At 41.9% G+C, this 71,384-nt stretch overlaps 5 protein-coding genes and 1 long non-coding RNA gene across 6 annotated transcripts; 4 read left to right on the top strand and 2 right to left on the bottom strand.

The window, feature by feature from the left end:
- Positions 1–21,518: 21,518 nt before the first annotated feature.
- Positions 21,519–26,442, bottom strand: LOC143211601 (uncharacterized). The gene is made up of 6 exons (XM_076429425.1): positions 26,254–26,442; positions 24,704–24,933; positions 22,953–24,552; positions 22,424–22,895; positions 21,974–22,195; positions 21,519–21,745 (listed from the first exon to the last, which is right to left on the bottom strand). The coding sequence occupies exons 1-6, from the start codon at positions 26,440–26,442 to the stop codon at positions 21,519–21,521; spliced, it is 2,940 nt and encodes a 979-aa protein (XP_076285540.1).
- Positions 25,401–32,217, top strand: LOC143211218 (uncharacterized). Its single transcript, XM_076428682.1, has 8 exons — positions 25,401–28,318; positions 28,381–28,576; positions 28,696–29,224; positions 29,408–30,798; positions 30,859–31,103; positions 31,223–31,531; positions 31,593–31,858; positions 31,973–32,217. The coding sequence occupies exons 7-8, from the start codon at positions 31,736–31,738 to the stop codon at positions 32,150–32,152; spliced, it is 303 nt and encodes a 100-aa protein (XP_076284797.1). The 5' UTR covers positions 25,401–28,318; positions 28,381–28,576; positions 28,696–29,224; positions 29,408–30,798; positions 30,859–31,103; positions 31,223–31,531; positions 31,593–31,735; the 3' UTR covers positions 32,153–32,217.
- LOC143211600 (uncharacterized) lies at positions 28,681–31,152 on the bottom strand. The gene has a single exon (XM_076429424.1). The coding sequence runs from the start codon at positions 31,150–31,152 to the stop codon at positions 28,681–28,683; it is 2,472 nt and encodes an 823-aa protein (XP_076285539.1).
- Positions 32,218–36,537: 4,320 nt separating the features above from the next.
- LOC143211599 (carbonic anhydrase 2-like) lies at positions 36,538–50,720 on the top strand. Its single transcript, XM_076429423.1, has 4 exons — positions 36,538–36,586; positions 37,872–38,033; positions 44,590–44,745; positions 50,268–50,720. The coding sequence occupies exons 1-4, from the start codon at positions 36,538–36,540 to the stop codon at positions 50,495–50,497; spliced, it is 597 nt and encodes a 198-aa protein (XP_076285538.1). The 3' UTR covers positions 50,498–50,720.
- A 6,101-nt stretch (positions 50,721–56,821) lies between these two features.
- Positions 56,822–58,857, top strand: LOC143211598 (uncharacterized). Its single transcript, XM_076429421.1, has 3 exons — positions 56,822–57,374; positions 58,203–58,399; positions 58,669–58,857. Exons 1-3 carry the CDS (start codon positions 57,353–57,355, stop codon positions 58,855–58,857), a joined length of 408 nt encoding a protein of 135 aa, XP_076285536.1. The 5' UTR covers positions 56,822–57,352.
- Positions 58,858–60,118: 1,261 nt separating this feature from the next.
- LOC143211199 (uncharacterized) lies at positions 60,119–62,755 on the top strand. The gene is made up of 5 exons (XR_013009413.1): positions 60,119–60,892; positions 61,898–61,997; positions 62,126–62,281; positions 62,400–62,507; positions 62,649–62,755. It is a non-coding gene; the product is annotated as an uncharacterized LOC143211199 (long non-coding RNA).
- The last annotated feature ends 8,629 nt before the right edge of the window (positions 62,756–71,384 follow it).

The following is a 71,384-nucleotide window of genomic DNA, read 5'->3' as shown; positions in this document are numbered from 1 at the left end:
AAGTTCGACGGAAATCAAAGTAAAGGAACGAGAACCTGAGGAATCGGACATGGAAAATTTTATTCAACAAATTTTGAAAATTGATTATGTTGAAAACCCGATTTTCGCGAGTCATCAATTAAACGTTGATCCAGAAGTAGGTAGTAGCGTAGAGAAGAAACTCGAAGAAATTTATTTTTGCAAAGATGTTGAGGTTGACGACAACAAACAGCGTCCGAATACTGTTGAAGTAGTTATTTCATTAAAAACCGGGCATCCGGTTTGTTTTCGGCCGCGTCGTTTAGCTTTTGCAGACAAGGAAAACATACGTATAATCCTTGATGATTTATTAAGAGAGGGCACCATTAGGCCCAGTAATTCTCCTTATGCTAGCCCAATTGTTTTGGTCAGGAAAAAGAACGGAGAAATTCGCTTGTGCGTCGATTATCGGGAATTAAACAAACATACAATCAGAGACAACTTTCCGGTACCGTTGATAGATGATTGTTTAGACCAACTTAGAGACAAAAAATATTTTACGAAATTAGATCTTAAAAACGGATTCCACCACATTAAAGTCGCCGAATCCTCAGTAAAATATACATCGTTCATTACACCCTTAGGTCAATACGAGTATCTCAAAATGCCATTTGGACTAACCAATGCACCTCGTATTTTTCAAAGATTTTTAGACGAAATCTTTAGTGATTTACTTAGACAGAATAAATTATTACTTTATTTGAACGATTTTTTGGTGGCCACGGAAACAATTGATGAACATTTGGATATTTTGCGAGAAATATTTCGTTTAGCGAGAAAGTTTAATTTACGATTTAGGCTAGATAAATGTTCATTCTTTTATCGCCAAATAACTTATTTGGGATACTCCATATCCGAAAATGGTATCGCGCCAGCGAAGGAAAACATAGAATCGGTAGTCGATTATCCAGCGCCGAGAAATATCAAAGAAGTGCAGTGTTTTGTAGGCCTAGAAAGTTATTTCCGGCGATTTATAAAAGATTTTTCACTCGTCGCGAGACCCTTCTTTGATTTGCTACGGAAAAATGCAATATTTTGTTTTAGGCCAGAACAAAGCCAAGCGTTTGTGACGTTGAAGCAACGTTTAACAAACGATCCCATTTTGGCAATTTACTTTCCAAAATTAGATACAGAACTCCATTGCGACGCTAATAGCAGTGGATTTGGGGCAATTTTGCTAGAAAAACAAACAAATAAAGTCTTCCGACCAGTTTTTTCTTTTAGTAAAAGAATTAAATTTAAAGGCCCGTGTGAGATTAAGAAGGTATTGGACAAGGATAGATATGTCATTACAGATGTAGAGGGACACCAAGTGTCACGTGCACCATTTACAGGAGTTGTTGGCCCCGATCAAATGAAATTTTGGATTAAGTCGGGAAGCGAAAAGGGGAACGATACCCAGTAAAAAAAAGGGAAATTTTGAATTGTATTATTGTGTTATGTTTGCGTTAGCTAAATTTTGAATTGTATTATTGTGTTATGTTTGCGTTAGCTAAGTTTGAATTGTATTATTGTGTTATATTTCCGTCAGCTATGTATTGAATTAGATTATTGCGTTATATTTGCGTCAGCTTTGTATTGTTTAGTCGTTACAAAGTTATTTTCTTGTTTATGTGTTGCATCCTAACCATCGATGACCGAGGACGGTCATTATGGTCAGGATTGGCCGAACTGTAGGAATGAATTAGATGTTAGATGCGTTAGTGTTGATGCCGATCGATCGTCGGCGACCAGCTGAGTCGATTAGGCGATCGTCTGCTCATCTCGCTGGTCGTCGTTATGGGCAGACAATCGATTTGTAATTAACGACCGACACTCGTTTGAATTTATATTTAGAGTTAGGACCGTTTCACACTTGAGCGGACCGTCCGCGCTCCGCACGCGGACCGCGGACGAGTCGATGCTGTTTTCACAGTCAAACGGAGCGTCCGCAGTCCGCATGCAACTTCAATCGATAGTATATAGCCTGTAGTATTATTCACGTATGACAGAATTACTGCTTAATGTTGTTGCTGTTCATTATATAAATAAAAAAAATAGAAAAAAGAAATTCTAACGAACAGGCGATACTGGGTACATCCGCTTATTGCTAAGCGGAGTTTAAAAGGCGCGTTTGTCTCGTTATACGTAGATTTACGTAACAACGAAGACAAATTTTTAAATTATTTTCGTATGTTTATACGATCATTTGAAGAATTAATTGGAAAAATTGTGGAGAGTTGCAGAAGAGTTGGGCATTAATCGATTAAAATTTTAATCAAGATTGATTGATTAATGTGTACGATTAAAAAAGTACACTGAGAAAAAAAAGTAGTTACTTCAATAACACGCGTGTTATTGTAATTTTTTTACTTCGATGAATATCAATGTATTCTTTCCAATAGTATGAAATTTAGAAGCAAATCGTGATGTATTTGAATTGTCTATCATGAAATGATTGAAAATATTATTTGATTCAATACCGTATATTATTATTCGTAATATTTCTTTGTTTCCTTCAATCAGATATGTTGTTAAAAAATTTGAGAAATGTATTGATTTTTTGTAATTGATAGAAATAATTAAGTTGCTGGGTGAATAACAGGGACGGTTCAAAAGAAGCAGACAATGTTCAATTCTAAATTTTCTTGACTCAATGATACGAAAATTTCAAAATAATTTTAAACAAATATTGAAGCAAGCATTAATGTGTTTCTATTGAAAGTATCTGACGGTATCTTTTCAATAGAATACGTCACTTATCTCAATAATTTTGCTGCATTTAAATCGATCATATATTATTTATAAAATAAGGAAAACTGCATTGGTTTTTTAGTATTGGCAGAAACATTTTCATTGTTAGTCGAAACCCGACTATGTCAAAACAAATTGAGAACGCGAAATGTAACGTGTCTGCACAAAAACAGACGCGGATATCTACAATATAAATATTATGTAGGTAGTTAGATCGTTTCGGCGTGTCAAAGACGCTGTGCCGCGCGCCGTCTCTTTTTGTTGATACCCGCTCTCCTTCTCGGAGAGCAGTTATACACCGTGTATTATGTAGAGGTGTTACGACTAAGCACCTCTGTAAGGTTGAGGTTTTGTGATAGATAGAGGTTAGTTCATCGTTAGATATTTCGTTGTTGTTATATATTTTATAGATACATCAGAAGTGGTCGCCCAAAGTGTCGAGTGGTTGCAAAAAAATAATGAACCGTGGAATCTTGTTAAAACGCATTGGGAAGTTACGAATCGCCTAAGGAAAAAAGAATTCATCGCAGGCACGACTGAAAAATTAACAAACATCTTCAATAAATGGCGTGTACTGCATCACCCAGAAGCTTGGAATTTGATGAAATACGATTTTTTAAATAAATACGATTTTTATTCCATCAGTTGCTTTGTTAATTTATTATGTAGCGGCAACTTCCTACATGCGCCACAAGAGGGACAGTAGTCGAAAGACCTTTCCCGCAAGTACTCGGTTCCTCAATGATTTGTATATATACAGTCCTCAACCGCCTTCCGACATCCCAACCGTCTAAGGCAGGGCCCGCTAGATAGCCTTACTGATGAGTCGAGCGGACGACTACAACCAGGAGCCCAACAACAACATCAAGGAGGATGGAGATTCTACTGCAAACCGGCCGAGATACGTAATCCCTCTCCTAGTGTGGCGATCCGTCGATCTGTCGCAGACGACCGACGTCAGCAGATCACGACGGACTCACGGAGGATCAGCGACCGAATCCACGTCCTCTTCGAGCGGCCATGCTAGGACAGCAGCATCTACGGCTCGATAGGCACGAGCGCGACCACTAGTTCGCCATGATGTGTGTTTACAGTTCGAGCTAAAAACGCGCGCTTCTCAAAAACTCGACACGCATCAATCGAGTGGGCAACGATCTGCAAGCACTCCCATATTTTTTTTTTTTACTGAATAGCTTTTCCGATTTATTCAATAGCATGTTTAGTTCAGACTATAACATAGGTTATTGACTCTTGCTGAATCGATAAAACGTTTACTTGGACCAAATAAATGTATATGTCATTCAAAAATTTCTTTTTATATTTTAATACATACATCGATTTACGTAATCGTTTGAGTATTTGCATAGAACAAACAGCGAAGTTATCTTTATTACAGATTATGTTCATTTAACTTCATAAAATGATGGATTAATAATAGAAAGTTAGAAAGAAATGCAAAATATTATTCACCAGTCAATACTGGAATTGGTTTGAGGCCATATCTTATCTTTTTGAAAACATTGATGGTCAAACTATTGGCTTATATGATTGGCGGAAGTGAGTTTTGCTATTAAATTCAATAGTATTAAATATTAAAATAAGTTCATATGATATTGGCACTATTCAATAGTACATCTTATTGAATCAACATATATTTTTTTTGTTTCGACAGGATATTTTTCTCAGTGTAATCATTGAAAAATCGGAGACCGATTCAATCGATTGATGAAGTTAATCGCCATACGGTCTATCCATAAATTGTAATAAGGTGGGAGATAGAAACGGAGAGCGAAGATGGAAAATTGACAGAAATATATCTCAACAAAAACTAAGTTTAATTTTTTTTCAGTATTCATACAGTATATTCATACAGTATACAGTTATTGTGTTTTATATATGAGAATTCCAAATACCTTCAAACTGGTGGGTTATTTCAACGAAAAAATGATTTCTTAATTTTGTTCACAAAAATAGATTTTTGCAAAATCCTGACTTCGTAGATAAATTTTGAGACCAGATTTGAATTCAACCTGAAAAAATCTACTGAAAATTATGTATAGCATGTCAAAAAAAAAATTTTCCGCGCGTGGTATTGGATAAACCACAATTTTCTTGAAATTGTGCAAGTTTGACGAATTTTTTCGAGGTTAAAAAACGTTCGTACCATAATCTCTCTATTTTTCCCATATTCTGCAATGTTTCAGCTTTAATTGAAAAAAAGTCATCGCTCTATCTCATTTCTATCAAAAGTTTTTTGATTTTGACACAGAATTATCGGTTTGTCCCATTGTGCGGCATAGACCCGCGCCATGGCCGCCACAACAGTACTATATAGATGCTTGCTCCGCGGCGGAGTCCGCTTGGCTGTGAAAGCCTACATTTGATTACATGGAACTCTGTGGCGCGGACGCGGAGGAGCCGTGCGGACGCTCGCTCCGCGCGCGGACCGTCCGCTGTATTGTGAAAGCTCCCATAACATTGCAGGTAACTTGCTCCGCGCGCGGAGCGCGGACGGTCCGCTCAAGTGTGAAACGGGGCTTAGTTTGCAATAAACTACGAAACCATTAAAAGCTCCTATAAATCATATGGATTCAAGAAAATCGTTTATCTCGCTGTTTTCAAAACGGTAGTGAGTGACCTTATTTATCGGAAAGTTAAAAATGTCGCAAACTGAGTTAAGTAAAGTACAACTCGTGTTGTCCGAGAAAGTGCCGACTTCCAGCTCAATAGTAATGATCTGTCATAAACCTCTTCATAGAGAACAGCTCCGGGAACGGCACATAAACAAATCGAGCCTATAATCGGTAGGTCTGCCTATCCCCACCACAGCCGCGCCTGTAGTCCCAATGTTTTGACTTCGACGCTGTGCGCTAGATAGTATGTGTGGCAGCCGTAGCCAATATTTCGACAACAGCCGAAAATGAGTGCGGACTAGTGTGGAGCGAGGCCTGCCTCCTCCACTCTGATCCAATCGGGCGTGCATCGTACCTAGAGACACGTCGCCGTAGTCCTGCCTGTGGGAACCTTCTTCTCACGCTCGCATCAATACAATGTCGCCAATTCGGACGCATACGAGATGGCGCCTTGCCACCCCCTACAATCGCGTAGTAGTGGGCGGTAACGGTTTAATATCTTAACCCACTCAGAGTTGTGCTAATTCAATTATACAATTAAATTACATTGTATTTCAATTATACATATAGTAATTCAACTACGTCATCACTGAATTACATATTACATTAAAATACAGTCCTTCAAATTATAGTCCAGAACTTTGAAGAAGTGCGGATATATTTTTATGTTTTTCTTTCATATGCTTGTTTGCTGTCTATGCGGCGTACTTTCTATTCCTCGTCCTCCTTCATAATACGTACCGCTATTTTATAATTGTACTCCAATTGCAATTACGAATTATATTGTACTTTAATTGAATGAAGATATGAATGATAAATTACAATATGACTGAATTACGATGTAATTCAATTATTTTGTATTAGGGCGGAGAGAAAGTCCTTACGGTTTTTGTTATTTTGATTTTAGTTAAAAACCGCAAGAACTTTCGATCCGGCCTAATAATTTTGATTCCTGGAGTAATTCAATTGTAATTCTGCACAACTCTGAACCCACTGCTGTTCCGCTACCGCTTCGTACGGGGTAGCGTATTGGACTTCTTGTTGGACATAAACAAATTGAAAATGTTTTTTCACTACATGAAAGGTGTCCCATCTCAACTTGGCCACAAGTGTCTTCCAGGTGGAAGACAGATAAAAGAGTCGCTGCACACGGTGTTCGGGTTGACGGGAAACCCCAAAAATGAATAGCTGCAGCTTACAACTGATCGTGGAGGTCAGCAAGGTGTATAACACATAATTGTGCTATTGAGGCATAGGAAGATGTCAGAGTCTTCCTTCGTGGCACCGACAACAAAGTAATAAAGAACTAAATGTATTTATGAGAGCCTTTCTCTAAAAAATAGCAAGGAAGTCACGTCCGTAGAAAAAGGTATATTTGCAATGTATATTCCGGTACGTTGTCGAGCTTTCGATGCCGTGGGTGTGGTCGCGTCGATGAAAACGACCTTGTTATTAGAAAAAAAATCAAATTAAAAGTTAAATTAGAAAAAATTTTTTCTCATTTCTTTATTGCTTTTATGTATATTTATATATGCACTCCATGTGAGTACATTACTTTAAATTATAAAAAATACAAAACTAATTATTAATTTTTTTCGTTTATTATTGAGATCCTTTGAGTACCACCGATTTTTTTTGTTTAGAACTGGACGTTAATATGAACGTTATAATACAAAAAAGTTTGCGACATTTTTAACTTTCCGATAAATAAGAACACTATCGCTTTGAAAACAGCGAGATAAACGATTTTCTTGAATCCATATTTATTAAGCTTAACATTTTTAAAACTAAGAAAATGAAAACACTATCCGGATGTGGCGTGTTTCAGTTTTTTTCAAAAATCAGACGTGTGACGTGGCAGGTTTTGCCGACGTCTATCCGAACCCTTTAACAGAGACCGGGTCATTTTCGAGCCGATGCAGATCGAGGCGGGCGTTGCGATCGATCTCCCTGGAGACACCCGGGTTCCAGCGGCGGAAAATTTATCGCGTTTGAATGTCGCGCCGCTGGGCGCGACACGAAGTTTCAGGGCCTACTCCCTTGCAAAGGGACCCGATACCTATCTTCGACTGCTAATTGGCGAGAATCATCACGAGAAGACGCCCGGCGGGCCTATCGCGAGACGGCGCGGCGCTGACGAAGAAGACAACGGGGATTGGACCGAGCCCGGATCCGTCAACCCGGAGATGCCGACGAGGAATTTACTTCTTAGGGATGACCAACAGCTCAACCTTGCCGACTCTCATCCGGGAATGGCCATGAGAGCTCATCCGGGATGGCTCGGGTCCACCCCCCCCCCCGCCCTCGCAGCGTTATCGGAAGTGGCCCCGAGGAATTAAACAATTATCGGAGGCCTGGGTCCGAATTCACTGAATTCGGCCCGGCTGCGAGGAGCCACGCGATAGGTCCGACCGTCGCGACAGCGAAGATAGATGAGGAAGTGGAGGGGACGCCCCGCTTCCGCGTTCCGAGCCGACACGAAGTAGATTACTAGGACGAAGGACAGCAATCAGTTAGTATCGATTCTAAGATCGCGAGTTCTTAAAGATTACTTTTGCATCGGCCGAGACCGAGGACGTTATCGAGACTCCTCCATTGGTAAGTGCCAGTCACGTTATTATTGTCTTAGATCTGTGAATACTCGTGTTGGCTCGGGGCGTATTTTGACAGGTTTTCTAACCTCGTGTCGCGGGCCAAGTGCTTCGGCTTGTCCGACGACCGGGAAGAGCTCTCCCGAACAGGGCGCCGGGGTAGTAAATCGTAGCGATCCCGATTGTGTTTTGCGGGACGTACGATACTTTCGATTGCGGCATTTTCGTTAACGATCCTCGGAAGTTCCACGGTGGGACGACGCGACGCGCCCGTTTCGATCTCTCCACGTGTTTGCCGTCCTCGCCTAGTCACTAGATCCTAGTGACGCGTATTCTACCGGAGCTCGGCAGAAATCGTGCCTTCTAGGCTTGTATATTTCACGCGAAGTCCTGTGACTGCCGAGCTCGACGCGAAATAGAATAGGTTACGCGCGACCGGCCGACCATCCGCCGAACATTACCGCCGTCGCGCCGGCAACTGTTTTGACTGCCGCCGGTTCCTACCGGTGGCTTGTAATTGACCATCCCGTTCGCAATAAACGGTTGTTGTTTGCCCAATTCATTTCGACTTATTTCGCCTGTGAGAATGCCCTGTCCTTTTCCCCACGTGGAATCCTGGGCCAGTTCAAGGCTATCCATGGTTATCGCGCAATCCTCGTAGTTTCGGAAGAATCGACGCTTCTCGGTGCAAGTTCGAGAGTTTTCGCGTGGCACGGTAACGTGCCTGGCGCCCGGGTTTCGATAATTCGATCTGCTAAGAAGTGTTCAATTCCGAGTCTGCGAGTAATTGTTTGTCCCGGCAGGACCACGTTTCGCGCGACCGAGCGTGGCCCGCCCTCCAAGCCATAATTTCCCGTGTCCGGTTACCGATTCGTTCGCGAAAAGGTAAACGGCGTGACACCATACTTCCGTGAACGTTGATCCACATACAATTAATGCACATGTATCATTCCATGCAAAATAGGACTCCTGTTTCGAATTTTGTTCAAATTTGGATATGGTGCAGTCTTTAGCAAAATATGAACGTATCTCAAAGAGAATTCTTTGAAATCTTGAAAATTGATGGTTCTACGCGGACGTGGAATATGAGGTGTCACAACTTTTTCATTAAATTATAACGGCCAAACTAACAAAACAATGACAATTTTAGTTTTGGGTGCACATAGTGAAACCATAAGAGTATTTAATAAAAATTATTTCAGTTGAAAAAATATTTATTTTGATAGTTTATTTTGCATTTGTTTTTTAAACAGGCGCATTGCTATCATACCGCCAGGAAATTGGAAAAATAAAAATAATGATAATATAGCCCCAAGTTTCCTCTTTGTGGGCCCGTTCTTAAAAATACGGATATTTGAAAATTGGCGACATGAAAATTATTTAAAGTGGACGCTGCACCGTCCGACGTAGGGCGAAAAACGAAATGATGTGATTCTCCTCCGGCGTCGGGACCCCATGGGGTTTGTCCATTGTTAGCCTTCTCGAAGGTTTCGAAAAGGTTCGGCTCCCCGCTGACCTTGACCATTTTGCCCGATGTCGGCTCCACTGTGAGCACCTTTTCCGTCGAAATCGGCCGAAAAGACACCAACACATGCTTCCCGAACGCTCGTCTGTGTGGGCAAAAGTCGGTCGTCGGGCGAAAACGGGTCCACTGTGCGCGTACCCTAAGTCTCCGATACTGTGGTTTCCTCCAAAAACCAATGCAGAAAAATATCGGGAACTATTGGAAGACGTACTGGATGAATATGGCGACAAGATTGGATGACCTAATTTAATACTCCAACACGATAATGCAGCAATACATCGTGCAAAAACAATTAAAAACTACTTTGAGAGGGTAAAAATCGAAGTTTTACCCTGGCCATCAAGGAGTCCGGACTTAAATCCGATTGAAAATCTTTGGGGAATATTAGCTCGAAAGGTATACGACAATGGAAAACAGTATAGCACTGTTTCAGAATTAAAAAATGGGATTAGAGAGGCGTGGTCTGAAATTAAATTAGAAACATTATAAAAATTAATTTAATCAATTCCACGCAGAATATTTGAAGTTATAGGTGTAAAAGACAAAGGTGGTTCAACTTGTAAGTACTGGATTATTTTTATCTTTTCTTTTTTTAAATTTTTTATGTGAAAATACATAATGAATCAAAGTTTATTTCGCAACTAAAATTCAAGTGTTGTAATAGAAAATTTGTAATTGACATTAATTAACATTGTGTTATTCAATTGAGCTGTGTATTTGGTTAATTTTATTAGATTGAATAAATAATACTAAGTAAAATCAAAAATACTGCATTAAACACAGCATTATGTCAACAAATTGAAGTGAACCTATCATTATTTCGGCCACTGTATGTCATAACCAGACTGTGGATTTTATGTATTTTATGCATGGACATAAAAAAAACGTTTAAACAATCCGACAAGATTTTCATACTATCGGAAGGAACATTATTAAATCTCGCAAATAAATTAGCTCGCGAGAACTTATATTTGCATAAAGATGTAGTTATGCCTTTGTACGCTGAATTAGTATTGTGCAAATATTCAAACTCTGTACAACATGTATGCAGCAAACTGTATTCAAAAGATGCGATGAGTTGTTTCGAGCCAATACAAAAATGGTTATTTTTTATACATTTCAAACTTGTTACAACATCTCGAATTCTCTCAAGCTGTTCGATCTTCTACCTTTAAATCATGTGTCACGAAAGTATAATTTTCACGATGTAGTTTAGAGAAACCTACTTGTAACAAAAGCGTTGAACTTAGATTCTGAATCTGTGTGTAATTAGAACTAAGTCCAATGAACGATAAATCTTTAATATTTAAGTAAGATAAAGGTTCTGACGCACGTACACTTTGTTTGATAAAATGTAAGATTCTGATAACGTAGGCTTTTAATATCAGAGATTAGAGATTTTGCTATGCGATGCCACTTCAGCAATCAACTTTTTTCATACCTGAAAAACTGGTGCTGCGATAGTAGTCTGTTCCGGATGAAATGTTCTTCCTTTGGCAGTTTTCATTGTTGTAGTTAATACCCGCGTAATAGCTCGAGATAACTGTGAATATAATAAAACAGAAAAGGGCAACAAATTTTATACCTAAAATTATCCATGTCATGTAAGAAATACATAGTGGGGCAGAAAAATTTGTTACGCACATTTACATCAGAATTATCGGGTAGATTTTCCATGATATAATGTAATAATGCGGAGTACCGTGGATCAGAAACTCCTGTTTCCTTGCAACCGATCAACCTGTCTTTGGTTATTAAAGTCACATAATTTTTGATGTTCTCTTCCTTTGCTTCTCGGCCGAGAAGACCTTGTATTTTTGATTGAAATTCCATATACTGTGTCATTGAAACAAAATTAAATTTTAAGCCTTTATCAAATCTTTATCAATAGATATTGTAAGTCTAATTACGAGCTACATGGATATATCGGTGTGAATCACTACTAATCCAATTACAAAACTAATTTATTGTTCATTATTTTTTTATGGGACTTTCGCCAACTTTTATTTGTAGCATTTTTCTGATTAAAATGACACCAAAAACGATATAATATCAACTGTATTTAGTGGTTTCATTCACGGTATGGAGTAAGTAACTTTAGGACATAGAAGAGAATAGCGAAGTAAAAAAAAGAGAATTTACAAAAATTCAAAACTTATTGTATTGTTTACAATACCAATGCGATGCTAACTTTTTTATTTTCAACTTTTTTCTTATACAACTATAGGGTTAAAGTACGAATGATGTGTGTGTATTATATGTATGTACATGTGTGTATTAACAAATAACCCTATATATAGTTAAATTTATAAAATAGAGAATCGGAACAGAAGAATTCTAAAATTGTAATTGCCAACGAATTGTAAAAAGAAGATCAGATCAAAACGAGCTTTCGCGAGAAACACATATGTCAACGAATGGTTATCCGCGTGTCATATTTTACAAATAAATACGGCTTATTCCTTACACAACTTTTCTCAGGATATGTGTGACATTTTTCTGATTAATATGAGTCCTTTAATGGTCTCCAACGGGCTGTAGTTCCGTCAATTTGCAACATTCTAGTCTAATTCTTTGAGAACATATTTTCGAGATGTTAAGTTGATTATGTAAATATAGCATATGTTAATAATGTATGTGTATAATGTATGTCGTAGATTTAAGCGTGTTTTTAGGATAAGCATGGACTGAGCATTTGCCGTTGTAGGTTGCCGGAGTCGGCTGCTGAGTGCTCGCGCGTGCATTTACATTGTAGCGCGGCCGAGACGTTAGATCGGCCGCAAGAGTCGGGATCGGTTACTCTTACGCGCGGCCGAAACGTTTGAGCGGCTGCGACAAACAAAATCGGCTCCCTTTTAGAATGCGTGCACGTGGACGGAGTGACTCTGCGGAGTGGGGAAAATGCGAGGCAAGGCCCTCGATAGCCCGAGACCGGCCGGCAGATTTTGTTTAGCGTTCGAACGATCGAGAGCGTCTCCGCAGAGTCAAACGGTCAGAACACTCGACAGCCGACACGCGACGATGAAACGTATTAACGCCGGGGCGCATGGGTCGCGGCAAAATATTACTGCTACGACATCAGAAGTGGGATCTGATCAAACCTCACAATTATTAAATCCGGATATTTTGCGGTCACTATTGAAGCTGCAAAACCAGAACATGGTACGATTTATCGAGTCCATCAAACTTCCTTGTGCGCCTGTGGTATCGCTACCACAGTTCAATCCGGAATTACCTGACGCCGATCCACGTGCCTGGTGTTCGACGATTGACGACTGTATGACGGAAAAACCCTTGGATGGAGGAGCACTCGTTATCGCATTGAGCAAGGCGTTGAAGGGATCGGCATCCACGTGGCTGTCGCAGGTGTCATTTGCTGGCATGACATGGGCGCAATTTAAGGAAATCTTTCTCGCCCGCTACGGTTGCATTGAAATATGTGCTGCGACAGTGATCAACCTTTTGAACGGTCGGCCAAAGGACGACGAGTGTCTTGCTGCCTACGCTAGCCGCCTTATGACCACCCTTACGTCAAGATGGTCGTGGAAAACCATTGAGGAGGTCGCCGTATCAGTTGTGCTTGCGCATACCGCACAGTTTAATCGGCGTCTACACCACCTGGCATGTATGAATGACATCACTACCAGAAGCAGACTGCAGCAGGAACTGAAGGAATTTTCCAGCGCTAAACGCAAATACAACTCTACTGAGCCAGAACTGTCTGCAGAGAATAAGCGTTATAAACCAGCGTCTTCAAACCCTGTTCAGTGTCATTCCTGTGGTAACTGGGACACAAAGCCGCCGAATGTTGCAAGAGGATGGCGCGAGGACAAGTGCCTGTTAATACCAGTTCGGGGAGGCCATAATTGAAGAACAGTGTGACTTGTTATCGCTGCGGCGAAAAGGGACACGTCTCGACTCGTTGTACCAGGTCAGGAGCGACCAACAACGGCAGCGGTGTGTCGTCATTCCGGACAACGAGCGGCAGCAGCAATGCCGCGCCGTGCACGTCGAACGTCGAGTCGATGCATGCGAAGTCCGACCTGTGATCGGTCAGCTGACACAATCCGGTGAGTCGTATTCATTTTGCTATGATTCCGGTGCCGAATGCTCACCCATCAACGAAGGAACCGCGAGTAGATTTTCTGTTACGCTCCATAACACAGTAATTTCGATCGTAGGAATAGGTAACTCAAACGTATTTAGTACCTGCCAGATTCAAAGCGAGGCCTCGGTTAACGAATACACTTTTGATGTCCTATTTCATGCAGTAGCTGACTGCTCGAAGTATGACGCCAGGAGCTCGGGCGCGATATTTTAAAACTTCGAGACTTCGAAACTTCGAAGTTTCTGAAATCGAAGCTTTGAAGCTTCGAAATCTTCGACCTTTGAAGGAAAGTTACAGCCCTAGCATATACGTATTGAACTTGTTTGTGATAATCTATTTCGTTCAATTCCATTTCGCTTTTCGCATTGCTTTGTAGTTCTCTCTCTCTCACTCGCTCTTCTTGATCTCCTCGCTCTCTCTCTCTCTCTCTCTCTCTGTCTCTCATATTTTAAAACAGGGGTTTTCAATTACTATGACCGCGAATAGTTTCTCGTTAACGAAAATTAAAGTGTTAGATTGTTGTAAGGTTTCTAAACCCTTTGATCTTGATAAGATTGATACCGACGTACCTCCTGAACACAAGGTCCCATTATCAAATTTGTTAAACGAATTCTCTGAAACTTTTATCGATGGTTTGCCTCGTACACGTGTGACTACCGGTGAGCTTAAAATACGGCTTGTTGATCCTACTAAGACGTTCCAACGTAGACAATCCCGGCTTTCCCTTGACGAGAGACAATTAGTGCGCGATAAAATAAAAGAAATGTTAGAGGCTCGTATCATACGACCCAGCTGTTCCCCTTTTGCAAGTCCCATTCTGCTTGTAAAGAAACGCGATGGATCGGATCGCATGTGCGTCGATTACCCCGAACTAAATCATAACACAGTCCCTGACCGGTTTCCTTTACCCTTGATTCGGGATCAAATCGCTCGCCTAGCTGATACCAATTATTTCACGTGTCTTGATTGTGCGAGTGAATTTAATTTAATTCCCGTACACCCTGATAGTATCGAACTTACTGCTTTTGTGACATCCGATGGTCAGTATGAATACCTGAAAATGCCTTTCGGCTTACGGACCTTAGGCGACCTTGTCTATTCTTACGTTATCGTTTACATGGATGACATTTTAATTCCCTCGCGGGATATAAATGAAGGGCTAGAGTGATTGCGCACTGTATTAGACCTGTATTTGACAAAACCAGATTTGACAGTACAAAGTCCAAATTAGTTAAATTTAAAACAGGAGACTTCATGTTAATTCGAAATGAAGAAAGAAATCAGACCAAGCTTGACACCAAATTTAGAGGCCCATTTAAAATGGGGGTGGCTCTATGGCGCATAAGACGATGGCGCACAACGAGATGGCGCACGCTCAATTGGAGACAGCTCTTTGGCGCACACGGCTGTTTGGCGCACAGCGGGATTGCACACCACAGAATACGAATTGCGCACATGTAGAATTGGACACAAAATGGATTGCGCACAGAACTATAATAGAATTCAGCTGTTGTTCACCATCGTGAGGTGATTAGTTTATGGTTATATTTCCTAGCTATATTTTCTATATATGCATAATATGTCTATATTTAGTATCAGAATTTTTCAGTGATGATAGTTTTACAGGTTATTGTGTAAGATGTTATAAATTATAATATTATAAATTAAAAGAGAGATATATACGGATAACTCCCTAAAAAAAGTATGAGTGAAACAAATATTAAATTTTCAAATTTGCATATATTTTATGTGTTGCAGAAATGATTTTTGACCCTACCTGTCATTATTGAAAAACTTGTAAGTACACAAGTTGTATTATCTAATTTATTTTAGAAATCCTTAAGTGATTTAATGTTATTTACAACATTAAAAGTAAATAATGCTTTCTTGTTTCACGTATTACTTACCATTTTACTAATTTTTGGTTTTGGGAAAAGTCCTGTGTATTTGTATATATAATAATCTTTATTCTCAAATATATGCCTTTCGGCGTTACATTTTTCTCTTCTTCCTACATTTCGACACATTTTTGTACATAATTACATTTTCTTACTTCTAGCTTATCTTAATATTTACACAACAATTTACAGACTATGTATATCTTTGTTCCTCTCTACTTTTTGTCCCTATCTCTCTTTACCCTCTCTTGTCTTGCGCTACTTGTACACTATTTTGTTTCCCACTCCTCTCTCTCTTTCTTCTCTACTTTTTCTCTGTTTTCTCTTAGCTTCCTTCCCCAATTTGCACCTTTCCCACTTTCGTCTAGTATTTCTTCTATTTTTCCCTCTATTTCTTCCATCTCCCTACATCTTCCTATTAGGTGCTCTAACGTCTCCAACTCTCCTCTACACATCCTGCATACTTTCTTCTCTTCTTTTTCCCAGAATTTATTTGCTCTTTCCTCGTTGCCACACCTCAGTCTTGCTATCGTCTTCACCTTATCCCCTTTTCTTCCTCTTTTTCCTATCAGGTATCTCGGTCTCCCCACCGTTCTTATCTCTTTGTACCTGGGCACACTTCTTGATTTCCATTCTTTTTCTATCCTTTCTTGGTCCTGTACCTCCCTGTCTCTGCTTACTACTTTCCCCTCTATTGTTCCTTCCTCTTCTCTTAGTCTTACTACCTCCTTTACCCCCATTCCGCATCGCCATTCTTCTCCCCATCTATCTAGCTTTCCTTCTTCTTCATCCTTCCTTCTTTCTCTCCAACATTCCTTTAATAACTTTCTGTTTCCGTCCTTACTAATTTTCTCCCCATATCTGACCGCTCTCTTGCCTGCTTCTATTCTTATCTTGTCTTTCTTCATTTCGTCCCTTACTATGTAGCCTGGTGTTGTTCTTTCTACACCCAGTATCCATCTAATGTATCTCTCTTGTAGTCTTTCCATCTCCTCTCTTTCTTCCCATCCCCAGATCTCTGCTCCATATAGTAATATTCCCCTCACCACCACGTCAAAAAGCTTCATTCTCCACGTCACGTCTGCCTTGAACTTCCTCTCTCCTATCCCCCATAATCCTCCCATTACTTTCCTAGCCTTTCCTACTCTTTCTTTTATGTGCGCCGTTTCACTATTTGTCCTATTCAGTGTGTAGCCTAAGTATTTAATTTATTTTACTTCTTCCACCTCTTTATCTCCCCACTTCCAGATCTCTCTCTTCCTTTTTCCTTTTCCGTTACTGCATATTAATACCTTTGTCTTTTCGCTATTCACCTCTAGTTTTTTCCTCTCAAAGTATCTGCTTGTCCTCTTTATCATCTCTTTCAGGCCCCTCTCATCTTCCGCCATAAGCACCATGTCATCTGCATATCCTAGAGACCAAATTTTCTCTTTTCCAATTACCACTCCTCCGTCTTGACCCATCCTCAGCGTACCCTCCAGGTCTGCCACATATATATTGAACAATGTCGGGCTCATCGGGCACCCCTGTCTCACTCCCTTCTCCACCCAGAATGGTTCCGACATTTCTACCCCCACCCTCACTCTGCATCTCGTCTCCCTATATATTTCTTTTACTTTGTCTATTAACTTCTCTTCTATTCCCCTGTTTTCCATTGCCTTCCATAGTACACCTCTATCCATTCTATCGAATGCAGCTCTTAGGTCCACAAATGCCATGCATACTTTTCCCTTCTTTTCTTTCAACCTTTTCCCTACCACATATTTAATTATGTACACATTATCCATTCCCCCTCTCTTTTTCCTCAAACCCGATTGTGTCTCGTCCAATCCTTTTTTTTCTTCTAGGCTTTTTATTATCCTATCATTTAGTATCATTGCGTAGATTTTGTACGCTGTCGCCGCGCCGTCAGGGTCACTCCTCTGTAGTTCTCCGCGATGTCTTTATCCCCTTTTTTCTGTATGGGAACTACTACTCCGTCCCTCCATTCGTCTACGTATCCCTCTCCTTTCCATATCTTCCAAATAACTTCTCCTAGTTTTTCTCCTATACTTTTTCCTCCTGCTATCCATGCCTCGTTCTTTATCTGGTCTCTTCCCTCCGCTTTTCCTTTCTTTAATCTCTTTATTTTCTCCATCACTTCCGCTTTTATTTGTGATTCCTCCTCTTCCTCTGTAGCGTTTCCTTTCACCCTTCCGCTTTCTTTCTCCTCTGCCAATACCTTCTTTCTCTCTTCCTCCCCTAATACATTCATGAAGTGTTTCCTCCATTGTACCATATTTATTTTGTCGCTCACCCTCAATTTTTTCTTCCATTCTCTGTTTATGTATTTCCAAGCTTCCCCCTCGTCTCTGATTTATTCTATCCTTTTTTCTTCTTTCTCTCTCCACTCTCTTTTCTTTCTTTCGCATAATTCTTTGTATTGTCTCCTCTCTTCTTTGAATTTTCCCGCTTCCCCGTCCCCTCACCCTTTCCCCTTTCCCATCTCTTTCCATGCCTTCTGCAATTTCTTTTTCCGTTCTCTGCATTCTCTGTCCCACCATTCCGTTTTCCCGGTTATCCATTTCTTTTTCCATTTCTTCTTCTTGGTTTCTTTTTTTATTGTTTCTGCCAGCTCTTTCCATTCCTCTTCAACTCCTTGTTTCTCCCATTTCATCTCTTCTATTTTTCTTTTGAATTCTTCCATTTCTTCCTGTCCCCATACCTGCACTTCTCTCTCCTCTTCTTCCTCTTCTTTTTCCCATTTTGCTCCTTCTCCTCCGATCGTGACTATTATCGGTTGGTGGTCCGACTCTATCCTTCTTTCTATTTTAAATTCTTCTATCTCTTCCCATGACGTTTCATTTACTATTCCATAGTCTATCGTCGTTTCTATCTCGTTCCTGCTGAACGTTGTTTCCCCTTCTTCGTCTCCCTTCGTATTCCCATTCAATATTGTCCACCCCCTTTCCGTTACCATCTTCATTAACTCTAATCCCTCACTGTTCATTGTGCGATCTTTTGTTTTTCTCTTCACCCTCTTGGTTGTTTCCTCTTCTTCTCTATCTCCCTTTTCCTCTATTCTTGCATTAAAATCTCCTATTATTATCATTTTTCCCTCTTCTCCTTCCTGTCCTACCACCTTCTCTAGTTTTCTCAGTTTTTCCGTACTTCCTCCCCTGTTGTATACCGTTATTATCCTCCATGTTGTGTCACCCATCTTCGCTCTTCTCTCTTGTATCCCCTCTTCCTCTGTTTCACTTTCCTTTTCCACCGCTATTTCTTCTCTTACTCCTGTTATGATTCCACCTCTAGCTCTCCCTTTCTTCTCTACACGCTCTGCTCCTTGACATTTCCACTTCCAGCCTTTTGGCATCTTCCTCCTCCACCCTTCCCATTCTCTTTCCTCTATCCACGTCTCCGTCATTCCTATTATCTCGTATCCTCTTATATAATTCCAGAAGTCTTCGTCCTTGTCCCTTATCCCTGCAACATTCCATGATAACACCTTCACTCCTTTCTCGTCTTTTCCTCCCTACCTTCCCCCTCTTTCTCCTCTGCCTCTGCCCCCTCTTCCTCTGCTTCCCTTTTCTCCTCTCTTTGTCTCCTCCTTTTCTATTAGCTGTTCTCTGAGATCGTTCCAAATCCATACTTTTTCTTCTATCCATATCTTCTTGTATCCCACTTTGGTTTTATTTCCATTTTCTCTTTCTTCCCTTGCCCTATCTCTTATCGTTTCCTGTACTTCTCTTTCCTTCCTTGTCAGATCGTCATCTATATATACTTTCCTTCCTCTTAATTTCCTTTTCATATTTATCACTCTTCTTTTTTCATCCCACGATCCCAACTTTACTAGGATCGCTCTCTTCCCTCTTCCAATCTCCGCGACTTCGTTTAACTCCACCCTTTTTTCTGTCATCTCCTCTAATATGCCATCTGTTCGGTCTCTACCTCGTTTTCTATCTCCTCCCCTCTTATAATGACGTTGTTCTTTCTCTCTTGTTTCTCTTTCCTTTCCCACTCTGTCTCTAATTCTTTTAATCTCCTTTCCTGCTCTCTCTCTGTCTTGTTTCTTCTTTCTCTCTGTCTTCTTTCTTTCGCTCTTTCATCCTCTCTTCTATCTCTCTCAGCCAGTTCTCCTTTTTCTCCTCCTCTTTCTTTTCCCATTCCTTTCTCTCTGCTTCCAATCTCTCTATCTTCCCCTCCAGTCTCCTTCTTTCTTCCTTTTCCTTTTTCCTTATTTCTTCTATCTCTTTCCTTGTTTTGCTTGCTTATTCTCTGGCCTCTTTTCTTCCATCTTCTATCTCTCTTCTCATTCTTCTCATTTCCTCCATGAGTCCTCTCATTCCTTCCGACATCTCTGAACACATTTTCATCACCGTTACCATCCCTGCTTGTTCTCCCGTCCCTATCCCGTCCACTTCCTTTTTCCTTTTCATTTGAGGTTTTCCTTTCCTCCGGTGATCTCTGCGTTGCCAAACTCTTTTTAAATGCTCTAACCTCTTCATCTGTCTCTCCTTTACCTCCTTTCTCTTCTTCGTCCCCCTGTCTCTTTCTCTTCCATAACTCGAGCGTTCCATATGAAGCCGATCTCTCTGTACTCCATCCGAGTGCCTTCGGCGGTCTTCCCCTTCTTTTTCCTCCTGGTGAGTTTGCCGGTGTTCCCCACTCTTCTACTGTTCCGGCGTCTTCCTCCTCTATCATCTCTTTCCCCTTCTCGTCGAGTTCTACGAGCCCGTCCATATCCTCCGCTGCTCTCTCTCTCTCTCTCTCTCTGTCCTTTCTCTCACTCTCTCTGCCTCGCGCCTGCGCACTATATCCTGTTCGTCAACTTTGAGGTTATCTTTCCTGACCTGTTTCTCTCTCACTCTAGATTCCCTCAATATATTTTCTTAATATATTCCTATTCTTAGTTCCTCTCCCTTCTCTCCCTTTTTATTAACCTGTTCTAGTATTTTCAGGTCGCAGAAAAGCGCCTCATTTAGGCTATAAGCCGATGAAGGCGGGTTGACAGTGCAACACGCCGCCACGCACGTGTCTGCAGTTTCTGCCGAGATAACTTCCGAAATATCACGATTTCTTGAAATTCCCTTCATCAATTCTTTGCTACACTTGTCCGCGACACACTGAGCAACTTTCACTATCTAGTCAAATGTAATTACCGCCAAATTTCACCAAAATCACAGCGATGATAACACACGTGCTATACAATGCGCCACCTTCCTTTCCTCCTCCTGTGTGTATTTGTAATATATTTTAAAATAATTATATTGTTATATCCAACTATATTTATATACATAATATAATAATTACGTACATTAATTCTTGAAAAATTGTTTTAGGTCATCGTGTCGTCACTAAGATATGCTGCAACTTTTCTTGCCAAAAATGCTGGTCCAGTTTAGTCCAGGACGTATTAGTATATACAGGGTGTCTCAAAATTAGGTCCGGAGCCGAAAATGGGAGGTTCCTGAGGTCATTTCAAGCGACATTTTCCTTTGAAAAAATGTCGTCCGCGGCTTCGTTAACGAGTTATTAACGAAAAACACGGACCAATCAGAGCGCGAGCTAGACGCGTGCAGCCCGGCGCGCCGGCAGCCGAGTGTCGGTGGCACGCCGCGATGTCGCAACGAACAAAAGTTTCTCGATGATGTGAATCCTCGCCAATTTCGATAAGCTTTGGATATGTTGTCAATACCATGATTCTGAACAACATTTCCCTTTACGGTTTTTGTCGGTCGGCTTTAGTTTACGATATTATTGTAAAAATTTGTAATTGTAAATCGATCGATGTACATACTATCTCCTCGCCGATTTCGATGAGCTTTATTTCAAAGGAAAAAGATATTTAAAACATCGAATGTTTGCGCGAAGAATTTGAAACACTCTCGGCTTTTACCAGTTCATTTATTTTAGCGAAGAAGTTGTAAGTTTCTTCACTATTATACTTTGCAAACATCAAGTTTGTACAGACGGTGTATTACACGTGGTGCTCTCTTCGTATTAGACGACACTTGTGCTCTCGTAGTCGCATTAGGCAAGACTGAACGCGTGTGTTTTGTTTGACGCATTAGGCGAAACTTGTATTCTCTTAGACGCATTAGGCGATACTTGTATTCTCTTAGACGCATTAGGCGATACTTGTATTCTCTTAGACGCATTAGGCGATACTTGTATTCTCTTAGACGCATTAGGCGATATTTGTATTCTCTTAGACGCATTAGGCGATACTTGTATTCTCTTAGACGCATTAGGCGATACTGAAATTTTCGGCGTAGTGATCATTTACGAATGATGGAGCGCTATAATCGAGACGGCCGAACTTGTAACAAACATAGGTAATTAGACTTCTCCTAGATGGAGCGTCTAGTACTAATTGACAGTAACCTGAATACGAAACATACCGCCCGCCTCGCGGTATCATGTACCGCGAAGAAAAGAGAGAGGAGTAAAGATTACTTATATATATAATTTAATCGCAATTTTACAATTCAACTGTGTATGAGAAAACGGACGCGAAGGCGTGACTCTAACCTTGGGTAGGTCACCCATCTGTTGTTGTGCAGTGGTAGCACGAGCTCTCACGCACTTAACGCATTTATGAATTAAACGACGTACAATTCGTCGCGAGTTAATGATCCAAAATACTTGACGCACGATGCTCAAGGTCAACTGAGTACCGCCATGTAGTATGTTCTGGTGACAATCGGCTATAGTCAATTCAGATATTCGATGATTCGGTAAAACGATCGGAAAACGTTGAGAATGTGACAGTTCAGAGTGGCGGAGCCGCCCGCCAACGCGAACAATAGCATCTGTGTCTAAAAACGGGTTAAGTCGTAGTAAAGGACTAGATTTAGGCAACGATTTACATTTTGTCAAGACCTTAATTTCCTCCTGGAAGTGAAGGGACTGAACGTACTTAATCCAAAATTTACGGGCTTCGTTAATTTCTTTTGCATTTATGACGTAGTCTAGAAATACCGTATCCTTTGCTTGACATCGCGATACAAAGCGAAATATGTAAGCGGTAACGCGTAACAATTTTAACCAAGAAGAGACTCGTGTAGGCAGATCCCATTCAACGTGAGCTTGAGCATGCAACGCTTTAACTGAGATCTTTATTTCTTCTTTGACCTCATTGGGAGGAGTAGGCATTAAATTCGGCCACTCATTAGGAGGTTTCATTAGCCAAGAAGGACCACACCACCAGAGTTGGTGAGTCGATAATTGAGATACAGTTAGACCACGTGAAGCACAGTCCGCGGGGTTGAATTCTGGAGGTACATGTCGCCAAATAGCATTCGGCACGCGACTTTGTATTTCTGCGACTCTATGCGCGGTAAACGTCTTTAACTGGCTCGGATGCTTGTGAATCCATGCTAATGCCACCGCGGAATCCGTCCAGCACTAAACTGGACAGTTTGTAAATTTTAAAGTTACTTGAACGTATTCAATGAGTCGAACCATTATAACGGCAGCTAACAGCTCCAGTCGTGGGATCGTCAGCGGTTTTAATGGCGCAACTTTAGTCTGTGCGATCAGTAAATGCAGACTTGTTTGATCCGGAATGGTGACTACGCGTAAAAAGATTACTGCTGCATATGCATGCTGAGAAGCATCAGCGAACCCATGAATTTCGTAATTTAATGTCGAAGTTCCTAACCCGATCCATCGCGGGATGGTCATAAGTGGCAATTCTTTTAACTCTGCCGAATAAACATTCCACGGTTGTTGTAAATCGACAGGCAACGGATCGTCCCAATTGAGTTTGGCACTCCATAATTTTTGCATAAAGATCTTAGCAGTGATAACTACAGGAGAAATCCATCCAAGTGGATCGAACATTCGAGCGATAGTCGACAAGACAGTTCGCTTCGTGTCGGTTTGATCAGAGTGAAAGTGAAATTTAAATTTGAACTGAAATTCATCTTTGGAAGGCACCCAGAATAAACCTAGCATTTTCACGCCTTCTATTTCCTGAAAAGGTCGACTAGAAGCTAATTCATGCTCTTGATCAGAAATGTCTGCGAGGAGACGAGGACAATTGCTTGAAAATTTTCTTAAATGAAAACCGCCACGACTAAGAAGTTCGGTCACTTGGTGACGTAATTGTAAAGCTAGCATCCGATCATGGGCGCCAAAGAGCACGTCATCGACGTAGATTTGTTCGTTTAGAATTGGAGTTGCCAGGGGGAAATTCGTTCCTTCGTCTATTGCGAGCTGTTTGATTACTCGATTCGCGAGATACGGAGCAGAAGCGGTTCCATAAGTTACTGTACGTAATGCGTAATTTTTAAGAGAATGATTAGGATCAGAGCGCCACACTATAAGTTGAAAGTGGGTATCACGAGGATCCACCCAAATTTGCCGGAACATTTTAGCTATGTCGGCAGCGAATACAAAACGAGACTTTCTCCACTTTAATATGATCGCGACAATGTCGGCTTGTAATTTTGGACCGACAAAAAGAAAGTCGTTTAATGTAGAACCGTTGGTAGTTCGCATTGAAGCATTGAACACAACGCGCAATCGCGTCCTGTTGCTGTCATGACGAATGACAGGATGATGAGATAAGAAGACATTTTGAGTTGACTGAGAATCAATTGCCGATTCTTCTCTCATGTGATTAAGATCCAAGTATTCTTGCAAGAATCCGTGATAAGAAGAGGCTTGTACAGGATTATTTTTCAGCCGTTTTTCTAAATTGTAAAAGGATTTTACAGCGACGTTACGTGTAAATCCGATGTCGATAGGCGACTCGGTGTTAATAGGTAACCATACGACGTATTTACCATCCGATTCGCGTGAATGGGGTTTTACGAAATGTTCTTCGCATTTTTTATCTTCCTCTGAAAGGAAATTTATTTGTGGAGTAGCTTCCACTTCCCAAAACTTATGCAACATTTCATTAATTTCGTTGTGAACCTCAGCATGCAGAGCGTGCAGATGAGTTACATGTTCATTGCTAGGTTGAATGGGACCAGTCAACACCCATCCAAAAATAGTGTTTTGCGCTATTAGAGCGCCTTGTTCGCCTTTACGAACACCGGTTAATAAGATCGAACTATAATAGTCGGCACCGATAATCAATTCTATCGGGGCATGACGCGAAGGACGGAAACTGAAGCTCTTCTCCCAAACGGAATTCCCACTCTTGTTTTGACTGTTTGTCTAACTTTTTTAGAAAATGGAATACTAGAATATCATCCCAATACTTGACTTTACGACCTAAATTCTTTAACGCAAGGAGCGCAGCATTAGATCTATCACGTAAACTCTTTAAATCAGTTAATACGTTGACTCCGATAGGCGGAGAATCAAATAACATCTTTAAATGAGCCTTTACAAGAGAACGTTCATTAGTATGAAACAGGTGTGTTTCGTCGTCGTTCGGTTTCCTCGCGTCCGTGCTCCTTGGTGCTGAACGGCTCGCCGATCCAGGGTCCTAAACGACGAAAGGAATAAACGGCGCGAGGAACGGAATCGGTACGGGTGAAATAACTTAGGCGAGTCGGTTTGCGGGCAAATAAATTATACTCGCTGCCTTTCGGACGCGTAAGCTACGGTGCCTCAGGATACGGTACCTCAGGATACAGTGCGCGATGGTAATGCTACGGTGCCCGTGAATTTAGAACGTGTGACCGTGAGAGTGCTACCTGAACCTGTAAGTGGCGTAGGACGCAGGCAGGATGGACAGGAGTAGAGTTAGATCACGACTGTCGTCGTGATCTCCCTACCTAGGCCGGGTTGTCGTGGTCCTTCGATGTCCGTGACGCACGGGTCATCGAAGTTCCTCCGGACAGTCGTTCAGGGAGTTCGGTCAAGGTGACGCACCTTGTCTGGCTCGACTGGCCTCGTGGGCGACTCGCCTCACGAGGGTGACTTTCTAGGCGGTTCTTAGGCGACGTCGAGGGGTGACGCACCACTTCTAGTTCGGCCGATTTCGTGGACGACGCGTCTCACGAAATGTACCGGTGACGCACCGGGTATGTTCGAGGTGGAGTACAACTCGCACCAGCGGAGCGACAGGATAACTGGACAGGTGGTTCTCCGACGAAGTCAAAGGGTGACGCACCACTCCATGTTCGTCGGCTCTCGGAGGCGACGCGCCTAGCGAAAGTGACCGGTGACGCACCGGGTGTTCGAGGTGGAGCACGGCTCGCACCAGCGGACGGACAGGACAACAGGGTTTCTTCGGCGAAGCCGAAGGGGTGACACACCACTTCTTGTTCGTCGACTCTCGGCGGCGACGCGCCTAGCGAAAGAGACCGGTGACGCACCGGTTGTTCGAGGTAGAGCACGGCTCGTACCAGCGGAATCAGGATGCCGATAACGGCGGAGACGTGGACAACGGTTACAGGTAGAATACTCAGAGCACTGGAATATCGCACGAGGTGATTCCCGGATGGCTACTGGTAGACTCAGGTGATTCTAGTCTGTTCGCGACGGCTTTTATAGGAATGGTTTGGTGGTAAGGGATGGTGGTGCGGTGCGGTATTTTGATGGTGACGTATACCTTCTTCCGCACAGTATTTTGGCAATTTGATTTGGATTCCCGTTGGAATACGGGCCTGGGTGCGGGGTACGTGCGGTACAGGCGGTGTTGTTGTTGTGACAGGAGGCCGGTGGTACGTTACTAGATTCGCGTCGTTATGTATAACCGGTGGAGGTGTGACAGGGGTTTGCTCGTAACAGGCCTACGTTATGTAGGTCTGTTACAAGTAAAGCGGTTTTTTAATTTTTCCCAAGCGGGTTTATAATTTGCCTTGGACGTGGCAATGTTTTTTAGAACGAACGCAGCTTCGCCCTCCAAACTAGTTTTCAAATAATATAATTTTTGAACGTCGCTTAACGACTTATTTTTCTCGACTAAAGCTATGAATAAATCATGAAAGCCTTCCCACTCGGTATAATCACCAGAGAATTTTGGTAACTCAACTTTTGGTGGCTTCATCGGTGCAGCTTCGTCTTGATCTTTCCCCGACGTTGTATCGTCGCGTCGTCGTCGACCGAGGGCGGCAATTCGGACAGCGTAGCCAAAGCAGATGTCAGAAAGTCCAGTGCCGTGAGGTAGGCAGACTCCGTTTTGCCGTAGACGTCATCTTTGAAATACGGAAGCGTCGTCCTCTCCTGGTCGGTGGCCGTCGTTTCGATTCGAATATTGGTAGCCCCAAATTTCTCCCAATACTCTTTCAGCAGGACAATTCTATTGTTTATTGCCTGGTAGCTTTGGTTCACTTTCCCCATTTTGTGGAAATTGGAGAGAGTGTTATTAATCAAGCGCGAATGCACTTCCGCTTCTTTATGGAGAGAGTTCATGTTGCTTGTAAAGAATTACAAGGTTTGAATAAATTCAACTGTTAATTTTGAAACAGAATAGAACACAGAGAGCACGCGTAAGAGCACACAGCAACAAGCCAGAACGTCCTTGTTTGTTTTGAAGTCCTTGACTTTGAAACTGTCGGTTTCACGTAACGAACTTGCTTATAACATTCGCCACAAAATGTATTCTACAACTTGCTGCGTGTTATAGAATAAGTTAACTAACGCACTTTATTGCTTTCATTCGCCACAGAAAGACGATGAATTCTATAACTTAATTGATGTTATAGATTGCATAGAAAACCGCACTGTAGACTCCCTTTTCGTTTGCACTTCGAACACTATTCGAGCGTCCGATCCGGCTCGAAGGACCATATGTTTGCGCGAAGAATTTGAAACACTCTCGGCTTTTACCAGTTCATTTATTTTAGCGAAGAAGTTGTAAGTTTCTTCACTATTGTTAAGATCTCAATGAGCTTAACAGGAAAATGCTATGGAAACGGTTAACAGGATAAGTGACATGAATTGAGGAATGATTGAGGGCAAATGTGTAACGGACGAATTTGAATGGAAGTGAGAAAGGAGTGAAAATGAGTGAATGTTTGGATTCACAATAATTAACTTGTATATTATCACTTTAATTAACAAATTAACAAAAGTCACAAAAGGTACAAAGAGTGATTGAAATAAAGATCGCTATATACGGAAATTTGACAGAAGTCAGCTGCTTGATAGTAAGACAAAGAGTGCATGATGGCGGTTGTCTCCGTCCTTTTTATTATCTCGATCCTTCTGGAAGTTCGTCACGCGTTGGTGATTCCGGTTTAGCGTTCGAGAATTTTCCAGAAGGATCGAGAGCGAATTCGGCGAATCACGAGAACGGGATCGTGCCCGCGCGAGCCTCGACGACAGGTGGACATTGATGGCTGTTTGGCGGTACAGCGGCAGAGCCACGCGGTGGCCCCTTTGGCAATATGGCGCTCGAGCGCGCCAGTCTCAAACATTCCGCCCGCCTCGACTGGTCGAAATGTCTCGCGTCCGCATACAATATATCGGATAATTTAAATTGCTCAACGGATTGCGAAACAAGTGGAAATCGTGAACCTGAGTGCAGTTAACAGTGTGTCATAATTGAAAGTTGTGTTCGAGAACGCGTAGTGAGGTTATGAACGGTGTCACGTCAAGCTGAATGAATGCGCCGGCGCATCGATGCATCGCGTCGCGTACTACGCAGTTGTAAGCTGCGCAGTGTGTATGCGCAGTGACGGTATTGACGCGTTCATTGAGCGTTTTCGTCGATCGGAAGAACTATGAGTTTATGCACGGGCCGTAGCAATTCACCTGACGCGGTGATTAATTTCGCGACGCGAACTTTGCCGTCGCGACCGGGGTGCACCTCCTTAACGCGCGCGAGTGGCCACTGGGAAGGAGGTGCGTTTTCTCCTACGATGATGCAGAGACGCCCGGCTGCTAAATCTTCCTTCACCTGACGCCATCGTGGACGCGTGGTAAGTCCTTGGAGGTACTCTCTCTGCCATCTTGCCCAGAATTCATCTCGCATTTTTGTTAGCAATTGCCAACGAGAGAGCCGGTTGGTTGCTGTGTCGACCAGGGATGGCTCCGGCAGAGAGTTCAGCGCCGAGCCGATGAGAAAGTGTCCGGGTGTCAGTGCGGTCAGGTCTGCGGGGTCGTCGGAGAGAGCAGCGAGTGGCCTCGAATTAAGGCAGGCCTCCGCCTGAGTGAGCAGCGTCGTCATTTCCTCGAAGGTGAGGCGTGTTTCCCCGATGGTCCTTCGCAGGTAATGCTTGGTGGACTTGACTGCAGCTTCCCACAGTCCACCGAAATGGGGGGCACCAGGTGGATTGAAGTGTCACTGCGTTTTCAGGTCTCGCAGTTGACTCCTGATGCTGCGGTTCTCCTGGCTGCTGGCGGTGAAGAGTCTGCGCAGCTCTCCGTCGGATCCCGTGAAAGTGGTTCCGCAGTCACTGTGAACATGAGCACAGATGCCTCGGCGGGATACGAACCTCCGGAATGCAGCCAGGAACGCCTCGGAGGAATAATTTGAGACGACCTCCAGGTGGACTGCCTTGGTCACCGTGCAGACGAAGACTGCAAGATAGCCCTTGTACGCCTTGTGTCCTCGTCCTGCCGTGGTCCGCAACCAAATTGGACCAGCGTAGTCAACCCCGGTGGAATGGAAGGGGCGGGCTGGTGTGACACGGTGCGCTGGTAGCTGTCCCATTAGTTGGTTGAGTGGGTCCGCCCGCCATCGAGTGCAAGTCACGCACTTGTTGATGGTGGCTTTGACGACGGCTCGTCCCTTCGGTACCCAGAACTGCTGTCGGACTGCTCCCAAGGTGGCGTGGACACCTCCATGCAAGTTATCTCTGTGGGCACGAGAAATAATTAGAAGGGTGAGTCGGGATTTTGGAGGCAGGATGATCGGATGGGCTTCATCAGGGTTGAGGAGTGCATTCCTCAATCTGCCTCCCACTCGCATGAGTCCGTTGTCGTCTATCATCGGGAGCAGCGATGCTAGGCTGCTCTTGTTGGACACGTTCTGACCCTTTTCCAACGCTGCTTTCTCTGCTGTGTAGGTGGATTGCTGCGCCAGACGGATTAATCCTCTCTCTGCCTCTACGACCTCGTCAACACTGAGGACTGGCGGTTGAGTGTCTGCTAGGGAGGTAGTTGGCGCAACGTTGCGTCTCCGGAGCCATCTGCGGCACCAGGCGGTCACCCGTAGCAGCCTGGTGTAGGAAGAGAACCGAAGCAGAAGTTCGTTGTCCTCGCAGTCCTTCTCCCCCTTGGTGGCTGCAGCGACGATGGGACCCCTGGACTCTGGCATTCGTTCCAAGTCGGCCGGTTCTGGAGGCGCGAACCCATTGTCGCATCGGAGAAACTCCGGCCCATTCCACCAGAGGCTCCAGTGAAGAAGCTGCGCCGGTGCAAGTCCTCGGGAGGCACAGTCTGCAGGGTTGTCAACTCCTGCAATGTGGTGCCACTGTGCCTCCGGCACCCTTCGCTGGATGTCCGCCACCCGGTTGGCCACGTAGGTTTTCCACCTGGAGGGATGCGCCTGAATCCACCCTAAAGCCACCGTAGAGTCGGACCACAAGTGAATTGGAGTGCCATTGAGCTCCAGTGCCGTGACAGTGTGCAGTGTTAGGCGAGCGAGGAGGTGCGCTGCGCATAGTTCAAGGCGAGGCAATGACACTTGTTGGAGCGGAGCCACCTTGCTCTTCGCCGTGACTAGGGACACGTTCCATCTGCCATCAGAGTCGCGTGTGCGCAGGTAGATGACGGCTCCATACGCACGCTCCGATGCATCGGCGAAACCGTGGAACTCTTTTAAGTCGTGGCGTGTGCTGGTGAACAGTGGTCGAGGCACCCTCACTTGTTCGATCTGCTTGAGTTCCGCACAGTATTCTGCCCATTCCTTGGCCAACGTTGGAGGAAGTGGATCGTCCCAGCCGAGTGTCAATAACCAAGTCGCCTGAATGATTATTTTGGCCCGGACTATGGTCGGAGTGAGCCACCCGAGCGGGTCGAACAGCTGTGCAGCTCCTGAGACCACGCCTCGCTTGGTTGAGGGTTGTGACAGCCCACTGACATTGGAAAAGTGAAAGCTGTCTTCCTGCGGTGACCATTGGAGACCCAGCGTAGCATGCAGTGAATCTGTCCAGGTCTTCGTTGCTTGAGGTGGTTGGGGCTGAGTGGCTGTGTCCTGCGGTGACTGTGGAGTGACGTCATGCAGATCAGCCACGTTTGATGCCCACTTCTGCAGCGGGAAGCCGCCCGCCTTGCACAGCTGGTGAAGTTGGTTCGCTGCATCTCTCAAGGCTGGAATGGTGTCGGCTCCCGTCAGAATATCATCGACGTAGGAGTCGCGTCGGAGTGCCTGAGCTCCCAGTGGATATCGACTGCCTTCATCCTCCGCCAGCTGGTGCAACGTTCTGACTGCAAGGAAAGGGGCACAAGACAACCCGTAAGTGACAGTGTTCAGTTGAAAATCACTCACGTGCTGTGACTCGGTCTCTCTCCACAGGATCCTTTGGTGTGTTCGATCCTCCGGGTGTACCAAGATTTGCCGATACATCTTGGTTACATCGGCAGTCACCACAAATATGTGCTTGCGCCATCGCAGCAGAACGTCGGCAAGAAGTGGCAGGAGATTCGGTCCAGGGTGAAGGTAGTCGTTGAGGGACGGTTGATCTGGTTCGGACCATGAATCGTTAAACACCACCCTCAGCTTCGTTGTGGTGCTGCTGGGCTTGAGAACCCCATGATGAGGTAAATAATGAGCTGGTTCATGGGCTGCGGGTTCGCTGACCAGCGACATATGCTCCAGTTCTTCGTATTCCTTGACGAAGGAACATTATAGAGACTTGAAATGTTCGTCTTTTTTGAAGCGCTGCTCCATCCGTCTGAGGGAATGCCAGGCTGCTGTTCTGGAACCTGACGTGGCTGGATTTGGCGTACGGAATGGGAGCCTCACCATGTACCGACCCTCAGGAGTGCGAGAGTGCGTCGTTTGGAAATGGTTCTCGCACTCTATCTCCTCCGCTGTCAGCGTCGAGTGAGCGTCCCCGATTTCCTCCTGTTCCCAAAACTTCCGTACCAGCGAGCTTAAGGAGTCGCCAATTACGGTCTGGTGCACTTGAGCGTGCGAGGGATCGGTGGTTGCTCCTGCCATTCCTGTAACAATCCACCCAAATACGGTGCGTTGTCCGACGGGCTCGTTTGATTGGCCCTTTCTAATTCCTTCTCTTATTATCGCAGGATACGCATCTGCTCCCAGCAGCACCTCGATTGGCTTGGTTACTGCGGTGCACGGATCTGCCAGTTGCAGTCCCCGCAGGTGACTCCACGAGCGACGAGGTACGGTGCAACCCCTAGTGTATGCAGTCAGTTTTGGTAGCACAATGGCCGAAACCTTGATTGAGGAGTCGCCATGCCTGCTGCATATGTCCAGGACGACCTTCCCCGTGCTTTGGCTAGCTGCTGCCCTCCGACTCCGAATATGTCCACCGACGTGGCTGTGCGAGGTAATTGAAGCCGTTGTGCCAGGCCTTCTCCCACCATTGATACTTCGGAGCCCTGGTCGATGAGCGCCCTGACCTCCTGCCGTCTGCCGTGCTGATCTGAAACCTGAATTAAAGCAGTGGCTAGGAGCACCTTACCCTCCACGTGCTGACAGTTCAGGGAGTGGTGGACCGTCCTTGATGGTTTCGGTTCGTCTCGGAAGGCATCGTGGAGCAGCGAGTGGTGCCTTTCTCCGCAAGACGAGCAGCCTTTCGTGGAGGTGCAGTTTGCAATGGAGTGCTTCCCCAGGCAGTTGATGCAGAGCCGGTGCTTCTCCGTGTACCCTCGTCGTTCCGCCGGTGGAAGTGCCTTGAATTCTGCGCACTGCATTAGGTAATGCTCCTTATTGCACATCCCACAGGTTGGTTTTTGCGCCTGTTGCACATGGTTCGCTCTGACTGATTGATAGTCTTCCTTAGGCTTCTTGTGACCGTGGCTCGGCCGTGCTTCGAAGTTCCTGTGCTGATGGCGACTGGATCCTTGAGACGGCATCGCGGGAACTGAACTGATAGATGCCTCCAGTTGGTGACGTCGCTTGGTCAGGAACTCCTTTAGCTGTGCAAACGTGGGTGGCTCGCTGGTGCCTGCTAGGGCTTCTTCCCATTTATCCTTTGTTCCCTGATCGAATAAACGGACGACAGAGTAGACAAACCAATCTTCTTTCTTTTCGATAGGTCTTCCCAGTCCTTCCAGCGTGTTCACGACCGAAGCCACCTCCTTCTGCACGTGAATGATCTCTCGGGCTGAACTCTCCTTCATTTTGGGGATTGAGGAGAGTTTGTCGAGGCAGGCTCGTACGAGGATTCGTATATTCTCGTACTGCTCTTCGAGAATGCTCCAGGCTCGGTTGTAATTCTCGCTGGTGGTCGGAAGATTTTTCACGAGGTCTGCTGCTTCTCCGCGGAGACTGGTCTTCAGATATTGCAGCCGGTCTACGTCGGACAGGGTTTTGTTACGCCCCACCGCTGACTTGAAGAGGTCTTTAAATGCAGGCCATTCAACGTATGCACCGTCAAACTCGGGCAGATGCAGTCTGGGAAGTGGAGCCGATCCTTGACTTGATTCCTCGTGGGAAGATGCTGCACTTGCCGTGGTTTTGCTGCCGCCACTGTGCAGTAGCATTAAGTCGTGAAGCATACTCCTTTGTTCCACGTATGCTTCTTCAACGAGGTCAGCGGTACCCTTTTTAACGTATTCCGAGTCTTTGTACACTTCTGGTTGCTTGTACATGATCACACGGTGATTTGCTGTGAATTCTGACCAGTACTTTTCCAGCAGGGTGATTCTGGTCTGGACAAGCCCTGCTGTTACCTTTGACTGAGCCACCGACTTCTTGAAGTTTTCCATCGACCTTTCGATCTTCCCAGCGATGTCCTTTTGGGCAAGAAGCAGCCCTGCTGGAGTGAGATCCATTTGAATGTGAGATAGGATCACTGAAAGATTCTCACTTGAACAGGGGCTGTTTCACCACTGGTTTTAACTGAACTTTATTGTAAATCTGGCTCGAAGGACCAAAAATGTTAAGATCTGAATGAGCTTAACAGGAAAATGCTATGGAAACGGTTAACAGGATAAGTGACATGAATTGAGGAATGATTGAGGGCAAATGTGTAACGGACGAATTTGAATGGAAGTGAGAAAGGAGTGAAAATGAGTGAATGTTTGGATTCACAATAATTAACTTGTATATTATCACTTTAATTAACAAATTAACAAAAGTCACAAAAGGTACAAAGAGTGATTGAAATAAAGATCGCTATATACGGAAATTTGACAGAAATCAGCTGCTTGATAGTAAGACAAAGAGTGCATGATGGCGGTTGTCTCCGTCCTTTTTATTATCTCGATCCTTCTGGAAGTTCGTCACGCGTTGGTGATTCCGGTTTAGCGTTCGAGAACTTTCCAGAAGGATCGAGAGCGAATTCGGCGAATCACGAGAACGGGATCGTGCCCGCGCGAGCCTCGACGACAGGTGGTCATTGATGGCTGTTTGCCGGTACAGCGGCAGAGCCACGCGGTGGCCCCTTTGGCAATATGGCGCTCGAGCGCGCCAGTCTCAAACAACTATTATACTTTGCAAACATCAAGTTTGTACAGACGGTAATAACACGTGGTGCTCTCTTCGTATTAGACGACACTTGTGCTCTCGTAGTCGCATTAGGCAAGACTTGTGCTCTCGTAGTCGCATTAGGCAAGACTTGTGCTCTCGTAGTCGCATTAGGCAAGACTGAACGCGTGTGTTTTGTTTGACGCATTAGGCGAAACTTGTATTCTCGTAGACGCATTAGGCGATACTTGTATTCTCTTAGACGCATTAGGCGATACTTGTATTATCTTAGACGCATTAGGCGATACTGAAATTTTCGGCGTAGTGATCATTTACGAATGATCAAGCGCTATAATCGAGACGGCCGAACTTGTAACAAACATAGGTAATTAGACTCCTCCTAGATGGAGCGTCTAGTACTAATTGACAGTAACCTGAATACGAAACATCGAATTTATAACATATTTCAAAGTCATCGAAATCGGTGAGGACCCACATCATCGCCAACTTTACCCGAACGATAAAAAAAGCACAAACTTATTGAATTAAAAACTCACTTATTCAGCCGTAAATCCATTTGACTACCACATACAACCACCATACTTTCACATAATTGTTGAACTCGTAGCACACTTTTATAACTCGTATCGATATCGAACGAAATTACTTACTCCGACGCGGAAAGAGTTCGATGCTCTTCGCGATGCCGCGCGAAACTGTGCTCTCCCAGCGTACAATGTATTCGATGAAGGCGTTGTTTAAAACAAATGAAATCGTTCCCAAGGAGATATTGATTTTTCGAGAATCATATGGCATTGATTTTTCGAGAATCATATGATTCTTTCTTTATTTATTTTTCTGGGATTCTAATACTGGATTTCTACTTAAACAATCTGCCTCAGATTTGTTTTACCTGTCTCGTATTTTATCTTAATGTCATACTGTGATAGATAGTATGTTAAATCATCCAACTCTTCATCTGTTCTGGATTTTATGTTTAAATTTTCTAACGGTTTATGGTCCGTGATTACCGTAAATGGTTTTCCCATAAGCCAATATTGCCAATATTGTACCGCCTCTTTTATGGCTAGGCACTCTATATACATTGCTTTTTTCTTCTTTTGTCCTTCATTCAATTTTTTCGAAAAATATGCTACGGGTTTTTCTTTTCCATCTCGTTGTATTTGTTTCAATACTGCTCCAATTCCTACTATACTTGCATCAGTATAAATCTTTATGGGTAGATCTTGATTAAATATTTCTAGAATTGGTTTTGAGCATAATAATTCTTTTATTTTTTCAAATGCTTTTTGACATTCCTTTGACCAAATGAATGGTTTGTTTTTTCTTAATAACTCGTGTAGTGGTTCCAGTATTATAGCGCTATTTGGTATATATTGATGATAAAAGTTTATTTTCCCTAACAGTTGTCTAATATTCTTTTGTGTTTTTGGTGTTGGAAAGTTCTTTATCGAGATCAGGTTATCCTTTATTGGACTCACTGTATTATTGTGTAGTATGTGTCCCAAATATTTAACTGAGTCTGATGCAAATATGCATTTCTTGTAATTCAGTTTGAAGCCCTCTTTTAACAATGCTTCAAATATTTGGGTTAAATGATAGATGTGTTCCTTTAGGGTTTTTGAAAATATCAGTATATCATCTATATAATTAACTGCAAATTTTGTAAGTTTGTATTTTCTCAGTATGCTACTTAGTATTCTTTGGAAGATCGCTGAAGAAGTCTTTAGCCCAAATGGTAAACGTTTCCATTGGAAGTGTCCATCCTGTGTGACGAATGCTGTTTTTTTCTTATCTTCTTCTCGTAACTGTACTGTCCAAAATGCTGAATTTATGTCTAGTGTAGAGTAAAATTTGCCTCCTCTTGTGCCTATCATTAAATCATCCATATATGGAAAAGGTTGTGCCTGATGGACTACGTTTTTGTTTAAATCCCTGTAATCACAGCATAATCTGGATTTTTTATTTTCTTCCTTTTTATATGCCAGTGTTACTGGCGCTGCAAATGGACTATATGACTCTTCAATAAGGTCTTTTTCTAATAATTTAGAAACTTGTTCCTCTATTTCACTTCTATCTTGTATGGTATTGCTGAGAGCTGACAAGAAGATCCCGGGGGGGGGGGGCACAGAGGCAAGAGGGGTCTCCAGCTAGCGCCGCCTACCCCCACCTCTGACGGTCCGTACTCGCCGCCTACCCCCACCTCTGACGGTCCCGTACTCGCCGCGTGACCACGCCCTTTCAGCTGCTACGTCACACGACGCATAGTAGCAGGATTCCCGTATTTACGGAGGGCTACGATGTTTCACAACTTACAGCCAATATTCAATGCCGTGAATACGAGGATCCTATTGCAGTCATGAAAAGTGACAATTTACACAAGGAGAATGCAAAGCCTTCGCGTCACAGATTTAGTTGAGACTTTACAGAGTTACAGATCTCGTTCCCCTGATTACGAATATACTCCATTATAGGGGAAACTATTCAGTAATTTTCGAGATATTTACAAATTAAAGTTTTGTGGACGCAACATGTCAGTTTACATAGTTCACTCTTCTACTAAGTTACTAAGTAATGGTGTGGCGTAGCGGCAGCGAGCTGAACAGCTATGCCGTGGGCTCGGGTTCGCGTCCCGTCGTAGTAACATTTTTTATATTTTTTTTTAGCTTTTTACATTAGAGACAGAGAGCGAGAGAGCGGGAGAGAGAGAGCGAGAGAGAGAGAGAGAATTATGAATTCTGGAATAAACTTACGAAAACTCTCTCCCGCTCTCTCTCTCCCGCTCTCTCTCTCTCTCTCTCTCTTTCTCGCTCTCTCTCCCACTCCCGCTGTCTCTCTCTCCCACTCCCGCTCTCTCTCTCCCGCTCTCTCTCTCAAAAACTATTTTATATAATAGAAAAATGTATAAATATAATAGAAAGATATTAATTTATGGTGTTAATTACAGATAATATTATAATATATATGTATACGATTATTAATATGTGCTGTAGAATGTTAATGTCAATACTGATTTGAACATTTTATAATAAGAATAGGAAAATAAGAAAGTTTTACGTCATGACAATTTTTCAGCAGTATTCTGAATTTTGTGCCTACGCCGTTGAGTACCCTCACTGAGTACCCTAGGGTACGTCTGATTCCCTCTCTTCGTCACGCGACTCGAGTAGTGGGGGTGACTGAGTCGGCCAATAGAACGCTCTAGTCGAAACTGCGTGTGAGCCTAGGCGCCCCCCCTCCAAGCCAACCAATCGGGCGCGCATTCTTGCCTACGTCACCGCATTCCTGCCAGGGATCTTCTTGTCAGCTCTCAGCAATACACGAATTTTGGGACACCCTGTATAATACAGTACATTATACATAAAATAATTTATTTATCTCGTAATGACCTTTTTGATACATCTGGATATTGTTTCCTATTTTCGGAAATAATTTGTAAAATATATTGTTTCTTCTCTTCATTTTTTGATAATAACTGATTATAGTCTTGAATAAGCTTAATACCGCGCTCAGCAGTGTCATTAACAACTTTTAAGTTTTATACAATGTTTAGTCCAAATTTGAAATCCTCGTAATCTTCCCATGAATCGGGATCTTTTTAAAAAATTCTATAGGAATTGAAAATCTTTAAAAAAATAGTAGTGTTTTGTGGGAAATATAATGTTCAATTCCTTTACCAGCATAGTTTTTTAAGTCTTCACGAGTTATTTCATATTTCTTACATGATTCGTCGGTTTCAATGTTATCAGATTCGTCGACTTCATTGGTAAGTGCTTCCACCATTCGTAATTTTGTATTCTTCTCCACGGTTTTGTATATACACAATATTGTATACCGTTCTACTGACGAAAAAATAAGTTCTATGGCATTAAAAAAATTTTGTAACCATTTATGGTATTTATCAACAGAAGCGGTAGCCTTAGCATTTTTTTATAAAACCGTGGAGAAGAATACAAATTTACGAATGCTGGAGGCACTTACCACTGAAGTCGACGAATCTGATAATATTGAAACCGACGAATCATGTAAGAAATATGAAATAACTCGTGAAGACTTAAAAAACTATGCTGGTAAAGGAATTGAACACTTTATTTTCCACAAAACACTACGATTTTTTGAAAGATTTTCAATTCCTATGAATTTTTTAAAAAAGATCCCGGTTCATGGAAAGATGACGAGGATTTCACATTTGGACTAAACATTTTACAAAACTTAAAAGTTGTTAATGACACTGCTGAGCGCGGTATTAAGCTTATTCAAGACTATAATCAGTTATTATCAAAAAATGAAGAGGAGAAACAATATATTTTACAAATTATTTCCGAAAATAGGAAACAATATCCAGATGTATCAAAAAAGTCATTACGAGATAAATAAATTATTTTATGTATAATGTACTGTATTATATGTATATAATGTATATTTATAAAAATATAAAAAAATTTCTTAGACAAAAGTTATATTGTTTATTAAATTAAATATAATGCAAAGAAAAAATTTTTTTTTCAGAAGTCAATTTTTGAGGTTTCAGGGTCAAGAATTTTTTTTTAAATTAATGCTACATTTTGTTTTTACATAATTATAGTGCGTAAAAAGACAAATTCAACGATATATAAAAATATACAACTAATGATATACTACCGTGGAGAAACTTGAGTTACAAAATTAAAAAATTTTCAAAGTCGATGCGGCAGCACTTCCCGTTATCCGATCGATTTCAAATTTTGCACAATTTATTTTTGCGTCAAGTGTCACAATTCTAGGGGGTGTCCCGAAAAAAATTCGAAAGTCGAAAAATAAGGTCCACCCTAAGGTGCTTCACTTGCCTGTAATCGAAACTTTTATCTATTTTAACAGCCTACAACTTCTATGATTACTTATCGAAACATTTTATTAATAATTTAAGATTGAATTTTATAATCGAACAGTGGAATTAAAAAAGGCTGTAAGTGCCATTTTTTCCAAAATTGTTTTTTGGAAGAACAATGAAATAAGGCTGAAAGTTCTCTGACGATTATTTAGTTTGTTGTTCCTTTTTCAAGAAAACGGCAAGTGGATGTTCATTCTTCTATTTTTCTGGTGTTTTTAATATTTTTTTCCTCACCTTGTTATTTTTGGTATAAGTATGTGTCTTTTCGTCGCCAGTTCTTTCAAAGACAGGTCGACGACACTGTTATTTTTGGTACATAAATACATTATATCAAGCCTATTGAAATTATTAAAAGAAGCATGACATTTTAATCTTGCTCCTACCGCCCAATGCCCAATAGACAGTTGGCGAGCCGCACAGTGGGTAAAATCGACGTTCTAGCTGTTCACGCCTATTTCACCATTATTTCAATACATAAAGACCACATTAAATAGGTCGTTGGATTCGTCTTGCCGTCAGCTATAACATTATTGAATAAAAAATATATAGTTATAAATAAATAATGAAGGTGACCACAATTTTTTATTGAAAAAAAATTTTCTTGGTAATTTTTTGTATTGATATTTGTAAAAGACTGTGTACTAATTACTTTTCGTAGGAAACATTTTTTTGTCACACCACCCGAAATGTCTGAAAACTCATGTGAATAATGAATAATATTTGAAAACTGGGTGTTCACGCCTATTTCACCATTATTTCAATACATAAATAGGTCGTTGGATTCGTCTTGCCGTCAGCTATAACATTATTGAATAAAAAATATATAGTTATAAATAAATAATGAAGGTGACCACAATTTTTTATTGAAAAAAATTTTTTTTGGAAATTTTTTGTATTGATATTTGTAAAAGACTGTGTACTGATTACTTTTTGTAGGAAACATTTTTTTGTCACACCACCGAAAATGTCTGAAAACTCGTGTGAATAATGAATAATTTGGCCACGATTTCGATCGAACTCACCACTGTACGCGTGTCACGCGACGCTTTAAACTATCATAACTACGGTTCCCCGGGTCGTCCCGGGTATAAATTTTGCACGATCTTTTAGAGGAGATCTTGCCGAAAATGTTCCACTTTGTCAGACCATGGGAATCCCCGGGAATGACAACTTTATCCCTTGTCAAAGGTGAAAAACTTCGACGATTTTCCTTAGTTGATTAAATATTTTTTTTCATAATAAATTATGAACAATGACGTTTAGTTTCTGGTGCGTTCTCAACATAGATATACATTCTTCATATAAAAAAAAATTGGTCGCTTAATCTTCAGTAGGTTTTTCAGGACATCATTATGAAGAAAAGGAATTTTTTCGGTGATAAATCGTATCTGAAAAAGTTTGATCTTTGAACGTTTATTGTAACGAGAGTTTTTAATAGCTTTAATTAATATTATCGTTTTCGAATGTAATAGACATTTAAGAAACATTGTGCATTCGTTAAAAATCGATATGAGAACTTTGAGTTTTTAGCCCGTGAACAGCTAGAACGTCGATTTTACCCACTGTGCGTCGCCGCGGCGCGCCGAGCCGACTGTGGCAATTCGCGTCTAGGTCGCGCTCGGATTGGTTCGTGTTTTTCGTTAATAACTCCTAAACAAAGCCGCGCGCGGATAACATTTTTGCCAAGGAAAATGTCGCTTAAGATGATGTCAGGAACCTCCCATTTCCGGGATGTGCAGGAATTTTGGAACACCCTGTATAAAAAGAAAGTCCTGACTCATTGACTCATCAACGCACAGGCTAAACCCTTAGACCTAGAAAACTGAAATTTTGCACAGAGGTTTCCTTTGTGTGTGATCTATACAAGGAATAAGAAAGGATATTTCGAAATTCAACCCCTAGGGGTGTGAAAAGGGGTTGCAATGTTTGTATCAGGAATATTTTATTTGTCGTCGGATTTGCTTGAAACTAGGTTTTAATGCTCTTTCATATAATTAATCAAACACCTATTTCGGCATTTAAAAAAATTCAACCACTAAGGGGGTGAAAAGGGGTTTGAAATCTAAGATGGCGACATGACATAAAATTAAAACTCTATAGGGATGAATGGGGGGTTAAAAGGTTTTATGGAGAAACAATATCAATTTCCGAGGGCATTAAACTGTTTGCTGTGCGAGCGAAGCCGCGGGCAAAAGCTAGTGTTCAATAAGTTGAAAACACTCGTGGTTAATGAATTACCGAAGCAATCAACAAACACGGTAAAATCAATAACCATTAATCGTAATAATAACTACACAGCGGACCTTTATGCAAGATCAAAATTGTTTACCCGATTTGCAAGAAACTGGAGCGAAATAGAAATAGATTTTCCTTCTTAATATGTTTAATATTACAATATTTGTGACATTTACACTATTCATTCGTAATATGTATTTACAATATTTATTCGCAATATGCGCAACATTTACAATATCCATTTGCAATGTTTACAAAATTTATTTGATATATTTATTTGCAATATTAACAATAATCATTTGGAAAATTCTCAAAATTACAATATTCATTTGCAGTATGTACAATATTAATTTACATTACTTAAAATATACATTTGCAATATTCGCAATATTTGCAATATCCATTTGCAATATTTACAATATCAGGGATGTTTACAAAATTCATTTGATATATTTATTTGCAATATTTACAATTTTAATTTGCAATATTTACAATATCCATTTGGAATATTTACAATATTTGCAATGTTTACAAAATTTATTTGATATATTTATTTGCAATATTTAGAATATTTACAATTTTAATTTGCAATGGTTATACAATATTTACGATATTTGTTCGCAATATTTAACATATTTATTTGCAATATTAGCAATAATCAATTGGGAAATTCTAAAAATTACAATATTTAGAATATATACAATATATTCATTAGCAATATTGACAAAATTTACAATATTTATGGTAATTGTTTAGAAAGAGGGTCTCCTCTCAGATTTTGATGAAATTTAAATATGTTATAGATTTCTACGTTTTGAACAACTTTTACGTTCTGAACAAAAGTTGTTGCAAAAACATTTGCAATATTCGCAATATTTACAATATTTATTTGCAGTATTTACAACAGTGGTCGGCAACGACTGCACCGTTCAGCCCGATTTCGGGGTCTGCGCCTCCCGCGCGTCTCGCTCCCCGTGACGGCCCTAGTGCTCAGGTCCGTACCGTATGAAATGCGCGTGGCGCATTAGGGCGACACCGGTATCAATACGTTTCCACATTACCACGGAGGGCGCCACGCGCATTTCATACGGTACGGACCTGAGCACTAGGGCCGTTACGGGGAGCGAGACGCGCGTGAACGGTGCAGTCGTTGCCGACCACTGATTTATAACGTTAAATTACAATATTTAATTTCTCTGTCTACTGAAGGCGATGAGGAAAGGGGGGGTGGGAAGGGTTGGTAGGAAGATGCGAAGAAATCCTAAGGAAAACAAGAAGCAATGTAAAAGTGGTGGAGCAGGAAGGGGACAGCAAGGGGAGTGAGACAGGGGTGCTCGTTAAGCCCGCTATGGTTCACATTGCTGTTAGCGGATATAAATGAGGTGCTGGACGAGGGTGGTTGGGGAGGGCTGAAAATAGGGGAAATGAAGGTATACACTTAGCTATACCTGACGAAAATTATTTTGCAAAATTTTTTCCTGCACAACCCGCAGAATTGTGACAACTATTGAGAAAATGGTCTGGAAAAAGTAGAGTAGACTCGTTTACAGAATTGCAAGGATGCGGGATTCGCCTTCTCATTTCTCGATAATACAAACGCGGGGTTTTTCATTATTCAAAAACGCTTGATAAAAGATCGATCTAGGGCGCTATCTGCTTTAAAAATCCTATTTTTTCGTTTACGAGGCGTAATTTGTATTATTCGGCAGCATGTAGCCATGAAAATAGCTACATGCGTAGTTATATGCTTCCGAATAATGCAAACTACGCGCCTTAATATCTCTGTTAGTTATGTATATGTATATGAAAAAACTCTTCAAACAAAAGTTGTAGTATGTAAGGAGGTGAATCTAGCATCAGAGAAAAAATAATCCCAACAAAAACATTCTGTAAACAGGAGCCAAGTTCTTATGGCCGTAAAAAGTTGTGAGATCAAACAGAATACGGCCAAGTTCGTTAGCTTAGAAAAATATAAATAAAAATTAGTTAAAAAGAACGCTATTTAATTTTTAAAGAGTCACATGGAGGGCTAAATTATTCAAACTTGGCCGTTACTTTTTAAACCAATGGCACTAAAACGTGTTAGGTAGCGGCCAAGTTTGAATAATTTAGTCCTCCATGTGACTCTTTAAAAATTAAATAGCGTTCTTTTAAACTAATTTTTATTTATATTTTTCTAAGCTAACGAACTTGGCCGTATTCTGTTTGATCTCACAACTTTTTACGGCCATAAGAACTTGGCTTCTGTTTACAGAATGTTTTTGTTGGGATTTCATCAATTTTTGTTGAAATTTCATCAATTATCAAGTAGGTATCAAAGATTAACACTCTGCCGGCGAATTAGAACCCAACTTTACCTAAATTTTTTTTGTTATAATTTTAGTGTCATTTTCTACCTTATTGTAATCTACCAGTTTGAGCTTTTTGCCACTACCTCGAATGGCGCTATACGAACATTTGAAGAGAGCAGATGATTCTTTCCGGAATTTACACGGTTCCTTATGGGAGAAGCGGCATATTTCATTTTCTCCATACATAATCTATTTCGTTTTTTTTAAAAATACAACCCCTTTAAGGTGTAAAATTTCAAACTTTGATAATTATTCCTTTGAGTGTTTGTTATGGTGGACCTATGTACCAAATTTCAAGCTTGTAGGTCAATGGGAAGTACCCAAAAGGTTTTGATGATCTGTCAGTCAGTCAGTCAGTCAGTCAGTCAGTCAGTGACAAATTTAGCGATTTTTGAGGTCCTATATCTCGGAACCTACTAATGTTGGAAGATTAATGTTTTGTCAATATTGAGATATGATAGCATTTAACAAGTGTACGAAATTACATCTCTCCATCTGCCTCCAGTGTCGAGTTATAAGCCTCTAAAAAACGGCTAAGTTGTTTCGTGTAAAAGGAGGTAGCGCAAGAACTTGGCTGGTGTACTACCGTGCACCTAGATTTTTCAAGGTTATTTTGTCAAGTTTTCAAGATCAGAGAAAAAAGAGACAAATTCAACGATATATTCCAACGTATATTTATGTCAAGATTAAAAAAAAAATTTTCAAATTCGTTGCGCGCCGGTTTTCCATGATCCCATCGGCCCCAATTTTTTCCAGATCATTTTCTCAACAGTTGTCACAATTCTGCGGGTTGTGCGGGAAAAAATTCTTTCGTCAAAAAATAAGGTTCACCGTAGTATACACGCTAGCGGTGTTAGCAGAAGAGGATAGGAGAAGGAAATGGGATGGGGGGAGTAGGGAGCAGATGAAGGAAGGAGCGATTTAGCGATTCTTTGTGGTGAGGGGGCGGACAGTGGAGAAGGAGGGAATAATGATGGAGGAAAAGAGAGAGGTAGCGAGTGAGGAGCTAGTAAAAAAAAAGGGAAAAGAAAATTCAGAAGGAGGAAAGATGGGAGAGAATTAGCAATTCGCTGGATTCTCTTCGACCAAGGCTGTACTCTATTTCGTATTTTCTGAAATTCTTTAATTAATGACTCTTTCTGAATTCCTATCCTTTTATTCGATGTTTAGATCCTGAACATTGGCCCGGACTTTGCACTAATGGAAAGAAACAGTCACCGATCGATATTGTTCGCGAAAACACCGTGAAGAAAGACCTCCGGCCTTTGGAGTTCCTAAAGTACGGACACGCGGCCACTGGAGTAGTTGCTAACAATGGCCACACCGGTAAGTGCTCAAAGTTGGGCAAATGTTTGTTTAAATAATAAATAAACTTGTGATTGTAATTGCAAATATCACTAAATTTTTATCTCAATAAAAGTCATTTAAATATAGTAATGTCCCATTGTAATTGTAAGTCCGGCAGAGGAGACCGCTCTATGTCACTTACCTACCCCTTACCACCCCTACCCCTTCCACCCACGAGGGGCCGAGAAGCTCGAGCTGCGATGGTCGTCGAGCAGTGTAAACATGCCGTGTAATCCGATACCGGGTCCGGTATATCGGTGTGAACCACTACTACTACTGGTAGTAGTAGTAGTAGTAGTCGTGGTAATTGCCGGGGAAGGGCGGGTCGGCCGCCCCTCGCTTCCTTAGGGCACACCGAATCTTTAATCACCAGTATCACAATTAGCGCTGCCGGCACTCGGCCCTTTTTGCGGGTTGCAGTTATCCACGTTTTCCAGCCGTCCCCTCTGTTTTATTCGGCCCGGGCCATTTTCAGAGTCGTCGACTTACTAGATGGGTCGGTCATCATTGATGAGAGAGACGGGCCATGCTACCTAATTTGTCAGTTTTTTGAGCTGTTTTACGGCTCGGCGTGAACGTCGGGCCCACTCACCTTCAGACCTGCAGGGTGTCTCGCCTGCCCTTTCAGACTCCCCCCACTTCACCATATTTTCATGTACAATGTGTCAATTTTTGAAGCCCGTCCCTACTCTGTTTCCGGATAGTCCAAAAACCTGCCCACACCCTCCCCTAGGGCTAATCCCTCCGCTTGTGCTATGAGTCTATTGGGAGTACAAATGCAGAGGACCGCGTATTATTTGATCATTGGGAAGAAGTTACTGCTACATCGGATCCAATCCAACTTCATCGAAATCACGGCTGGGCCGTGATATCAATTCCATTCGGTCTTCACCTGCCGAACCTACTTCGCGATGGGGTTGAGAAGGAAGGGTTCACCAACTTCACCAAAATCTGTCTCCTGAGAGATTTTGATATCAGGTTCATCGAGATCATCCTTCTTGGGTGGGCTTGACACAGCCTAGAAAATATGGCTGATTGTTTGGATGTGACCATCATCCTCGGTTCTGGTCGGTGTTCAGCTATTAGCTCCGTCCAACCGGCCTTTCCCTTAAAGGTTTCTTAATTCCGTTTGCGTTTCTTGATTTCATTTTTAGTAGGGTCCGTGCCCAGTTTCCACAGTGGTACCATTTATTCGCTGACCACCCCCTTTCCTTACTCTATCCCCCAAACAGGGGAGATAGAGCAGCGGCGGGTACCCTTATGAGGCGGGATGGCCAACTTGGGCTTGAACCACTACTAACCCAATTACAAAACTTCTTTATTCTTCATTATTATTTTTTATGGTACTTTCACCAACTCATTTCAATCAAATCACTCTAAACGCGATATCATTTCAACTATACCATTTAGTGCTTGAATTGACTGTGTGAAGTAACTTTTGGACGAAGAAGAGGATAGCTAGTGAAAAAGAAAGAGAAAAATTCAAAACTTATTGTATTGTTTAAAATACCAATGCGATACTAACTTCCTTATTTTCAACAATCTTCTAATAGAACCTTTCCCAACATATTTTGGGAATATTTTGAAATATAAAGGCAATCATATGTGAGGCAAAAATTTCTTTTTCACAATTAGTGAACTTTGAGCTCGGATATCTCGGAAACTATGGGAGATAGCGAAAAACTGAATGCAATCAATCTTATAGCACATTTTGTCAGCTTTAATTTTGTATGGAATAGTCTTATCGCTAGGATACTACTTAGGATACTACCTGTTAGCTTATAAAATAGCAAGTTAAACTCGTTAAACATTTCAAAAAAAAGATAAAAAGATTTTTGCTCCGATTTTGGCTTAAGGTGCCAATCATTGTATAGTTTACCCTATTTAAATTCCACAAATTCGAACAGTAGGAAAGGTGTAACGTTCATATCCGATGTAAACATTTATTAACAAAGATGAATAGACCATAAATTCACAGCACGTTTCAAATAAAACTCAATGATTAATTACTTCTTCCTGGTTCATTCAGATTACTTCAAAATGATGCTGCCACTTTATTGCAGCAGTTTTTCACTCGCAAATTATGAAACAATGTGAAATCCTCGTCATACCCTATGGAAAACGTAACAATATCTTCTGTAATAAACGAAGTATTATTCTATGTGTTAGGTTGCATAAAAAGTGGTCATCACAATCATTTCACAATTTTCCACCTTCACAATATCAAAAATTTCCAATTTTTCAATTTTTCAATTTTACAAGTTTACAAGTTTACAACTTTACAATTTTTAAATTTCATAATTTCAGTAAAAATTGTACTATCGTATAATTTTACAATTTGTATCATCGTACAATTGTACGACTTTAGAATCGTACAATTCTACGATTCCCCAATTCTACATTTCTACAATTCTACAAATTCTACAAATTCTACAATTCCACAATTCTACAATTCGACAATTCTACAATTCTACAAATTCTACAATTCTACAATTCTACAATTCTATAATTCCACAATTCCACAATTCTATAATTCTACGATTTTACAACTTCACAATTTTTAAAGAACCTCGCACTAATCATGTTCCACATGATTCTATCCCGGTAAAATCAGTTGGATTTTTCATATGTTGTAGCTTATGATCTATTGAATAAAAGATGTAATGGACACAAAGCTCAATAATGGACAGTTATCGAGTTATAATCAGTTATAATCAACATAACAAATTAGAGCTGCCGAATACTCAAATCCCGGGAAGTATTTATTTTTTGGAAAAATGTTTGAAACAAAAAAAATAAATTTTTTAAAAATACCACGTTTTTATTTAAAATGGACTAAAAAGTATAAAATAAATTTTTGAAAAACACCACGTTTAAAAATACTTGTAAGATTTAAAACGAAAAACGTGGGGTGCATGCAATAGATAATTGATGCATGAATAGTTCACCTAAATCACTAACAATTTTATTGCACTGCAAATGATATGAACTGTTGTGCGAGTTTTCTCAGCGGCAGCTGCCCTCTATTTACACTCCTTACTATGTATTATCTTGCGCCCCATGTTTTTCGTTTTAAATCTAACAAGTATTTTTAAACGTGGTGTTTTTCAAAAATTTATTTTATACTTTTTAGTCCGTTTTAAATAAAAACGTGGTATTTTAAAAAAATTTATTTTTATTTAAATAATTATTTTCTGCTTTTTAGTCTTGTATGTGTGAAATTTTACAATCGATTTTGAACATTTTGATGAGATTATAACAGAGACAGGTAGTCAATTTCAGACGGTATTGCGACGCGTCATATTGAAAACGAACGCTGTGGTAAAATGTCAAAGATAAAGGTTCGACGGAGAATCTCGGTGCAACTGTCCTTTCGCTCGGTAAACAAACATTATAGGAGCTCGAACGCAGCTCGAACGCCAGAGTTGGGCGTTATTCGATTGAAATTTCATTCGAATAACCAGCGAATAAAAATTACGAATAAATTTTTATTCATTGGGTTTTTACGAATAAATTTTTATTCGAATAAATTTTTATTCGACTAAATTTTTATTCGAATGAATTTTTAGTCGAATAACCCAGCGAATAAAAATTTATTCGTAAAAACCCAGCGAATAAAAATTTATTCGAACAACCCAGCGAATAAAGATTTATTCAAATAAGCCAGCGAATAAAAATTTATTCGAATAGCATAGCTCAGCGAATAATGGTGTCGAATGACATCGCGTCCCGACATCGCACGCGGTACGCGGCACTCGGCTCGGCAGTCGGCACCAGCGACGTGTATGTGTATCGTGGCAACAAAGTATGTGTAAAGATAACGAAGGTCCCAGTCCCGGACCTAGGGTCGGTCACCACTACTAACCTAACCACTAACCACTACTATTTAGGCGTCAAGCGTTATTTGGAATAATTTACTACTGAATAATTGTTTACCGAATGAAATCATTATTATATTCACGAATAAATCCTCATATTTTATTTATTATTTTTTATTTGTTATTCGAAATAAAATGTGCTCAAAATCTTGGGACGGTTGCCATTAGGCAAATCTAGGCAGTTGCTTAGTTAAAATTAATTACAATATGTCGCAGTAAATCGAAAATAACTCAATAAAAAAAACATAAAAAACAAAGTTATCGCAATTGAAAAAAAAATTTCTTTTAATAATTAGAAAAAAATTTTTTTTTAATAATTAGAAATAATTTTTTTTTATATACCAATCGATTCGTCTTTGCATTTTATTTCAAAAAGTATTAAGGTACTTTACTCGAAAATTGCATAGTTTAAGAGTTATGACTTTTTTCCCGAATTACCATATACTCGACACACTGTGTGCTTGTGTGAAAAAGAATCACTGTTATTTAGTTATATCAATCGTCAACATCAATCCATAGCTCGTCTCGGCCTCAGCCTCGAGGTGTCGGGTGTCGATTGTCGATTGTCGCCGGCGCCGCGCCGGCTGCGCGCTGCGCATATTCTCCGGCCTTTATTCTTATTCGCTGCCGTCATTTAGAATAACGAATAACGAATAAAAGTCCCGGGATTCATTCGTGACTAACGAATAACGAATAAAGCGTTATTCGTTAGCTACGAATAATTTCCAGCGAATAAAATCGTTATTCGTTATTCTCGAATAAATCCTGGGATTTATTCGTTATTCTTTATTCGTTAGTCGAAATAAATTTTGCCCAACACTGTCGAACGCACACTGAGCTCTTTCGGTGCGAAGCGGGTCAGTGGAGTGGGGACGCTGAACGCGAAGACGTACTACTTTACGTGGCGGGGGGGGGGGGGGGGGGATGCAACGGTTCAAATTATTAATAATTTATATCTCCTAAACGCATAGACTTTAAAAAAATTTTTTTTTTAATATTGCATTGTCATCCAGCTCTGAGCTATGTTTAAAATTTCAAGTCTCTAGCTCATCGGGAAGTTAGTTTAAAATCAATTGCAAAATGTGTACCGAACAAACAAACAAACAGACAGACAGACAAGAAAGCGAGCTAATAGAAACGTGGTAAATAGTAGGGTTTCACAAAATCTGTTAGGTGGTGTCAGTATTTTTGAATTTTAAATGACCTTGAAAATGTCTGTGAACAGAAATCTTTCACAAAAATCTTTGCGTGTCACAGCAGAGATAAGGACCCCACAGTTCGTCACTCCCGTAGTATTTTTTGACTCCAAACTCTCTCTCTCTCTCTCTCTCTCTCTCTCTCTCTCTCTCTGTTGTGTGTGTTTGTGTGCGTTATTATGTATTACTCATTTGGATCCTGTTGTGGTGGTCTCTGATTTGAGTATTCGGCAGCTCGAATTTGTCATGTTTGACTGATTATAACTCGATAACTGTCCATTATTGAGCTTTGTGTCCATACACCTTTTGTTCAGTAGATCATAAGCTACATCATATGAAAAATCCAACTGATTTTACCGGGATAGATTTTCCATATGATTAGTTTTTGAAAACTTTTTGAAAAATGTCTCTTTTCTTTCTTTTTTAGTTGAGATACGGTTTTCCGAGGACACTTTCCTCCTGGAAGGAGGAGAGTTACCAGCGACATATGTCCTAGACCACATACATTTTCACTGGCCGTCTGAGCACACAGTGAATGGTGTTCACGATGCTTTCGAAGCACATTTCGTCCATTACAACAACAAGTACGCAGACCTTAAGGCAGCTTCACAACAGGAGGCTGGAATTGCCGTCGTTTCAACTCTATTGTCACGTTGATCTTTTTCGCGGAGCTGAGAGGCCCGTGAAAAGGATCAATCTCGGGCTTTACAGGCACGGAGGCCGGGCCGCGTTTAGCCGAGTACGCGCGGTCCGCCCGGGACAACGGAATCCGAGAATTCGACGGATCAAATTTCACGATTTGTTCGGGCGCCAGGCACTTGTAGAGTGCCACGCGAGACGCGATTTTGTCTCCAGACCCAGAGACGCCGGGTCTGAAAGTCGAATCCTCGAAATACGCGGACGGGAATTGCACCACGAAGCGGGGTACAGGATTCGGACACAGGAACGTTCGGGTGATCCTCACGGCAGGACTGAGCTCACAGGAATATCGAAATAACTCACGACGATATGGGCTCGAGATGTTTAATCGGTCAGTGATTACAAAGTTACGGCCTCGTGGCCGTGACCCGAGAGCCCGCGCTCTTTATACAAGATTGCGATTGATGGAGGTTCGCTGCGCGGTTGTCGTATCAAATTTTGACACGCGTCAGAGTCGTCGTGCAAGACCGCGAATCGAGAGACTCGCGGTCGACGAGATCGCGTGCAACGCAGATGGACGGCGCGGAAAAAGGACTGTCGCGGCGGTCCGAGATTACACGCACGGTACGCACAGATACGTTTCGGTAATCGACGCGACACAGGATTCGAGACTCTTAGAGATTATTCTCACGGAACGCGACTCCTCCGAGGAAACTTCCGTACTCGCAATACCCGGGGAAAACTCTCCGAAACCTAACCTCAAAACGCCCCGGACGGGCGTGAGACGCTATTACGAGGCGCTTAGCACCTCGGCATACGCGAATATTCCAGGGCGAGACGAGAAGCGTCCGCCCCGCGCGATTAATGTCGAGCCACCTCGCGAGAACACCGGATGAAACACTGGCTGACTTACCGTTTCGCCTTGTCTTTCGTTTGCGCGGATACGGCTTCCGGAAAAACGGTCCTAGTCGGCTGCAGGGCAGGTAGGCGCCGCCGAATACTTGAATAATCCCAGCGGGAAACTCTCACGAGCACTTTCGGACTACGGTGCGACGGGAATCGCGAAGGTGAATTGGCGATGTAAAGTAGCGCGTTTGGATAGTTGCGTGATCTACGTGCGAACGTAACGTGAGCCAGCGCGACAGTGTCTCATCGATTCTCGATCGCGCGGCGACTCGATCCTCGTTCCCCCTCCCGACTCGTTGCCGAATTTTCCCGGTTGGCGCGTGGCGCGCGTGCAACATCCTAGCGACCAGGATCGTCCCTAATGAGGTCCTTGGGCCCCAGACCATAACGCGAATAATCGTATCGGAGGTTCTCCTCCGTTTGGCTGCGATCGCACCACCCACGCCGGAGCTTTGGCGCGAGGAGGCGACGTCGGAATCACGAAAGGTCATGATAACCAGCTGTTCGATGTAAGCTCCTGTCCCTTCAACGCCTCCGGGTTGATTTCCCGTGTGCTCTCGGTCCAAATCGTAATTGCCCGTGCACGGGGCTTCCGCAATATCGGCCAGTTCTTTTTTTGTAGGGTCGTCTGGTACTGTATCTGCTCCTCGGGCAACTTCGGTCGGTCGGGGTACGTTTCTCGTGCCCGTACTATGGCCCTGTAACTTGGCCGTTCTCGGCGCGTACGACAGATGTCAATCATCGGTGATCGATAAATATGGGATTTCCTCGGGGAACGCTCTCGAATCCTGTGATTCCGTGTCATGGCTCGTGAGAGGGGCGGCTCAGTCCCGTTTTTCGGTTACTTTGGTAACCGTAATTCACGGAGAAGTGACGTCGCACGATTTGCAACGTCACACTATATAAGGTATAGTCCTTAGCGTATCGGCGAGACAATACCAGTGCGATACTGAAACTTCTTTATTTTTCACTTATTTTTAATGAAGTTTTACCAATATATCTGTCACATTTTTCTCACTAGAATGACAACAAACAAGATACAATTTGGCCCATATTTATTGTACATGTAAAGCATAACTTACAATTTATATATTTAACATATGCTATATGTATACAGGGTGTCTCAAAATTAGGTCCGGAGCCGAAAATGGGAGGTTCCTGGGATCATTTCAAGCGACATTTTCCTTTGAAAAAATGTCGTCCGCGGCTTCGTTAACGAGTTATTAACGAAAAATACGGACCAATCAGAGCGCGAGCTAGACGCGTGCAGCCCGGCGCGCCGGCAGCCGAGTGTCGGTGGCACGCCGCGATGTCGTAACGAACAAAAGTTTCTCGATGATGTGAATCCTCGCTAATTTCGATAAGCTTTGGATATGTTGTCAATACCATGATTCTGAACAACATTTCCCTTTACAGTTTCTGTCGATCGGCTTTGGTTTACGATATTATTGTAAAAATTTGTAATTGTAAATCGATCGATGTACTATTTCCTATCCGATTTCGATAATCTTTGGATATGTTGTCAATACCATGATTCTGAACAACATTTCCCATTACAGTTTTTGTCGGTCGGCTTTAGTTGACGATATTATTGTAAAAATTTGTAATTGTAAATCGATCGATGTACATACTATCTCCTCGCCGATTTCGATGAGCTTTATTTCAAAGGAAAAAGATATTTAATACATCGAATTTATAACATATTTCAAAGTCATCCAAATCAGTGAGGACCCACATCATCGGCAACTTTACCCGAACGATAGAAGAAGCACAAACTTATTGAATTAAAAACTCACTTATTCAGCCGTAAATCCATTTGACTACCACATACAACCACCATACTTTCACATAATTGTTGAACTCGTAGCACACTTTTATAACTCGTATCGATATCGAACGAAATTACTTACTTCGACGCGGAAAGAGTTCGATGCTCTTCGCGATGCCGCGCGAAACTGTGCTCTCCCAGCGTACAATGTATTCGATGAAGGCGTCGTTTAAAACAAATGAAATCGTTTCCAAGGAGATATTGATTTTTCGAGAACCATACGGCATTGATTTTTCGAGAATCATATGATTCTCGAAAACACCGATTCTTGACGAACGAACGATGCCATGGACGAGATATCTCGTGTATCCTTATGCACACACCGCTAGATCACGTATACGTACGTGAGGACTGCAAGGGTCCGGGATTAGACTTCTGATTTCTCAATAATGCAAAGACGGGGTTTTTTAGTAGTCAAAATCGCTAGACGAAAGATCAATCTAGGATGCGATCATTCTCAAAAGTCCTATTTTTACGATTACGAGCAATGGTTTTGCAATATTCGGCTGCATGTTGTCCGTCGAAGAGGCTAGAACGCCGCACAGTGGGACCTTTCGTCCAAATCGGAGACAAAATCAAAGAACTTTCGATAGAAATGAGGTAGAGCGATGAAATTTTTTAAAAATTAAAGCTGAAACTTTGCAGAATATGTGAAAAATAGGGAGATTATGGTACGAACGTTTTTTAACCTTGAGAAAATTCATTAAACATGTGGAATTTCAAGAAATCTATTTTGCAATATCCTGAGATTGTAGAAAAATTTTGAGACCAGATTTGAAATCAGCGTGAAAAAATCTACGGGAAATGAAGTACAGCATGTTCAGAAAAAATTAGAACAACAACCAACAACCAACAACCTATCTGACAAAAATTAAATTCTATAAATGTAATGAATCAGTGATATCTGATGATATTAACTTAACAATTATTTTCTGAGGTTCAACAGTATGAATTGTCAACAGAACATGTCCGAAAAATTATAGGATATAAAAATACATCCTGTTTTTAGCGAATTTTCTAAATAAATGAGTCATTTTTCCTTATTTCCAACAATGTGAAAAAAAAATTTTTTGGTTGGTCAAAAAATTTTTTGACTTCAGATTCGTATTCTATGCTACTGAAAACATGGATATTTAAAATCTCAAGGCGATACAAAAACTTAAAGGGATGCAAAACGCGATGTCCAGCATTTCGATACATTCGTCCCACTGTGCGCCGCTGGAACAGAAGCAATACGCCGCTGCAGACGAAAGCAATACGCTGCTGGAACTTCGAAATTTTTCTCGTCCACATATTACGCGCGCACGGGAAAGTACACGCTACGCTTCGTATTATTTGTGAGAGAACATAATATGCTTTCTTTTTTTCCTAAATTAACAATCAACTATTATTATTCAGACTTTTGCTCATTTTCGTGTGCATTTCAGTTCTCTTTCCATTTTTAGTACACGGAAGAGTAGATAGAATTTCAATTTTCTTTTTTTTTTTCATTTCGACGCTAAGAATCATACTTGATCGAACGAGAGAGAGAGAAAAACATGCAATCTAAAATCGTTTCAATTTCACTTGAGAAACGCAACTATACAGAGTGTCCCAAACTAAGTGTAAGTCCCGGAAATGGGAGGTTCCTGAGACCATTCTAAGAGACATTTTCCTTTGCACCAATGTCAACTGCGGCTTTGTTTAGGAGTTATTAACGAAAATCACGGACCAATCAGAGCGCGCCCTGGCCCGGCGCGCCAAGCCGCGCCGGCAAGCGAGTGTCGCGGTACGCCGTGACATCGCATCGTGACGGCGCGGCGGCCCAGGGCGCGCTCTGATTGGTCCGTGTTTTTCGTTAATAACTCCTAAACAAAGCCGCAGTTGACATTGGTGCAAAGGAAAATGTCTCTTAGAATGGTCTCAGGAACCTCCCATTTCCGGGACTTACACTTAGTTTGGGACACCCTGTATAAAGATTGCACTCAACACCTTTTACGATAAGTAAAAAAATAAAAATAAAGATAAAACTAAAAATAAAAATAAAAATAGAAATAATAATAAAACTAAAAACAATAATAATTAATATTATTATAGAACGTTCAACAATCATTGTTGAACGCGCACACGCGGAACCGACTTGTCGAATCGATTGTTCGGTTCCAACTAAACGCATTCGTGTCAAGCTGTGAGACATCGAAACATCTCGATGAGCGAAACAGAAGACGGTGAAAGAGGGAGAGGTCAATCGAGAGCGAACGTAGAGAAGGACAGCATGTAAACACAGATCGCTCGGCCCATACGTGTAGATGTAAATAAACATCCTACATAGTTACACAAAATATTTTATTTTATATTTTATTTTATTTTTTTTTCTAATAATTATATGATTTGATATGATTTAATATTCCCTTATGCCGTGCATAGAAAGTAGTATAATATATAGTTTCTAATTATTGTTATAACTTTTTCTTAAATGTTAAGATTAAATTGAATGTTATTTAAATATTGATTACGAAAATCGATTTTAAATGGTCCCTGCCTTTCTAGAACATAAAAAAAGTATAGTTAACATTACAGTTAACTATACCACTTACTACTACTAATTTGTAATAAGTTTTTAAGAGAAACAAGTTCAAATGGCCAAACTGCTGATAAACCATGCGGCTAACAGAAGGGTGAGGGGGAAAACAATCCCACAGTGGCTATAAGTTTTGCCAACAACACGCGGTGAACCAGGCGCGGTCACTCACCCAAGTGCTGATCACGCTTGACGCCGCGCCATTTGACCGGTGATCGCACGAGGACCTTTCTTTTTTTTTTTTTTAAACATGTTTATTGGTTAAATTAGTACAGTCTTATGATTAGTATCAATAAACATTACAAAACTACTATACATTATTGCGAGTGGTGCCTAAAGTCTGTCCCAGTTAAGAAGGGACCTGGATAACGACCGGTTTGCGTCGTTCGCTGCGCAGGTTCGCCCTGATTGGTAGAACTCCCAATGCACAACGAGCATGAGCCAATGAGGGGAGTTGGGAGGCCCGCAGCAAGGCGCTGCGATCAGTCGAGCTGCGCGAAACAAGTCCCTTCTTAACTGGGACAGACTTTAGTTGCTCGCTCGCTTGCGAGTCTCCTAGGTCTACTTTCGAGGACCTTTCTTTCTTTTGAGGCAATGGCACCTCGCCGCTATGACTTGTCATAGCTTGATAATATGTATAAGGGGCTTGTATTTAGCGCGCTAGAAGCGACACACAGTGTTCCAAAACGCCGAAGAACTGGCCATAGGATCATTTTTCGAAGTCAAGAATTTTGATGATGTGAAAATTAGCTTCAACAGAGTTCGAAGAATTTACCATACGCTGTTCTTCGTTGTGTTCTAAACTTTCATCGTCGATTAAACCACTAAATACAGTTGAAATTATATCGTGTTTGGCGTAATTTTAATCAAAGAAATGCCAGAAATAAGTTAGTGAAAGTCCCATAAAAAAATACTGAAAATTAACAACTTTCAACATAAATGTTGTCACTCTATAACTTCCATGTGAAATCTGCATTTCTTCTATTTTTTTGAGATTTTTGATTTTTTACGAGCAGGATTTTCACTTTAAAAATCTGAAACCAATTGCAAATATGTAATTGGAATTGTTGAAAAAATACTAAAATTAGCATTTTCAACTTTTTTATGTGGGCCTATATTTAAAATTTAAAAAATACGTTTTGTCGATCTGTGTCAATTATATGCACTGTGAAAGTTTCATCGAAATAGGTTGAGTCGGGAAAAACGACAGGTATTGAAAGATGTAACAATCCTTAGTGTTACAGATTTTTTCCAATTTGATAGAGATATGTTGGAATATCTGCTAAACTAAGTCGAGTGTTGAAGGATACTAAGAGTGTCCCGGAATATTTTAACGGTCCTCGGGTCATTGTCATTGACTTCGGTCAGAAGTGGAAGGCCTGCAACCTTCAAATACAAAGAGGCCCTGAGTAATAAATTAAAGGACTTCCCACATCTGTTTTTCCGAGTGGACCCAACAAGGGGTTTTTCTTTCCCCTAAAACTTTCTCTGTAACTTCACTTGAGTTTCGGCTCTCATCTGGCGACACTGAAAATTCAGTTGTTCTTCGACAGTCGACCAGTACACATCGTTGGTCGAGATGGATTACAACTATCCACAATGTAAGTTATTTTCTGTATATATTTTCTAGAGAAGAAATATAAGTGTGTAGGGTAAACTGTAATATTGCTGGCACTGTAGTAGTTATTGGCACTTTTGATTCAAAACGGCAAATATTAAAAATTCCCTGGTATAGAAAATCATTTTATATTGCTTCTTATTTATGTTTCAAAGCAACGTTGTAAGTTTTCATAAGAGAGTATATATTTTGTAATACAAGATTTATGGCTCGTAAAACTGTTTGATTTTGCTGAAAAATCTCTATTGGCTTATAATAATAGCAAGTTTAGCTCGCTTCAAAAAAAGATAAAAAGATTTTTACTACGATTTTGTATTAGGTTGCCAATCATTCTACAGTTTACCCTATATACTATTTATATACTAATAATCCAACATCAAATTTGTTTCCTAATTACTGTTGGGTGGTTCTCATAGAGTTTTTTGCGCTGATTCCGAATCTGTCCTTGATTTTTCTTCTACACGCATAATTGTTGAGATTGTTGAGAAACATGACTTAAAAAAGATATCATATTTTTTAAGTTTAAACAAATATTGTGGTGTTATTATAAAAGATATTAAATTGTTCTTTACAGCAAAAGATTTTGTAGACCCAATTAATACATTATGATTGTTTAAACATGTGTACAAAATATGATTATTTATAAAGTCACGTTTCTCAAAAACTGTGCGTATAGGAAAAAAAATTGAAAACAGCTTCGGAATCAGCGAAAAAACTCTATAAGAACCACCCAACAGTAATTAGGAAACATTAAAAAAGTTGAAATTTGTCGGACAGTGTAATCATTGAATTTTATTTGTTTCATTTGCAGTGCCAATTGTATTGTTGGAGAGGCGCGTGGCATTTTTGCCACCACCGCAGCCGTATCCGCCACCGCCACCGCCACCGCCACCGCCACCGCCACCGCCACCGCCACCGCCACCGCCACCGCCGTCTCCGCCAACACCACCGCCGTCGCCTCCGCCGCCGGTAGCTGATTGGCCACCACTGCTGCCGCCACAAAATATGGTCAGTTAAAAAAAATTTGCAATACAATGTTGCTTGCATTCATTGTATTTATGTTTGAACTGTGCCGGTGCTTCGGCCACGCGATCCGTATTTGCATGCTATCCTTCTCTACGTTCGGCTTTTCTTTGAACTCCCGGCGTGGTCGACGCAGTCATAAAAAAATAATGTCGGCGATCACTACCTGTGTAGAACACAGTAGTTTCCCCAAAAAACGTACATTTCAAGTTCGTGCCTGCATTTAAAATTTTAACCTCTTACGACATTTCCAGCAAGAACGGCGACGGGAGCTCCGCCGCAACCGCCGCCTTGAGGCCCGCAACCGCCTCCTTGAGGCACAAAACGAGGTGCGGCGGCTGCAGCAGTTGCTGCACCAGCAACAGCAGCAGCAGCCGCAGCAACAACAGCTGCAACAACAGCAGCCGCAACAACAACAGCAGCAGCTACAGCAGCCGCAATAACAACAGCAGCAGCAGGGGGTGGACCGGCGTGGCCGCGGCCGTGGCCGTGGTACCGGACGAGGCCGTGGTACCGAACGAGGCCGTGGTACCGAACGAGGCCGTGGTACCGCACGAGGCGGCCGCGGAGGCGTAGGCGGCCACGGGAAAAAAATTTATAATATAAATTATTATAATTGTCACCACTGAACTTGGTCATTAAAGTTTTATAAAAAAATTATTGTTACAATTATAATTACGCTCCTCGCGCATCCCCATCCTTTCAATTGTACCCTCCCTTCACTCTTCAACCCTCCTAATCTACTCCTCCCCTCCTCCCTCATCATCGAACACTTCCCACATTCTTACTTGCCATCCACATTCTTCATCGACCCTCATGCACTCTTCCCATATACAGCATCTCCCTGTCCGTCGCAGCCCTGCAGGAGAAACGAGGATCTCTCTATCCTTGTCCTACTTCATTCGTCGTAGGTCAGTTACGCTCGGAGAAAAAGCCCAGGCATGATCACTTAATACGAATTGTTCAGTATTATAACGATGAACTCTTTCAGATTTCCTGAAGCGAAGAAGCAATATTTTTGGATGCTCCTTGCGTTGAAATGTTCTCCGTGTTATTTCGGATCCACGTACAAAGCCCTATTTTTGGAAACTGTACTGAAAAAATTTTCTATAAAAACGTACGCTATTATTGTTTATGAAGTTTCAAAAGACAAATTGCAAAAAAGGGCTCTGTACGCTACCCTGCATAAATACAGAGAATAGTTCAATATCAGAATTATCGAAAAATATTGTTTTTTCGCTTCACGAAGTTCTAAGTTCATCATTATAAAACTGAACGATTTGTATGCTACCGCGCTCTCCGTCATAGCGGTATTGCTATTCTTGTAAAAAAATTGTTTCTGAAATTTTAGATATAGGTGTTTGTAGATGTTTAAATACTGTTCAACTTTTGTTGGGAAGATTTTATCGTCAGATTATCGGAAACCCTTGGAAAATCGTGACACTGCAGTTCTTTCACCGAAAAGCTGGTGAAAATTATTTTTACATGTAAATTATGTTGAAATAATGTAATTTGTTAATTTGATATAAATGTGTAGATCGCGAAACTTTTTATTAAGTAAATATTAATATAAATATTTATTTTTAGCATTAATATTTATATGTATATTTGAAACAGTATTTATTTCTATGTTGCGTATATTTGTGCATTTAATTAATATTTAAAAGTAATCAATAATTCAGCAATTTTTCTTACGATTTTAGAACTTCATCAAGGATTTTGTTATACTTCCGTGTGAGTCCGCGTGTTCTATTTGATGTCATTTTATTCAGTATATATTGGCGAACAAAGTGCAAAAAGAATTGAATCTAACTTGATCTGACTCGAAGTTTTATAGCTAATTTAGTTAGAAGGTGATTGAGAATTGTAGCGCTCCATGCACGCCTGTACGTTCGCGTTCGACGGGCCTCCTCTTGAATTCTCGGAACCTCGTCGAAAGAACTGTTTAGATTATAGCCATTTGAAATGTTATTGCTATGCTGCAGATAAGCCTTCGACTAATTGTAAGTCCTCTGGTCCTCGTTCGCTGGCTTTTGACTGCATTCATTGTAACAGTGCGATCGAAGACTACAGAGCGAAATATTCAAAGGCGATTTTATATGCGTATAACGTTTAGTTAAATTTTTTAGTGGAAATTATATTGTGTGTAGTGTATTTTTTTTTAGTTTAAGTATTGTTTTGTGTAGTTTATGTTTAGTGCGTGTTAATTATGCTGTGTTAAGTTTATTATTCGTAAGACTAATTAAATTGGTTGGACTCATCTGGAATCAAACTAATCACCCGACAAAGATTATTCGACATAATGCAGGAGCACAAAGAGAAAAATATTAGTCAGAAATGGAAATGTCTGGAACAATTTTTCAATCAACAAAATTACACAGAAGAAAAGCGTCAAGCATTCAAGCATATTCAATCATCGTGATAGGGAAATATTACTTGAAGAACATTTTTGCAAAACGTTTTTAACAAAAATTAATTGTGAGTATCGTAATTATATATACATACAAAATATTGTTAACCTGTCATATCAACATATTTCATAAATCAGATTTTATATGTGTATTGCCGCTTTAGCAGTGATTTTTATAAAAATTACCTACAGCATCAAAAAGTAGAGAAGATTTACGCTTTATAATCGTGGATGTTTCATCACTTTTGGATTATTCTCGGCAAAGTTATGCGAATTTGAAGATTGAGCCAATTTTAAATTAGCTCTGTCCGGCTTTTCCGGCTGTGCGACGCACAGCAGAGTTGGGCAAAATGTAATTTCAATTACAGTTACAATTACTTGCCAATTACTGTAATTTGGAATTGCAGAAATACAATTACAATTACATGTAATTGTAATTGGAATTGCAATTACTTGACGAATCACTGTAATTGTAATTGTGGTCCGCAATTACAATTACTGGTTGAGCGAAAGTAATTGCAATTCCAATTCCAATTACATGTAATTGTAACTGTAATTGTTAGTAGCAGTTACAAGACTTACAAGTAATTGTAGCTGGTAGCTGCAATTCCTTTCCAAACTCCAAACAGACGACGCTCGCGCGTCGCGTGTGAATGTTCACGTTCACACGCGACGCGCGAGCGTCGTCTGTTTGGAGTTTGGAAAGGAATTGCAGCTACCAGCCACAATTACTTGTAACTGCTACTAACAATTACAGTTACAATTACATGTCATTGGAATTGGAATTGCAGAAATACAATTACAATTACATGTAATTGTAATTGGAATTGCAATTACTTTCGCTGAACCAGTAATTGTAATTGTGGTCCGCAATTACAATTACTGGTTGAGCGAAAGTAATTGCAATTCCAATTACAGTTACATGTAATTGTAATTCAAGATGTAATTAATTACTCATGTAATTAATTCCTGCCCAACTCTGACGCACAGTGGGGTATTTGGCCCGAAAAAGTGGAAAAAATTCTATTTCTAAATTTTTGCGTATGGCATAAAATTTTTGTTGTTTGTTGTAGTTAAACGTCTGAAGAATAAGGCTGCAATATTATTTTTTCTATTTACTGATGAAACTACATCAGCAGATTCAACCGAAGAAAAAACATTATCTGAGGAATGGTAATAATTTAAAATTTTCTTATAATGTATATTTATTTACTAAAAAGTTTCGAGATTCACATATTTTGCATAAAATAATAATTTACATCATTTCAATATAATTTATGTGCAAAAATAATTCTTTTCAGCTTTTCGGTGCAAATATTCTACTATCGCCACGGTTTTTCATGGGTTCTCGATAATCTGAGGAAAAAATGTTTCGAACAAAAGAGGAACAGTATTCAGTCGTCTACAAATTTCAATATGTAAAAGTTTAAAAAAAATTTTTTTTTCAAAAAATTGAGGTAAGTTTGATTTTTTAAATACTAAAATGTATTTTGGATTTCATAATGTTGTAGCTTATATAATATTATAACCTTGAGCCTATAAATAACGCTACAATAGTTTTTTCCACTTTTTCAGGCCAAATACCCCACTGTGCAACGTGTGCCAACCAGCTCAAGACATATTGCGAAAAAGCAATATTTTTGGATAATTTTGATATTGAAATATTCTCTATCTTTCTGCAGGGTAACGTACAGAGCCCTTTTTTGCAATTTGTCTATTGAAACTTTATAAACAATAATAGCATACGTTTTTATGGAAGAAATTTTTTCAATATTTTATGAAATTGTATTATAATTATAATTCTGAATGTATTTTTTATTATAGGAAGACAGAAGATCAAATAAACTTGTGTAATGAAAAAAAAAAAAAATCGCTGCACGGGGACCCGAAGGCCAGCTCCAGATGGCGATTCATACGCTCGACGGCTCGACAGCCGAATTTCAGTCTCGTTGCCGTAAAGTAAAGCAACTCAACATGGCAACATGGTAAGTGCTAAAAATAGATTGTGGCTGGCACAAGCTGGCACAAGCGCACAAGCATCGCACACTCTCGAGAGATCCCCCCACATGCCCGCCCGCGCGTCTCGCTCCCCGTGGCTGCCTTACCAGTGCTCGCAGCACTACGGCCGCTACGGGGAGCGAGACGCGCGGGCGGGACGTCGGAAAGCGCGTAACGAACCAGCCGTCTTGGAATACGAATTGTTCAGTATTATAACGATGAACTCTTTCACATTTCCTGAAGCGAAGAAGCAATATTTTTGGATGCTCTTTGCGTTGAAATGATCTCGGTGTTATTCCGGATCAACGTACAGATCCTTTTTTTGCAGTTTCTTGAAATTTTATAAACAATGATAGCGTACGTTTTTGTAGAAGAAAATTTTTTCAGAACATTTTTTCCAAAAAAGGGCTCTCAACGTTGATCCGGAATAACACGGAGAACATGTCAACGCAAAGATCATCCAAAAATATTGCTTCTTCGCTTCAGGAAATGGAAGAGTTCATCGAAAAATCAAGCTGTTTTGTTATATCTCTGTCTTCGTCTCTCCTGCGAGCGACATATCTCCCTCTCCGTCGCAGCCCTGCAGGACCACGGTTTATACCATGGGTATCTACCGTCGGTGCAAGAATAGCAGGAGATACGACGAAAGCGCTGCGGCGGAAAGTCGGGAAGCGCGACAGCGAAGCAGCCATGATGGCATACGAATTGTTCAGATGAACTCTTTCAGATTTCCTGAAGCGAAGAAGCAATATTTTTGGATGCTGTTTGCGTTGAAATGATCTCCGCGTTATTCCGGATCAACGTTCAGAGCCCTTTTTTGCAATTTGTTTCTTGAAATTTTATAAACAATAATAGCGTACGTTTTTATAGAAGAAAATTTTTTCAGAACATTTTTTCCAAAAAAGGGCTCTCAACGTTGATCCGGAATAACACGGAGAACATGTCAACGCAAAGAGCATCCAAAAATATTGCTTCTTCGCTTCAGGAAATGGGAAATAGTTCATCGAAAAATCAAGCTGCTTGGTTATATCTCTGTCTTTGTCTCTCCTGCGAGCGACTGTTTCCTCTCTGTCTGACTCTGCAGGAGAGACAAGGCATTGTTTATCCTTTTCCCGGAATTTCTTCATTCTGCCGCATCTGTCGCTGAAGTCAGAAAAATTGTCCCTAGTGGGTCTCGCGCACCCTTAATTTTGCATAAATATCCGCAGTCTAGTGATTAGTTTAAATATCACTATCAAAAACACAGCTAATAGCAACCGTTAGCTTTGAATTGACAAGTCTTTGGAGATATTCTGTCTACCGCGGCTCGAACGACACTGATTTTCCGCAAGATTTTTCTAAAGAATTTAGGAAGGGCATTTAGAGTGTCGAAATTCGAAATGCACGCTGTAGCACGTTTACGAAAACGACGGGACGGTTAGACGAAAAACAAAACGCGAGAAGGACCGCTGTAAGATTTACGGCAAACACATGTTTAGTTTTTCCTGCAGATTGGTACGCAGAGTCGATGGGTAACCGCGCGTTCGAAAACGTCATCCGTCCTTTTACCCAGCAAGGGGTAAAAATGTCAGGTCAGCGTATCATCCCTATTGTCCTATACCTTCCTTAAGGAACTTTCTAAAAGAAGGACAGACGACGTTTTCGAAAGGTTACCCATCGACTCTGCGTACCAATCTGTAGGAAAAACTGAACATGTGATTGCCATAAATCTTTAAGCGGTCCTTCTCGTATCCTATTATTTGTCTAACCGTCCCTTCGTTTTCGTAAACGTGCTACAGCGTGCATTTCGAATTTCGACACTCTAAATGCCCTTCCTAAATTCTTCAGAAACATCTTGCGGAAAATCAGTGTCGTTCGAGCCGCGGTAGAGAGAACATCTCCAAAGACTTGTCAATTCAAAGCTAACGGTTGCTATTAGCTGTGTTTTTGATATTGATATTTCCGCTCCGCTCCGTGCAGGATTCGCGAAGCGTAGGCGACTGGGCGGTCTTTTCCTACTTCCCCCTGGCTCAGGACTGCTCCGATGGCATGGCCAGAGGCATCGCACGTTACATTAAATGGTCTACTAAAGTCGGGATAATGAAGCACCGGTTCGCAGCACAAAGCTGAGCGGAGCATGTTGAACGCCCTTTCCTGATCCGGTCCCCACGCGAATTTCGTATCTTTCGTTAGGAATTTGGTTAAGGGTTTGGAGATCTGCGCGAATTTGTCTATAAATCGCCGGTAATATCCCGCGAGTCCTAAGAATTCGCGTACATTTTTCGCGGATTTCGGCCGCGGGTAGTTTTGAACGGCGCTTACTTTCTTAGGGCACGGCTTGACTCCCTGCTCGCTAATTTGATGGCCGAGGTAAGCCACTTCTTTGAAAAGGAGGCCGCACTTCGACGGTTGAAGCTTCAAATTCGCATTCCTAAGGCGGTTGGCTAATTTATTGAACTTCGCGCGGTGTTCCTCCAGGGTACGGGCACATATTACGATATCGTCTAAGTAGACGAACAGCTCATTTCCCTGGAGTCCACTTAGGATATTGTCCATTAAACGTTGGAATGTGGCCGGGGCGTTTTTCAGACCGAACGGCATACGATTGTATTGATAATGGCCGAATGGGGTGGAAAACGCGGTTTTCGCAGCGTCCGCCGGGTCCATGGCGATTTGGTGGAAGCCGCTAGCCAAGTCAAATACGCTAAAATATTTAGCGCTACCCAGCTGGTCAAGAATTTCATTTATGCTGGGTAGCGGGTATGCATCGGCTATCGACTTTTCGTTCAACGCACGGTAGTCTATCACCATACGCCATTTCTTGGTACCGTCGGCGTCCGGTTTCTTGGGCACGATCCACAGGGGGGAGTTGTATGGTGAATTGGACGGAACTACTATGTCATTGGCTAGGAGATCGCGCATCTGTCTATCGATCTCCTCCTTGTGGATCGGCGGGTAACGATACTGTTTCGTATGCACGGGGACATCGTCTGTCGTCGGAATCTTGTGCGTTACAGCGTTTGTTTTACCTAAACGACTCCCTTGAAGGTGGAAAAGATCATGGTTCTCGTATAATAAGGCTTTGAAATGGGACATCTCGTCCGAGTTGAGGTGGTTCAGTGGAATTGTTTCGCAGAGTTCTTTCATACGCAGAGTGATATCCTGCGGGGAGAAATGAACTCATTTCGTTTCGATCTCTGGAATCGGCGCGAAGTGATCGTTTTTGATTGACTCGTACGGTCGAGTCGTACGAGATGTAGCGAGATAATTCGAAACAGTTTCGGATTTGAGATTTGAATTAGGAGTAGAATGATCCGAAACGGATTCGGATGTTGAGTATGAATTAGAATTAGAATAATCCGAAGCGGATTCGGAGTTTGAATTAGAATTAGAATTAGAATGATCCGAAGCGGATTCGGATTTTGGGTTTGAAATAGAAATAGAATAATCCGAAGCCGATTCGGATTTTGGGTTAGGCGCGAGGTGATCGATGTCGATCGACTCGCACGACCGGCTCGTACGAGATGTGAAATTGGTGAATTGATCCGAAACTGATCCGGAGTCAGAAATGGGGTCGGGTTTGGGAGGGGGATATAACGGAGGATCTTCGATCTCTTCTACCTCCAATGTGGGTAGGTGAAAGGATGCTGCCTCGGCCGATGTGTCAAAACACCGTAGGCATGCCCTTCCGTTCGATTTGGTGACGAGACAGTCACCTAGAAATACGCCCGGTTTAATTTCTACACGGCGGATGTAACCGGCGGTCGGTCCGGTTACGCTAACGGCGATGCAGGCGGCGGTGCGGCCTTCAATTGAGTATTCGCGCGTGTTCGAAAACGGTACGCTGAGGTGATCTTTGGAGATTTCTCTTTTTGTAAAAGAGATCTCTTCATTTTCATGGAAAAAGGGGGCACCGAGAATGCCGTCGATGTTGGAAGGGAGAACGTCGGGGAAAACCTGGAGGAGACGGGGATGGTGTCGTTGAGTTCCGCGTCAATCCGGCCTAGGGTACCGGTAACACCTTCGGTGATACCGTGGACTTGGACAATGTCGCCGGAGTCGATGAGGACACCGGGCTTCACGGTAGACGTTTTAATGATGTTCAGTTCGGACCCCGTGTCGACGAGGAACTCGCACGGCGTTAGGAATTGTGGCGCGGTAACGGTCACGCGGGGGATCGGTGAGTCTGCCGCAAGATTTATTGCGGAGACGAAACGGGAGGCATTTCGCGGTGTTCCACCGGTCGTGGAACGGCTCTCGGAGTTGGGGCCTCCCGTCCTGACGCTAGTTCGGGCGGGAGGCTGGTCCCGTTTCCCTGCCTCAAATTATTTTGTTATACTCCCTCTTACGACATTCGTGAATGTCGTGGCCCGGGTTTTTGAAGTACCTGCAAAATTTTGCCGACTCGGAGAGGAGTCGGGGGTGCGGGGCGTCGGACACCCTCGCTCGGACTTCCGAAATTCGGGTCACGCCAAGCAGATGGCTCGGTGTAGGAACGGAGTTCAGGTGTACGGTTTCGGGGTTCGCGATAACCGCGAAACTCGTAAGGGGGGGAATCATACCGGTCGCGATTCTCGGGGGCGCGGCGTCGAGGTTCGGGGGAATAATGATCGCGGCGATCGGGCGTACTAGGGCTCGCCTCCGTGAAATGTACGCGGCGATAATCGTCGCGAGGGGTTTCTCGATATCGCAGTTTGTCGAGTTCATACTGCTTGTAGGCGGAGATGGCCTCGTTGAAAACGACTCGTAACGGCTCGTTTCGAAATGGTCGGACCTCGGCGCGTAAGGTGGGGATGAGGCCGCGAATGAAACTGTCGATGGCGAGGGTATCGATTTCGTCGACATTGTTCCCGTCGCGGTGACAGTCAAGGATAGCGGTGCGTAAATCTTTTACGCGGCTAATGAAGTCGAGCACGTGCTCGGTGGGACCCTGCGAGATGCTCGCCAGTTCACCCCGGTACTGGTCGACGAAGCGATGGGGGCCCAGCACGTCTTTAAGACGGCTGCAGAGATCAGAGACTGTGGAACAGTCCTCGTCCTCCACGGCAGCGTAAGCGCGGCCGCGGAGCTTGTTACAAATGAGCTTTGTAAGCGTACGTTCCGCGTGCGCGGGGATGACTTCGCGTGCGCGTTTACACGCTCTGATGAATTGGAGGACAGACATGTTGCTGCCATCGAAGGTGGGAACGAATTCGACCGCTTGTTTGACCGTGAAGTTCAAGGGATCGGGGCGAGGAGTTTCGATGAGGGGGGTCGAATCGTAACGGGGGCGGAAACGTGTAGCATTCGAGTCGATGCTGTTCATCCGCATATCGTGAAGCTCGCGACGCATTGCCAATAGTTCGTTTTCCCGCGCGCGTTGCTCCGATTCGCGGAGGTTCGCCGCGGTTTCAAGGTTGGCGGCGCGCTCTTGAAGGATTGCTTCTTTCTTGGCGAGTTCCAATTGGAACGCGAACAGGTCCGAGGAAGAGAGGGGTGAGGGCCCGTTCGAATTAAATTTTGATTCAGCGAAATCCATCATGAAGAGATACATGTCGGGATACATGTATAAGCCGCCTAAGGGGCGAGAAAGAAGAAGAATTCAGATTAAAACTTCAACAACCAACGACCGGTTTTATTCGGCGATCGTCGTGTCCTACCGACTGCGCCAAAAATACTCTCCTGTTACGTCTCGGGTCGGAAATGGTCCGACAGAATGAAGCGGGCCGGGCGGGGACGCAACCGAGTAATTTATTAAGACGATCTTAGATCCACGTGGCGCGTAACGTCCACGTCTGATCAGGGACCCGATACCGGTGTCTGTTGTTGAAAAAGAGCGAAGACGGGAATAAATGCGAACCGAGACGGACGTCGTCCGTCGTGAACACCGCGTAGAACTAACACACGTCGCGGTAGTAGTGACAGTTCCCAGTGGTCGAAGTGTCACTATGTGGGTGTGTGCAACTCGTCCGAACGCGTGGGTTTACTCGATTCGGGGCAGGAGATTTCGATCGAAGGGAATTAGTGTTCTCTCGGTACCGAGCACCCTCTGGGCTCAGACCTACACGATTGAAACACCAATTTTAGGGTTAGAAGAACGAACATAGGAAGTCTGAGGAATTTGAGGAATAGGTCGGAGTCGAACAACCCGATGAACCACCACACGCACACACACTTTCGCGATCACTTTAACCGGTCACTGGGAACGACACTTTAGAAGTACCAAGCTTCTAGATATCGAGGACCAAGGCGTTGCTGAATAAAGCTGCGAATAATAGGTTTAGACAAACAAAATATAATGAACCAGAATAGATACAGCAGTGATTTGCGAGCAGAACTCGTGAAACAAAATATGGTGACGGCTTGCGAGCAAGCTCGAAAGAAATATATATGACGCTACAATATATAAAAGAAAACGCAAAAAAGTTGCGAGCGAGCTCGTACCAAACAAAATAGCAATGAATAACAATCAGTAATTCACGAGCGAGCTCGTACAAGCAAAATAGCAGAGAAATAGTGATTAATAACTTACGAGCAGCCTCGTACAACAAAATAGCACAAAATAGCAATTATAAATTTGGATGATAGTGCGAGCAAACTCGTACAAACAAAATAGCACAAGATAATAATTATAAATTTGAATGATAATGCTAGCAAGCTCGTACAAACAAAATAGCACATGATAATAATTATAAATTTGAATGATAATGCGAGCAAGCTCGTACAAACAAAATAGCACAAAATAGCAATTATAAATTTGAATGATAATGCGAGCAAGCTCGTACGAACAAAATAGCACAAAATAGCAATTATAAATTTGAATGATAATGCGAGCAAGCTCGTACAAACAAAATAACGGTAATGGTTTACGAGTAACCTCGTACAACAAATAACCCAGAATAATATCTGTAAATGTGTAATAATAATCCACGGGCGAACTCGAATAATAATTTAGAACCAAGCGATGTATAAATACAATGAAATAGCAGAAATGGTAAGGAGGAATTCGACCTGAGTATCGTGAACGATCTGAAATAGAGTCCGAAAACGCGAGAAAAGACTGAACTGAACTGGCTTGAAGACGCAATAGAACTGAATAGTAAGAATTCCGAAACTGGAAGAGATCCGAATTAGAAGAGTGTCTGAACTGTATGAAATTCGGAACTAGAAGAGAGCGATTCGCGCGATTTCGCCTTATTTATAATGAGAGCGCGGACCATAGGGATTCGGTGAACCGTGAAGTCCTTTGTCTAAATCGTACGAGGTACGGACGAATATGTTGTCGTCAATGTATACTTCTCGCTGTTTGAACGGGACGACGGTTTAGATGTACGTACACCTGTACTCGCGGTTGCCATGCTGGCGTTCGCTTGTACCGGTGGCTATTGCGTCTTTTCCGATTCCTTACGTTCGCGCTCGCGGGGATATGTAACTACGCTGTTTCGTTACCTCCGTTGTATCGCCTGTTTTTTCTGCTCATCCCAGGTCTCTCGGTAAGGCCGCTCCCGATCGTCGATGGTTTTCCTCGCAGGGTTACTTTCTCGAATGCTGTCAGTAATGACTCCTTCGTTGCATGCCCATGTATCCTAGCCTGGTCCCTCAAGGATGGATCCGGAATCCCCGCAATGATATAATCGATAAGCTCGTCCTCGTCGATTTTTATTCGATTCGCAAGGATCACCTTGTGATGCAGGTAGTCTGCGAATTTTTCGTCTCGTTTCCACTGCCGCTCCTCGAACTGTTTTCGCCGTTCCAGTTTGCTCGTATGATATCGGAACATTTTCTCTATATGAATAAGCAGCTGGTCTATGGGAGTGAACAGGTTTTCCTTTTTCGAGTGGAACCAATCTGCTGCTTTTCCCTTCATCCGCTGGACCATCATTACTCGCACCATCTCGTCGGTTAACTGGTGGGCGCCTCGCAGGTATCTAATTTTTGCTATCCAATCTTCGCATACATCATCACTCCCATCGAAATAGTCTAACAGTTCGATTATTTGTTTGACCGTTAAACCTCTAGTAGAGGTCACGTGGTGATTCGATTGTCCGTTGGTAGCGGTTCCTGAGGTTTGGGGATTGCCGCCCTGCCGCTGGGAAAGTCTTAGAACTTCAATTTCACGTTGTGCGATCGCGAGCTCACGTTCCAGTAATATTCTCTCTCGTTCTGCAATCCTCTTCTCATGTTCCATGAGTTGTAACTGAGCTTGTAGTAGCGCATTTTGGTTAATTTCCTCGCGCAGTGCATTGGGGTCATCCGTTTTCCCCAAGGGCATTCCCGTCTCCAAGACGTCGAGGGGATCCGTCGTTCTCTCCTTAACGCTGGATGGATCTGCGTCCAGCAACCTATTGTATAAGTCCACTTTTACTCCCGATGTGGATAAGCCTCGTTCACGCAGCATTTCCTTCAATTCGACAATCGAAAAATCGTTCAAAGTTCTAATTGCCGACATAATGACCTTTTCTACACCTCAGTTCGCTGTTCTCACTTCACAAACTTCACGTGCTCGAATGTTAGAGCCTTCACCCGCGAACAGTGTTCTGATTGTATTAATATCCCGGACGAGCCCCCAATTTTGTGGGATAAATGGTGAAATTTATTGTATAA

The sequence above is a fragment of the Lasioglossum baleicum genome, chromosome 8, assembly GCF_051020765.1.
Source record: "Lasioglossum baleicum chromosome 8, iyLasBale1, whole genome shotgun sequence".
Classification (NCBI taxonomy): Eukaryota; Metazoa; Arthropoda; class Insecta; order Hymenoptera; family Halictidae; genus Lasioglossum; species Lasioglossum baleicum.
This window is presented reverse-complemented; position numbering and strand designations above follow the sequence as displayed.

Excerpts from the sequence above, each read along its gene's own strand:
- LOC143211600 (XM_076429424.1), bottom strand. The coding sequence starts at position 31,152 with ATGTCGCTGGTCAGCGAACCCGCAGCCCATGAACCAGCTCATTATTTA.
- LOC143211598 (XM_076429421.1), top strand. The coding sequence starts at position 57,353 with ATGGATTACAACTATCCACAAT. Across the intron at positions 57,375-58,202 it reads GGATTACAACTATCCACAAT|TGCCAATTGTATTGTTGGAG; the intron begins GTAAGTTATTTT and ends TTTCATTTGCAG. Across the intron at positions 58,400-58,668 it reads TGCTGCCGCCACAAAATATG|CAAGAACGGCGACGGGAGCT; the intron begins GTCAGTTAAAAA and ends CGACATTTCCAG.
- LOC143211218 (XM_076428682.1), top strand. The coding sequence starts at position 31,736 with ATGGCCGAAACCTTGATTGAGGAGTCGCCATGCCTGCTGCATATGTCC. Across the intron at positions 31,859-31,972 it reads CACCGACGTGGCTGTGCGAG|CAGTGGCTAGGAGCACCTTA; the intron begins GTAATTGAAGCC and ends CCTGAATTAAAG.
- LOC143211601 (XM_076429425.1), bottom strand. The coding sequence starts at position 26,442 with ATGAAGCCACCAAAAGTTGAGTTACCAAAATTCTCTGGTGATTATACC. Across the intron at positions 24,553-24,703 it reads AATTTAGGTCGTAAAGTCAA|TTCGATCTTATTAACCGGTG; the intron begins GTATTGGGATGA and ends CGACTATTATAG. Across the intron at positions 21,746-21,973 it reads TTCTCATACACAGTTGAATT|TATCGCCTAATGCGTCTAAG; the intron begins GTAAAATTGCGA and ends CGAAAATTTCAG.
- LOC143211599 (XM_076429423.1), top strand. The coding sequence starts at position 36,538 with ATGGTGTGGCGTAGCGGCAGCGAGCTGAACAGCTATGCCGTGGGCTCG. Across the intron at positions 38,034-44,589 it reads AGACTTAAAAAACTATGCTG|ATCCTGAACATTGGCCCGGA; the intron begins GTAAAGGAATTG and ends TTCGATGTTTAG. Across the intron at positions 44,746-50,267 it reads TGCTAACAATGGCCACACCG|TTGAGATACGGTTTTCCGAG; the intron begins GTAAGTGCTCAA and ends TTTCTTTTTTAG.